Consider the following 72,089-nt stretch of genomic DNA (forward strand, 5'->3'; position numbering starts at 1 on the left):
AAATCGCCACTGCGAACAAATACAATTAGAGTTCATATATTTGAGCATTTATGTACACATTTAAATTCCACAAGTGTTTAAAAAAACATGATACATACATATATGAAAATGGTCAGTTTTGTCATATTGTCATATTCTGTATATTGCATATATCTACTGTATATAATTAAATTTTTTATATTAGTAAAAACATTTATGAACACTTACTTTCAGTATACAAGTGTTCAGCATATATTGCCATTTTCAGATTTGTAGCCTAGGGGAGCGCGGGCCACAAACTAACGCAGGTTATTTGTCACACACGTGGTTTAAACGTTTCCACACACGCTGGTGAGACGAAACATCATTTGTTTACTTATTGCCATATCAACACTGTGCAGATAAAAAAATGCCGGAAAAATTAAAAAAACTTTGGAAGATATCGCCAAAAGTTCATTTTAAGGTAGCAAAAAGTAAAAATTTGCATGAGTAAATTTTCATCTCTGTTTTTATTGTTTATTTAAAATAAGGCAAACTTGGTATCATTTTAATCTCCAATCTTTTAGCTAGCATCTTACATAGTCTTTTAATTCTCAGATAGCCAGCAGAAGTGACCAGCCAGGTTTAAATCCCAGTTGCGCTGACGGGGCACGTTGTAACACTGCGTTACAATGTGCCCCAATTCCAGAAAACTATATGCAATTCCAATGCAGTCAGATATGTAATTTACATAATTTCCCTTAATGCGTGTGTGTGTTTTGTCATCAATCCATGCATTATTTCGGTCAATGCTGTGGCTTTCTTGTGTATTAAGTGTCAAAATTATTGCAGAGTTAATAAATTTAGTTTATCTTCTAGGCTTTTTAATTAGATCAGATACAGTTGTTAGAGGTAGGGGGGGGGGGGGGGGTAGCTGTTATGTGGTCTTGTTACAATGTGCCCCTCTCCTGTTTCATTTTCTTTTTTTCGAGGTAGATTGCAAAAAAGTACACGCTGTATTCATGAAACAAGACCCCATATGTGTAATAGACAAGCTATTAATTATTGTGAACAAAGAAAAATACATCGAACCCCAAGTACATTTACACAAACGTAAGAAAACCTAAAAGTGTTAGTTTGTGCTCCGCTCTCTACTACTGTATTAATAACACTTCAAATTAGAATCACATTTCTAATGGGGATTGTAAGTGAATGTTAGGGATTCTTTGTATAAATGCAATGTTTGCACAATGCACAATGTTTTTGTGTCTCATTCTCAGCGTGCAGGGTGAAGATTTAAACATGAGCTGTGATGTATGTGTCCTGTCTGCGAATGTTAAGAAGGATACACCATTAATATGTGGATTATACAAACAGCTGCTGTATATTTGGAAATGCTGCGACTGCTTCAGACTTTAAGCATTTGTTTTGCCACTGTCAAACATAAAGGAAAGAGATGGGATTCCCATAATAACATAATACATTTGAGAACTTCATCCTTATGTGTACTATTGTCGGTCATGAGATATTGTACTTCAGTGGAGAAGTACATAAATCAGCACTGGTAAAAAGAGTCTGACTGAGTGGTCTAGTGGTAATTAATTCACCCATTGCATAAGTGGTTAAAGATTCTAATCCGTCCATATAAAATATATATGTTTTAATTAACAAAGATTGCATCCACATATCAGTTGATGTATATATTGAGTGGGGACAAATTGGTTTGCATTTTTCTATGAGATTCGACTGGAAAAGAGCTCAAACTCAAGTTAGTTGTCACAGACGTGGTTTAAACGTTTCCACACAACAGCGGGAATTTTCGCGAGAGCACCGGTGACCAAGATGGCACAGCTCATGAACACACATCGCAAAACCCAGCAAAAAAACATTTGGTTTATAAAGGAAGGAAACACAATGCGTGCCACTGCTCTCCATTAACAATTAGATTACCTGGTTACCCCACACCTGAGAGTGATTAAGAGAGAGAGAGAGAGAGAGAGAGAGAGAGAGAGAGAGAGAGAGAGAGAGAGAGAGAGAGATAAAACGCTCTACATATACACAAACAATACGGCCGAGAAGGCAATCACAATGATGGACATCTATTTCCGGGAAAAGAGAAAAAACTGCTGACATTAAACGACACTGATAACAGCCAGAACAAACATTTAACATAAATTCAAAATAACACATTCCAGTGCTGGATCGGCAATCAAAACATACACAGATCAAATGAATCAAACTCCAACTCAAGAACTGGAGATGTTTAACACATGAAATGAGAAATATAGTTAACTGAAGAACGTAGTTACACATACTTCATATACGTACATCCCTTCTAGACAGGACCCCAAAAATATTTTGGGAATCATTCAGGAGCTTGGATGCCCTCTATTGGACATTTCTTGTAATTGCCACTCATTACATATACATATTATGGCATAATTGTCTATTATTTTTACATTTCAGTTGATATTTTTATTATATTATATTTAAATAAAAATTAAGACATATGTTTATTAACAATAAACTTTAAAAACCAAGCTTTCCAAATACCTCAAAACATGTGAATATATATACAAAGAGGAATGATGACATTTAATGCATTGCCATGGCAACAATATTTAAGATATCGAGTATCCCTTCAGAATTTTCAGTCTTGACATTATTCTAAAATATTTTGAAGCAATTCAGTTTAACATAATAGGGATATTTCAAAGTCTGTTAAAAGTGACACACTTCCTTCCGCCAGTTGGTGGCGCTATGGCTGTGACCCACAATAGCCATATCAATGTGATCAGCCTGCAAGGACAAACATTTGGCTCAATTTTTATGTAAAATAATGCCATGCATGCAGAGACATTTCCTTATTCCATTTTTTTTACTTTATCGCTTCGCCATGGCAACACCATTCGATATACAAAAAATCCCTTTGCAATTCAGCATCGTCAATGTCTTGGCATGATGTTGCCCACATTTGGTACCTGTAACATAAAATCCCTGGGAGGAGTATATCAACACTCCACACTTTCAGTGCTTGGGCCCTAGTAATATTAGCATAGATGCCATTCAATTTATTGCAGAGTTATAGATCACGATCAATGTTTCTGGTTTCTGGTTCCAGCAGACCTAACTAAAGCAGCCTAATTGTGAGTTGAAGGATAAATTAGAGGTATGCCTGGCTAAATAGATGAGTCTTTAGTCTAGACTTAAACTGAGTGAGCGTGTCTGCATCTCGAACAGTGTTAGGGAGACTATTCCATAGTTTAGGAGCCAAATATGAAAAGGATCTACCTCCTTTTGTAGATTTTGATATTCTAGGAACTATTAACAGGCCAGAATTTTGCGATCGTAATGAATGTGATGGAATATAGCATGTTAGAAGGTCACTTAAGTACTGCGGAGCTAGACCATTCAAACTTTGTACGTATTTAACAGAATTTTAAAATTAATACGAAATTTAACAGGTAGCCAATGTAATGATGATAAAATGGGGCTAATATGATCATATTTCTTGGTTCTAGTCAGCACTCTGGCTGCTGCATTTTGAACAAATTGAAGTTTATTTATTAATCTTGCTGGACATCCTCCCAGTAATGCATTACAATAATGTAGTCTTAGGTCATGAACGCATGAATTAGTTTTTCGGCATCGGCAACAGAGAGCATGTGTCGTAATTAGCAATATTTCTTAGGTGGAAGAATGCTGTTCAACAAACATTGGTAATTTGATTTTCAAAGGACAGATTGGGATCAAATATAACATCTAAGTTCTTTGCTGTTGAAGACGATGTAACAGTACATTCATCTAGAGTCAAATTATATTTTAGCGGCTTGTTTTTAGAGGTTTTTGGTCCGATCATTAGTATCTCTGTTTTGTCGGAATTGAGTAGAAGGAAATTTCTGGACATCCAATCTTTTATTTCATTGATACACTCTGCTAATTTGGAGAATTGTGAAATCTCATCAGGTTTTGAAGAAATATAAAGTTGGGTATCGTCGGCATAACAGTGGAAACTTATTCGATGATTCCTGATAATATCTCCCAGGGGAAGCATATACAAGGAGAAAAGCAGAGGCCCTAAAACTGATCCCTGTGGCACTCCATACTTTACTTTTGTTTGGTTTGACAATTCCTCATTTACATAGACAAAGTGGTAGTGGTCTGCTAAATAGGACCTAAACCATGCTAATGCAACTCCACAAATGCCAACATAATTCTCTAGTCTATTGAAGAGAATGTCATGATCTAACATGTCGAATGCAGCACTAAGATCTAAAAGCACTAGATGTGAAATGCAGCCACGATCAGATAATGAGCAAGTAATTTGTAACTCTGATAAGTGCAGCCTCTGTACGGTGATGAGGCCTAAATCCTTATAAATCCTTGAAATTGTTCATATATACTATTTCTCTGTAGAAATGAACATATTTGGGAGGATACTACCTTTTCTAGTATTTTCGACATAAACGGGAGATTTGAAATCAGTCTATAATTAGCCAGTTCTCCAGGATCAAGTTGTGGCTTCTTAATAAGCGGTTTGATAACTGCATTTTTAAAGTTTCTTGGGACATGTCCTAAGGATAGCGAGGAGTTAATAATATTATGAAGAGGTTCTGAGATTACAGGGAATACCTCTTTTTAGAGCTTGGTTGTATTGGATCTAACATACATGCTGTGGCTTTTGATGTTTCGGTAAGTTTTGTCAGCTCTTCATGACCTATGACAGCGAAGGATTGAAGTTGCACGTGAGGAAAATTATGAGACACTGTTTTCTGAGGTACTGTGACAGATTTTTGCATAATTCCAATTTTATTTCTGATTATTTCAATTTTATCAGTAAAGAAATTCATTACTGTGCTGCGACGGAATATCTGGTTCTGTTGAGGCTTTATTCCTAACCAATTTAGCCACAGTACTGAATAAACACCTAGGATTGTTGTGGTTATTTTCTATGAGTTTGTTAAAATATGCTGACCTGGCAGCTTTTAGTGCCTGTCTATAGCTACAGACACTATCCTTCCATGCACCGTGAAATACCTCTAATTTTGTATTCTTCCACTTGCACTCCATTTTCCGAGCTGCTTTCTTGAGAGCATGAGTGTGATCATTGTACCATGGTGCAGGGCTTTTTTCTTTAATTTTCTTTAATCGAAAGGAGGCGACACTATCAAGAGTGCTAGATTTGACTGTATTTATATTTTCTGTATTTTCATCAAGTTCTTCTAGGCTTTGGGATTTACTGAGTGTATGAGATAGATCTGGAAGATTATTATTGAAGCTATCTTTAGTGGTCGAAAGAATAGCTCTACCTGAACGATAGTGTGGTGTAGATTGAGTAACATTAGCTGATCGCAGCATACAAGAGACGAGGTAATGATCTGAGATGTCATCGCTCTGCGGCAGAATTTCTAAAGTATCAACATCAACTCCATATGACAGAATTAAATCTAGCGTATGATTATGGTGATGAGTTGGTCCTGTTACATTTTGTCTGACTCCAAGAGAGTTGAGAATATCGATAAATGCTAATCCCAATGTGTCATTTTCATTATCTGTGTGAATGTTGAAGTCATCAACAATTAAAGCTCTATCTACAGTAACTACAAGATCTGATAAAAAATTTACAAATTCCCCAAGGAAATCAGAATAAGGCCCGGGTGATCTATATACTGTAGCAAGGGTAAAAGATGACAGAGTTTTTTTATTTATATCTGATGGTGTCACATTAAGCATTATTAGTTCAAAAAACTTAAATTTATATCCTGTCCTCTGAGTAACACCAAAAACTTCACTGTAAATTGTAGCAACACTTCCTCCTTGACCCTTCAGATGAGGCTCATGTTTATAACAATAACCTGGGTGAGTAGATTCATTTAAACTAATACAGGTGCATCTCAATAAATTAGAATGTCGTGGAAAAGTTCATTTATTTCAGTAATTCAACTCAAATTGTGAAACTCATGTATTAAATAAATTCAATGCACACAGACTGAAGTAGTTTAAGTCTTTGGTTCTTTTAATTGTGGTGATTTTGGCTCACATTTAACAAAAACCCACCAATTCACTATCTCAACAAATTAGAATATGGTGACATACCAATCATCTAATCAACTCAAAACACCTGCAAAGGTTTCCTGAGCCTTCAAAATGGTCTCTCAGTTTGGTTCACTAGGCTACACAATCATGAGGAAGACTGCTGATCTGACAGTTGTCCAAAAGACAATCATTGACACCCTTCACAAGGAGGGTAAGCCACAAACATTCATTGCCAAAGAAGCTGGCTGTTCACAGAGTGCTGTATCCAAGCATGTTAACAGAAAGTTGAGTGGAAGGAAAAAGTGTTGAAGAAAAAGATGCACAACCAACCGAGAGAACCGCAGCCTTATGAGGATTGTCAAGCAAAATCGATTCAAGAATTTGGGTGAACTTCACAAGGAATGGACTGAGGCTGGGGTCAAGGCATCAAGAGCCACCACACACAGACGTGTCAAGGAATTTGGCTACAGTGATCGTATTCCTCTTGTTAAGCCACTCCTGAATCACAGACAACGTCAGAGGCGTCTTACCTGGGCTAAGGAGAAGAAGAACTGGACTGTTGCCCAGTGGTCCAAAGTCCTCTTTTCAGATGAGAGCAAGTTTTGTATTTAATTTGGAAACCAAGGTCCTAGAGTCTGGAGGAAGGGTGGAGAAGCTCATAGCCCAAGTTGCTTGAAGTCCAGTGTTAAGTTTCCACAGTCTGTGATGATTTGAGGTGCAATGTCATCTGCTGGTGTTGGTCCATTGTGTTTTTTGAAAACCAAAGTCACTGCACCCGTTTACCAAGAAATTTTGGAGCACTTCATGCTTCCTTCTGCTGACCAGCTTTTTAAAGATGCTGATTTCATTTTCCAGCAGGATTTGGCACCTGCCCACACTGCCAAAAGCACCAAAAGTTGGTTAAATGACCATGGTGTTGGTGTGCTTGACTGGCCAGCAAACTCACCAGACCTGAACCCCATAAAGAATCTATGGGGTATTGTCAAGAGGAAAATGAGAATCAAGAGACCAAAAAAATGCAGATGAGCTGAAGGCCACTGTCAAAGAAACCTGGGCTTCCATACCACCTCAGCAGTGCCACAAACTGATCACCTCCATGCCACGCCGAATTGAGGCAGTAATTACAGCAAAAGGAGCCCCTACCAAGTATTGAGGTCATATACAGTAAATGAACATACTTTCCAGAAGGCCAACAATTCACTAAAAATGTTTTTTTTATTGGTCTTATGATGTATTCTACTTTGTTGAGATAGTGAATTGGTGGGTTTTTGTTAAATGTGAGCCAAAATCATCACAATTAAAAGAACCAAAGACTTAAACTACTTCAGTCTGTGTGCACTGAATTTATTCAATACACGAGTTTCACAATTTGAGTTGAATTACTGAAATAAATGAACTTTTCCACGACATTCTAATTTATTGAGATGCACCTGTATATTCATCCAGTTTAAGCCAGGTTTCAGTCAAACAGAGCACATCTGTAATAATTTCATTTACAATTAGTGCTTTGGTATAAAGAGATCTAATGTTTAGTAGCCCTACCTTCATATAACAGTTACCTTATATGTTTTGTTTTGTTCAAGTTTGACCTTAATCAAATTTTTTTCTAAATGATTTAGTGAAAATTTTGTGTTTGGTAGTTTGGGGAACAGACACAGTCTCTATGTGATATCTAGATGATACAGTCTCTATGTGTAGTAGTTTATGTGACCTGTGTGACGTCTCAAGGCAGCTAGCAGGTGTTCGGATTAACCAGTTTGTCTGCTTCCTGACCTGTGTTCCAGTTAGTCAAATACTATCATTATTAAGACGATAAGCCAAATTACTAGAGAGGAGAGTGGCACCTTCCCTGGAGGGATGGAGTCCGTCTCTCTTTAGCAAGTCAGGTCTACCCAAAAAAACTCTTCCAATTGTCTATAAATCCTATTCTATTCTCCAGACACCACTCAGACATCCAGCCATTCAGTGACACTAATCTACTATAAACCTCGTCACCACGACAAGCAGGGAGGGGGCCAGAGCATATTACAGTGTCTGACATCGTTTTTGCAAATTCACACACCTCTTTAACATTATCTCTAGTGATTTTCAACTGGCAAAGCATAGTGCCGATATGAATAACAATTTTAGAATATCTACATTTAGCATTAGCCAGCATTTGTAAATTTGATCTGATGTCAGAGGCTCTGGCACCCAAAATGCATTTAACAATAGTGGCTGGAGTCTCTATTTCCACGTTCCTTACAATAGAATCACCAGTAACAAGGGCTCTTTCAACATGATTCTCAGTGGGTGCATCACTAAGTGGGGAGAATCAATTGGAAACCCTAACAGGAACGGGAGAGTGGTGTCGCTTTGCTGAGCAAGTATGCCGCTGAGATGTCACCCAAACGCCCTGCTGCGGGGGCTCTACAGCCGGAAACAAAGTGCGTGTTGCTCTCTGTACTGCCTGCATCCGAAACAGTATCTACCGTCTTCTATTTCTCACTGACCTCCACTAGCGTTCGGATGCATGTCTCTAACTCATTAACCTTCTCCGTTAGCCTGACTCATTCCTTACATGTATCACATGTGAATCCCTCACTGCTGACAGAAGAAGCTATTGTAAACATGTGACATGCAGTGCAGGAAGAAATAACATGAGCAGATGACATGACTTATTGCAATTGATTGTTGTTGTTGTTTGTTGTTGCTGAGCGGTGAGGGTTTGAGATCGATGTGAATCATCACGCAATTGTTTATTGTTATGGTTGTTCTTGATAAGCGGTGCTTTGAGATCGATGCAATAATCCATGTAACACAGAGGAGAAAAACAGGTGCTCACTGTAAAATGCACGCAGTTTAATTGCGATAAAATAGAAAGCGGATGCACGCGGAAAATGCACGCAGTTGAATCGCGATAAGAGAATAATGCGCACTGAAAAATGGCAGATGTTAAGGATTAAAAGCTAAAAACAGATAGATAAGCGATGCTAAAAAAGCTAGCAGGCTACAAACACAGACACGAGCTAGGCGCCAGCAGCAACAGGTAAAATACACACAGATGAAACAGTAGAAAAGTGACAAAGGATAAAACAATGAACATATGAGAATAATAATAAGCAATGCTAAGCAGGCTAGCAGGGTACAAATACCCATGCAGCGTGCCATCAGCAACAGACACAGGAAGTCCAGTGACGTTCACCTCTTATGAGCTGATTGAGTAGTTTGCATCCCTTGTTTAAATATCAGAACAAATCTGATATTTCCTGACATAGAGATGTGTTCGAGATTGATGTGGTGAAAGATTAAATCTTTGTCAAATATGAATGCTTCAATGATACCAAACACAGAACAAACCAGAAGCAAGCACAAATGATGAAGACAGGTGAGAGTGATTGACACGGGGTTTACCCTGGTCCCAAAAGCTATCTTGTTAAATACAAAGAAAGGAATATGTTATGTTGTTTCTTTTTAACGGCACGAATGGCACAAATCGAGCACAAATGAACAACACTGTTTGGAGCAATTTGGACCACATGGGGTGGAGAGTGACGTCACTGCTCCCGAAAAGTTTCATGTTATTTCTAAGGAAGGGAAATAGATACAAGATTAATTTTAATAGCACAAATCGAGCACAAACGAAAGACACCGGTTTGGTGCGATTTGGATGACATGTAGTGGAGAGTGACGTCACTGCTCCCGAAAGATTTCTTGCTATATCTAAGGAAGATAAATAGTTACAGTGTTTCTTTTAACGGCACAAATCGAGCACAACCAAACGACACTGGTTTGGTGCGATTTGGATGACATGGGGTGGAGAGTGACATCACTGCTACCGAATTCAAATTCTTATTTCTGAAGAATTCAGGGAAATAGATATAGTGTTTCTTTAAACAGCACAAATCAGCACAAATTGAGCACAAATGAACAGCACCGGTTTGGAGCGATTTAGACCACATGGGGTGGAAAGTGACGTCACACAGACAAAAAAATAATGTCTAATATTTCAAACACCGAACCAGCACAAATGTTATTTCTTTGCAAAACAACCGCAGCACAAACGAATGGTATATATTTGGTAATAATTTTATTATATGGAGGGCCAACTTTTTGGAGGTTACAAACATCCAGTACGTAGTGGATTTAATCCAGTACATCATCGCGCTACAGGCTGCAGCAAGGACAGACTCAATAGGCTCGTTTGAGATTAGCACGTTCTGCGCAGAACCGATCACTGGTGCATGCTGGGTAGAAATCTTGCTGTTATGTCATGAAGACAAATGTCAAAAATTGTCCCACGAGAGGGAGGTGGCCACAGTTGTAGCAGGCAGGCGGTTGCGTGAACTGCAAGCATGTTGGGAAATGACTGGCTGATGACACAGCTTAATGCTCATTGGCTTAAACAACTGTGATGTTTTATTATCTTCTAAAATGTTAGATTTTTTATCTATAATATCATATTTTTATGTGTATAAATTATATGTGAATATTCCCAACACTATGACAGTGCAATCTCTGTATGGGATATGTGATAGTTATCATATTTCTGTGCCGCCTGCCTGCTACAACTGTGGCCGCCTCGCTCTCGCGGGAGTATTTTTGACATACGTGGTCATAATATCACAGCAAGTCAGACAGATTTGTAACCAGCATGCACCTGTCGGTGATCAGTTCTTCACAGAACTTGCCCATCTCAAATGAGCCTAATGAAATGCATGCTGTTTTTTCTTCAATCAGCTGGATTGGATCATAAGCAGAGTATGTGAAACATAAGTAGCCTACAGTCGCTCACATGTTGCATGTTTTAAAAATGCACTTTTAACAATTTAAAATAAGTTTCCACTATAATGTTCTAATAGACTGCAGAAGATGAAAGTTCAGTTTTTAAATTTTATTTGATACCAGGTATGTGAACACTTATAAAACATTATAAAGCATTTGTTTTTTAGCCACACACAAACGGCCCACCTGTTGGCCAGTGACAGTTAATGTTGTGGCTTCTGCCGCCTTTATGAAGAATCACTCTCAAAGTCTTAAGGTTTTGATGCCAGAAGATAGACTTTATTATCAGAGATAGCAAAGCCGAGTCAGTCTGCAGAGTAACTAACTTTCTGTATTCAAACATGCCTATATACACATTCACCTAGGGCGTGACCAATATACCCCATACATTTTGTTCTGTGTCTTCAGACTGTTAATGAACATGAAACTATTTGAGAGGCCCCTCTCCATCTCTCTTCAGGGCCTTATCCTATATTTCCTCTAGTGTCAAAACATGAGACTCAAGATTACCTTATATGAGTACCATATGTGATCACATATTCCATTTTGAGGGGCCTGCTTTACACAGGCTTCTACACACACACACACACACAGTAAAATCCATGCTTGACCATCAGAAATAATTGTAGACAAAAATGGCTATATTTACATTGATTCTACTTGATTCTACTAATTTAACTTGATAAAAAATATTCCACATATCCCCCCTCTGAGACTTACATAAGTCTCACTTTCACTGTCTTTATCCAGAGTGCAGTTTCATAATTCAGTCGCCTCAGTTATGCTATCTAGTGACTAAGTTAAATCACACAGCTTCATTACCAATGACCAGATTATGCAACCGCACTCCGGTGGAGATTACAGAACCAAACGTCTCCATTCAATTTTGATTAAGAACTGAGTAAAAGATTCTGTTCTCTTATTCATTCAATAAATGCAACATATAAGCATGTTATAAGCATGAGCGTGCAATTGGTTCAGCCTTGCTTGTGTTTGTCATAGTTACGTAGAGTATATCAAACAAAATATTCATCCTAATCAAGAGTTCTTTTTTGTAGTGTACATATCTTCAACCCAGATACTTTGCGCATCGTAGAGGGTCACCCTTTGGGGAGAGGTTTAGGCTAGCACTTACACCCAGGGTGTGGCTCATCTTTATTCATCTTCTTCGTCTTCATTTGAGGTACTTGAATTCCCATCCAATGTTTGTGAATCCCAATTTGGTTTATAAAGCCAATCCTGATAATATACACTTTGCTTACCCTCTAATATCACTTTCCCATTATCTTGACATCTTAGCACTTCCATTTGCTTAACTGTGGCTTTGATAACTAGTGATCTCAATAAAGGAAGTACACAACAAAACAATAGCCCTCCTATCATTATTGCAATACCCAAAAACATTCCCAATTTAGCAAACAATGCTCCCCATGCTCCTAACTTTAGATCAAACCAATCCCACATTTGATTATCTCTTCCAGCATTTGCTTTAACTTCGGTTCTTAAGTTTTTTAATTTAATCATGACTTCACTAAATGTTCCTCCTGGAGTAGTATTATTTGGTATAAAAGAAGAACATTGATCTCCAAACATAACACATACACCCCCTTTGTCTGCCAATAACTAATTAAGAGCCTGCCTATTTTGCCATGTCATCCTACTTGTTTCGTGTACTTGTTCTCCTAATGCAGATAAAGCATCATCAGTGTAATTAATAAATCTTTGTTGATTATAGTAAATATCATATAGTAAATATAATTTATTTTGTGTGATCCAAACGAATATTGATTCAAACCCTGCTTTGACTTAATCTCTAGCTTTAAATTCATTAGGTATATTCCTGGGTTGACCAATTGAATCTATATACACATTAGGGTCTGTTTTATAAGCTCTCTTAGTTCTATTCTTATCTTCCTTTATGAAATGTCCTAATTCCCACTGTGCCGTGGCAATTTCCTGGATCAGTCGTACTCTAACACATATTCCTTTCCATCCTAGTGGTAAGGAGGCCTTAAGTCGTTCTTTTCCACTATTGTCTGATCCTCGTATGACTCTATTGAAGGTAAGGCTATAGTTTGATTTTCACATTCTTCTGGATATATTTTCATTCCCTTTCCTAATCCTTGTGCTTGAAGTACTGGGGCTCTTACAGGTACATTTGATCACCAAGCATTTATTTTGTCTAAGTACCAAATAGTAGCACATCTTCTCTTGAATTTTCCCATATCAAAAGTTCCTTCAGGCTTATTATAGCACTCATACTCTTGGCTATAATCTATGTTGTACCATTTTGGGATTTCTACCATTCTTTCTTTTATTTTAATTTTGTCTTTTACATCCCAATATCTACACCAATCTCCCCAATGTGGTTTATTAAATTGCTCCTTAAGGATGGAATTACCCGCAAAAGCCAAACACTCAGCTAAGCAGTAGGGTCTAAAATGCTTTTCTAGATGACAAAAGTTTCTATTAAATTCAGCACATTTTTGATAGTCATGTGGATTTGGAACTACTATTACCTTGTTTAAGGGTGATTTGGAGCACAGTAAGCAATTTTCCATACCTGTCTCTCTTGCTGTAAACGTTGCCCATTCGTACCATTTGTTATTTTGTGCTGTTTCCCATAAACTATCTAATTCATTCATTTTTTCATTACTATTAATATCATTATCAATGTTTCTACATTGTTTTGATATCTTCTGTTCTTTATTCAATTCTTGTTCTGTTGGGGTTATTACTGAGTTGTTACTGGGTCTGACCTAGGGCTGAAAAATCAATTGTAGGGAAGTCTGGTTGAAATTTTGAGCAGTGGTGTTGGCTGTAGTTTGGGCTTGTAGTAGAGAAGCATGGGTGGTATTGATTGTGGCTTGAGCTTGGAGTATAAGATGCAGTAAATATGTGATGATCATTAGACATGCTATTGGAGTCATTCCTTCCACTCTCTTGATTCTTTCTGCTTTGCTTTGCTGTTTGTGCATCTCTTTCTGAGCTTTTGCCATTCTGCACTCTTTTATCCTTTGTCTCTGGTGTCTCCTCACTTTCTTCTGTATCGTCTGTTTCAAGTCTCTCTCCCTCTCTTTCCTTCCTTACCCTGGGAACTCTTGTGCAGTGGTTTAGATGATACCAGGTGGTGCTTCCTTCCACTTGGACTGCTGTTGGAGTAGCTGTCACCACTTTGTAAGGTCCCTCTCTCCTGGGCTCATTCCACTTTCTCCTGAATACCTTCAAATATACTTGGTCACCTGGGATGACTGGACAAGATGTCTCTGTCTCCTCTTTAGGCTCCTTTCTTTTTTCCTGTAAATGGATAGCTTTATGTATTGCAGTTAGTTTCTTCATATAAGACCTAAGTTCCATTCACAATTGCTCTAGAGGGGTCCTTTGTAGGGACCTCTGCAATACGGCACAGGCATGGGTCGACCCGTAAGCAGCTCATGCAGTGTTAAGTGCGTGCTTCTGTTAGTTTGCATGCGATAGCTCATTAGCGCAAGAGGTAAAGCATCAATCCAGTTGAGTTTAGTACTTTCACATATTTTGTTAAGTTTGGCCTTGAGGGTACCATTCACCCTTTCTACCATCCCTTGGGATTGTGCATGATAAACACACCCTAGCCTCTGTTTTATTCTCAATTGTTGCAATACTTGTTTTACAGTTTTTTGAATGAATACTGATCCATTATCTGAACTTATTTCTGATGGTATTCCAAATCTAGGGATTACTTCTCTTGTTAGAAATGTAATTACTGTTCCTGCCCCCTCATCTGCTGATGGTATTGCTTCTACCCATCTGCTAAATCTGTCTATTACCACAAGCATATACCTTTTGCCTTGTACTCGCTTTATCATGTCCACATAATCCATCACCAGGTGCTTGAATGGTCCTTCTGGTATTGGTATGTGGCCTATTGGTGTTGCTGTTGCTTTCCTAACATTGTTTTTGGCACAAACTTCACATGTGGACAGAAATTTGTCTATTATTGCATGTAAGTATGGAGACCAATATCCCTGCTGTTTAATTTTTTTTATCACTTCCCCCCTCGCGCAATGGTCAAAACCATGCGCATCTGGAATAAGAATGTTTAAAAGTGTGGTTCGTGCAACGATTTGTCCTTCATGTGAATGCCGAATATCTTATGTGTCTTTCGTGGCTCCTCTTTTTTACCACATGGAGTGTTCATAAGGACCTGCTTGTTGTTGAATTCAAATAATATCATCCAATTGAGGTTGTGGTTTTATAAGAACTACTGGAGCTAATATTGCTACTTGACATCCTGATGCTTTTTTAGCTTCCAAATCTGCTTTGTTGTTACCCTTAACGATATAGTCATTTCCTTTTTTATGAGCCTGGCATTTGATGATTGCTATTCGTTTTGGTAGCATCATAGCAGAAATTAATTGACCTATCTGTTCAGCATGTTGGATGGGAGTTCCATCAGTCTTTTTGAAGCCTCTCTGTTTCCACACTGCTCCAAACAGATGACATACACCATGAGCATAAGCAGAATCAGTGAAAATGTTTGCTGTTTGTCCCTTTACTAATTGACATGCAGTCGTGAGAGCTTTTAATTCTGCTAATTGAGCAGAACAAAGCTGTACACACTGTTGGGATATTACAGGCACAAATTCATCCATGTTTTTCTTTACTACTGAGTATCCTGTATGAGTTCCCAAATAATCTCTCAAACTGGAACCATCCACAAAGTAAGTGACTTCTGCCTCAAAGATTGGCGTAGACTCAAGATCTGGCCGTAACCTAGTGAATGCCAATGAATTAGCCACACAGTCATGTGGCTCACCTTCATAAGCCAAAGTAATCAATTCAGCTGGATTAACTGTATTACATCGCTTAATGGTAACATCTGGATATGTAAGTAATGATGAATATGCTAGAATGTGGGCTTGAGTCAGAACAAATTTTCCTTGTTCTAGTAACAATTTTGTGATGCATATAAATGGTTACTGGGTATCCCATAGTTAATGTAGATGCTTTCTCATATGCATAATATACTGCTGCAAGGCCTTGTCGGTAACATGGTGGGTAACCTTGCGCTACATTGTCCAGCTTAGTGCTATAGTAAGCTATGGGTTGTTTTTTCCTACCACTACAGGTCTCTTGCATCAATACAGCTGAAGCATAACCATCAGCTCTGTTTGCCACATACAGGTGAAATGGTATAGTGTAGTCGGGATTACAGAGGGCAGGTGCCCTTTGTAATTCTTTCTTTATAGATTCAAATGCTAGCATCGCATCTGTATTCCATCTTCGTGGAGTACTTAAATTTTGCAGTCCTGCTTGTTTCATGATTTCTCTCAGTGGAGCTGTTTTTACTGCATATTCCTCTATCCAATCAGAACTGAAGCTTAAGAAATTCCTAAGAAAGTCATCATCTGTCCTACTGTTTGTGGCAATGGTGTTTTACTTATGCCTTCTAAGTGATCTGGGGCTATAGCTTTTGTGCCATATGAGATCAATCGTCCTAAATACTCAACCTGTGGTTGGCAATACTGTAGTTTTGTTTTAGATGCCTTGTGACCTCTTTGAGCTAATTTAGTAAGTACTTTAATAGAATCTCTATGACATTGTCCAAATGATGTGGAACAAATCATCAAATCATCTACATACTGCAGCAGAGTACTGTCTATCTTTAGGTCTTCTAAATCAGCCTTTAGAACTTGATTGAATATATGTGGTGAGTGTTTAAATCCCTGCGGCATTCTGGTATAGGTATACTGTTTACCAGCATATATGAATGTAAAGTATCTGCTTTCCTCTGCTACCGGAACACTGAAAAAGGCAGAGCATAAATCAATCACAGTAAAGTATTTGGCATCAGGAGGGACATTTGTCAGCAGCGTGTGCGGGTTTGGACATCAGCTGGCCAATCCTCTACTATATCATTGATTGCTCGTAAGTCATGAACGAGGCGCCATTTATTTTTGTTTGCTTTGATCACAGGAAAAATTTGAATATTACAGTAACTGTTTGTTTCCATTAACACTCCTGCTTTCACTAGACCTTCAAAAGTGTCTTTTATGCCTGTTTCAGCCACAGCCCGCAAAGGGTACTGCAATTTTCTTGGCAGTCGTGAACCTGGCTTAAGTTGTATTCTTATTGGGCTGGCTGAATTTACCAGTCCTACATCTGTGTCATGCTGAAACCATAACTCAGTTGGTACCAGATGCTCCACTTCCTTAAACAGTTCAGCATCAATAGTCTCTACCAATTTGGGTGTTGTTATCATCTGCATTTGCATTTTTTGTATTAATGACTACTTCCTGAGGAGTACCCATCAATAAACCTTCACACAAAATTTGTATGTAATTTTTGTCAGCAGAATGAAAAATCAATGGATTTACTGTTGGTTCCCATTGGCACTGTTTAACTTTTTCATCATTGGCCCCAAATCTTTTGCATTCCAATTTGTTCCTACATATAAAGATACATGTGGAGCAGAATCTGCTACATTAAACCAATTTTTTACAAATTCACTCTTAGTTATACTCAAAGCTGCTCCCTGTTTACTTATTATGATGTATTGTGAGGTCATTTAGATTTTCTGTCCTTCAGTTCCTTCCTGCCATTTCTTTTCTATTTTTGCATCTCTCTCAGGATCATATATCATTGTACAGTGAAATTCTGATTTTGGCAACTGGGCTTCAGGAATCTGTGCTTCAATAAACTTTCCCCATTTATTAATTGTTTGTCTCACATAACTTTCTATCTGTCCTATCCAGTACACATTTGCTCTTGGCTCAGAAATCATAATTTGAGTTCTTATTCCCTGTAAGTCTATATACACTCCCTCTGGAGAACACCAAATTTCAAGTCCCAATTTACATAATGCATCTCTCCCTAACAAATTAACAGGAGTCTGATTTGATACTAGGATAGGTATAGTTGCACTTTTGTTTTTAGTTTTGTAGGGCTTTACTGGTTGTTTAGATCAGTGTTACTATCAGAAATAATTAATAATTATTTATTTAGTTATTAATTAATATTTAAATTAATTAATTGAATTTAACTCATTAAAACCTCATATGGGGCTCCAGTAAATGTTTTTACATTTAGTAGCAAGTTTGGTTATTAGCAATAATTAATAATTATCAAAGATAATTATTAATTATTAAAATCAATAGAACATTGATGAGAATCAATTTTAGCTTTTTTTTAATCCTTTAAATCAACAATTATCAAAGATAATCGTTAATTGTTAACATCGATGAAACATTAATTAAAATTAACACTAGCTTATTGATCATTCAAATTCAACAACCATCAAAGATAATTATCAATTATCAAAAATCAATAGAATATTAATAAGGATTAACATTGATGGGGCACTAATAACCAAATAGTAAAACAGTCTCAATATTAGATTGTTTTCTTAGGAAAATCAACATCTGAAGAATATCGATTTTCGGGGAAAAAAAAAACAATGAATGAAGGTTTGAATCCGAGCACTGACATCCCGTCAGCATGACACAGGCGTATGCAAAACAAACCAAAACACTTCTCTTTGTAATATAAACAAAGTTTATTTATGCAGTAACATCAATTAATAATTAATAAAATGCAGTCAATAAACTTCCGACTTACAACTACAAACTAAACACTGATATGATTAGAAATGGAAATAAAAATAATTCTATAACACATAAGGTGTGTGTGTGTGTGTGTGTGTGTGTGGGTGTGTGTGGTTAGTACGAGAGAGAGAGAAGTGACGGCCCTAAAGCCGATTTCGCGATCGTGGGAGAGAAAACAGCCGTTAGTTCATCGCTCAGAGACACGGTGGACGGCTCGTAAACAGTCACGCGTTATTTGATTCTTTAATGGATGAGCTCAGTTGCTGTCTCACCCGCAATGGCGAAATTGCACAACAGTCCAATTTGGTTGGACCACAATACAGCAAAACAAATTCGTGATAATTAATATCCTGAGTATTAATTATGAGCAGACATGGCAGTCCGTAAACTGTACAAGCAAAAACCTTGAAACACAAGAATAACACACTATAATATTCTATCTCTGCCCAGATGTAAACCTCTTACTTGAATCACATGAGGACACAGGTAGAATGTGTTTTCCTCCGTCCTTTAACTCTGACCCAGTTCCTTGAGGCTCGGGTGATGACGGTTTCCTCGCTCTGTCGGCGGGCGGTACAGCTGTTGATTCTCGGCGGGCTGGCGGAGAACTCAGAAATGTCGACTTGATTGAAGATGGAAGAGAAATCTTTAATCTCTTCACTTCTGTAGGCAAACGGATGAAGATGCGAATTGCTCGGCAGTCTCCTTCGGATCCGTTAGAGTGTTCGGTTGAACACAGAGAAATCTCAATTTGTCCAGCGAGATGGAAATTGTATGGCCACAGTTTCAAGTCGGACGTTACTTCCTTGTGCCACGAGGTTGCACTGGAGAGCAGCGAAGAGCTGCGTCCACATGCTGCAAACAAAGTCGCTAGAAGAAACTCACGAAAGCATTTCAGAGGTATTTCAACTCCTGATGATGTCATGGTTTGAGGTGACGTTCTGTTGTGTGCCTCATCCAATAGGAGTTGAGAGTTCGATCCTTTAGTGAGCAAGGCTTCATGGATTTGTAGTCTGTTTTGGACTCCCTTTGTTTGAGTTTGGCGTGATTTTTAGCAGTAAGATTTACGACTTGGAAGGTGGGGGCTTGAGTTAGGTTTTTACGACTGTGTTAGGCCTGCCTTTGTCTTCTATCTGAATACATGAGGCCCAACAGTTTGTAGACACACTGGAGCGGTCATAGGAATTAGCTGCATTTGTCCCGAGAATTCTACTGTCTTTGCAAATTTTCCAGACAAGGGGAGATGTGAGGCATAATTTGAATTTACACACATGTAAACCGCTCCTGTATCTACTAGCATGGGTGTGGTTTTTCCCTCTATTTTAACCTGCAGCATAGGTTCTTGATCAGCATTGGTTGTTAAAATTGGAAGCTGACTCTCCCCTGTAGGATTCTCTGGGTATCCCTAATATTCTTGATTTGGACCTCCCCAAGGGTTTACTGAGCCTTGAGATGGACCCTGAAAGAGCTGTTGCCAACCCCCCCCCCCCGCCCCCACCCCCCACCCCCCCATCCCCAGGTGGCTGTTGCCATGTACTTATGGGGCAATCATTTTTATTATGTCCAGGCTGTCCACATCCCCAGCACCTTCTTTGAGGAAAATTATTAGGCCTGCCTCTTCCTCCCTGTCCCCCTTGTGATGGATTGGTTTTCCATCCCATCGTCCCTGGCTGTTGAGCACAGACATTGACAATGGGTGCAGGGATCTGGTGTGTATTTGTAGGGACTGCTGTAGGTGGATTCAGCTGGATAGTTGGTGATGGAGCATTTACAGGAGCCATTACTGTCATTTGCTCTCATTCTTCTTTCTTTACTGTAGCTTGAATCTTTTTCTTATGCTTATGTGTTAGTTCTTCAAGTTGTAACTGAGTCAGTTTTCTCTGCAGCTCTTTCTCTTGGTTCTTAAGCTTTTGTTCATTTTTTCTGTATTGCTTCACTGCGTGAGTCACATGATCGCAAAACTCCTTATGTTTTTTGGAGATTAAGCCAACCACATCCTCCAGCTTGCTCTTTACAGCTTGTGGCATGGCATCTATCACAGCATTTCTAAACAATGTAGCCATTAATGGGTCTCCTTCTGGATCCCCTTCAGTCTCTTGCTTCCATCTGTTTAGTTGTCTCTGAACATATGTGATTGGGTTTTCTGTTTCCCCCAGCTGCTCCCCCTTTAATGCCTTAGGGTCCACTCTGGTTGGATACTCAGCACGCATTGCCTGCCACACTGCTGGACAGTATGCATCACAAACAGTTCCATCCATGTAATAAGAGTCCACAGCTCTATCCAGACCAGATGTTTGAAGGATTTCTTCCATGTTGTACAGGAACAAGATTGAAGGACAGTTTAACACCACCAACTCTAGAAGCATGTGGCAGGGAATTACCATCATCACGGACTTTAAAGGGAATAAAAACTCCGCTGTGAACACTGCTGCCTCTCTCCCGGATGAGCTAAATACTTTTTATGCTCGTTTTGAGGGAAATAACACCGCCCTCATGGAGAGAGCTCTCGCGGCCGAATCTACAGAGGTTAGTTCACTCTCCATCTCTGTAGCGGATGTAACCCAATCCTTCCGACGGGTGAATATCCGCAAAGCCACGGGTCCAGATGGCATTCCGGCTCGCGTCATCAGAGCGTGCGCGAACAAACTGGCTGGTGTTTTTATGGATATTTTCAACCTTTCCCTCTCTTTGTCTGTAGTCCCCACATGCTTTAAAACGTCCACCATTGTGCCTGTTCCAAAGCAATCCAAAATAACTTGCTTAAATGACTGACGTCCTGTTGCTCTGACTCCCATCATTAGCAAATGCTTTGAGAGACTAATCAGAGATTACATCTGCTCTGTGCTGCCTCCCTCACTAGACCCATTGCAGTTTGCTTACCACAACAACCGCTCCACTGATGATGCCATTGCATCTACAGTACACACTGCTCTCTCCCACCTGGAAAAAAAGAACACTTATGTGAGAATGCTGTTTGTAGACTACAGCTCAGCATTCAACACCATAGTGCCCTCCAAGCTTGATGAGAAACTCCGGGCTCTGGGCTTAAACAGCTCGCTGTGCAGCTGGATCCTGAACTTCCTGTCAAGCAGACACCAGGTGGTTAGAATAGGCAGCAACATCTCCTCATCACTGACCCTCAACACTGGAGCCCCGCAGGGCTGTGTTCTCAACCCACTCCTGTATTCACTGTACACACATGACTGTGTGGCAACACACAGCTCCAATGCCATCATTAAGTTTGCTGATGATACGACGGTGGTAGGTCTGATCACTGACAATGATGAAACAGCCTACAGAGAGGAGGTGTACACTCTGACACACTGGTGTCAGGAGCACAACCTCTCCCTCAACGTCAGTAAGACAAAGGAGCTTGTGGTGGACTTCAGGAGAAGAGATAGAGAACACAGTCCCATCACCATCAATGGAGCACCAGTGGAGAGAGTCAGCAGCTTCAAGTTCCTGGGTGTCCACATCACTGAGGAACTGACATGGTCCATCCACACTGAAGCCGTTGTGAAGAAGGCTCATCAGCGCCTCTTCTTCCTGAGACGGCTGAGGAAGTTTGGAATGAACTGCCACATCCTCACACAGTTCTACACCTGCACTGTAGAGAGCATCCTGACTGGCTGCATCTCCTCCTGGTACGGAAATAGCACCACCCACAACCGCAAAGCACTGCGAAGGGTGGTGCGAACTGCCAGACACACATCATCGGAGGTGAGCTTCCCTCCCTCCAGGACATATATACTAGGCGATGTGTGAAAAAAGCTCGGAGGATCATCAGAGACTCCAGCCACCTGAGCCATGTGCTGTTCTCACTGCTACCATCAGGCAGGCGGTATCGCAGCATCAGCACCCGCACCAGCCGACTTCATGACAGCTTCTTCCCCCAAGCAATCAGACTTTTGAACTCTTGATCTCCCACGATCAAAATACATCAGCACTGCACTTTATTACTCTTACTCTTATAATAAATGATATTATTATTATATTATATTCTCTCTTAACAACTTACTATCAACCGACAGCCTGAATGTCAATACAGTACAATACAACCTACTGTACATTCTATATATACTTTTTTATTGTATAATGTGTATTCTATATTGTGTGTATTGTATACTGTACATTGTATATTATTATTTGTATATTGTGTTGTAATTATGTGTATATTAGATTTTAAACTGTGTTGTAAATCTGATGTTTATTATAAATTGTCTCATCACTGTCACGACTACTATGTTGCTCGGAACTGCACCCAAGAATTTCACACACTATTGCACTTGTGTATATGGTTGTGTGACAATAAAAGTGATTTGATTTGATTTGATCTTTGCTCCTTCCACAATTTTTGCCAGGAGTGCTTTAATGTCCCCCACAGATAAAAGTCTGCCCATTGTTTGTTCTTCAAACATTCTAATCCACTTCCCAGCCCCCTCGTGGATATCAGGGAGGTGAGTGACCAGCCCCTCAAGGTCCTGTGTAGCCAGGGCACATAATGTCCCTGCGTACCTTTAATTAAAATAGGAAGTTGTTGTGCCAATGGTCTAAGCCTTCCTCGTTCTCTCCCTTGTGCCCACCTTCCTCCATCAAATGATGACTCCTCTTCACTTTCTATATCCCTACTGTCTTATAGTCCACTTCTATTTCTCACCAATTTATCTGTGTCTTGTATTAATTTTTCTGTTTCTCTAATTTTCCTATTTATTTGTGCTTCTAATACTTGTGCTTCTGCTTCAATCTCCTCTTGTTCTCTTCTCACTTACCCTATCGGTTCTTCTTCACATTCTTTTTCTTTTTCATACTGTACTTTTATTTTCTCTAATGCTGTCCTTGCCTGTTCATAACAATCTAAAGGCAAGTTTCTCTCACTTTTTCTATCCTGTTTCTTCTTTGGTCTCACTCCCAGTTTTGTTTGTCTTCCTTTTTCTAACTCCAGATGTCCCTCCATCTGCATTTCTCCTAAAACCTCTGCAGTTCCCTTGAGTATTGGGAACTGACCTTCCGTGGGCACATATGGAGGTGGTTTAACAAGGACTTCTTCTCCTTTTTTACTCATCTCTTTTTCTGCATCCTTCAGTAATTTTCTTGCCTGTCTTATATTTTTCAGAGAATTTTCTCCTTCCTTTTTGAACAGGGCTAGCACTTCTCTCTCTTTTTCCCTTTTTGTTTCTCTCTTTTTATTTATTTTTTTACTCTTATCTTTAGTTTTATAGTTTTTTATCAACATTTCCATTTCCTCACACAACCCTACATCAAATGTCCCTTCCTTTGGCCATTTTGTCATCATATCTTTGGTTCTCTTTTGCCATTTGCTTGAAAGCTTATCTATAAGTTCTTTACACAATGGATATTTTAATCCTAATATGTTCACAGGAGTGGCTGCTATGATTTTTTCTATAATACACCAAATCCTATCTTTAGGAAAAATATATCACTGTATCAATATTTGTGACAATTTTTATTTTTGGACAATTTTATTTGTTCAATTAATATGATCTTCCTAAAGAAATTCAGTTATTTTTATTTCTTTATAAACCAATTTCCCTTATCACCTTCTATAAGATACACTTTAATTGTAATAATTATTATGCCACATACGAGTACAAATTTCCTATATGTTGTCAATTTACTTTTAAGATCACTATCCAAATAGTGCCAAACACAATAACAGCTACTTTTTCTTAGATAAGCTGAATCCTTATTTCTTTATTTTATTCTTTATTCTTTTTTCCTTCCAAGTTATTTATACTTGGCACACAAAGAATGAAAAATTATTTTATCACCCTTCATTTAGATAAATCATTACATTTAGAAGATGAATGTATATCTTACTATTTTAATTTATTTCCTACTACAATAATCTGTAAAGCCAACAATTTTTCTAATTTCTTTCACCTTCACTTTTTAATACACAACATTCATACAAGTCCCTTTATTATTTGTGGGGCTCAAATTCTCATACATACCTATTTTCATACATACATGTCCCCTTTTTTGGGCTAATACACTCATTCTTTGTCCTTTTACTTAAGGCTCATTCTCTCATTCTTTGCCCCTATTATTATTTAGGGTTCATTCTCTCATCCACTCCTCTCAAGTGTGACAATAATTGTGCCCTCTGTTGAATCATACTTACGTGACAGTCCAGAAGGCACCCACTGTCCACAAGATACAGAGTTTATTTTCTAATACAGCCACAGTCACAGATATACTCACACAGACACAGACTTAGTCACAGATACTTATATATACACTTTTTACAAACACAAGGCATTTATAAACACAGAGCTCTCAAAGAATACAATAAAATTCTAAAACGCAACTATTCTACCACCCCCATGTATTCTAAAACGCAACTATTCTACCGCCCCCATGTATTCAAACATGCCTATATACACATTCACTTAGGGCGTGACCAATACACCCCATACATTTTGTTCTGTGTCTTCAGACTGTTAGAGAACATGAAACTATTTGAGAGGCCCCTCTCCATCTCTCTTCAGGGCCTTATCCTATATTTCCTCTAGTGTCAAAACATGAGACTCAAGATTACCTTATATGAGTACCATATGTGATCACATATTCCATTTTGAGGGGCCTGCTTTACACAGGCTTCTACACACACACACACACACACACACACAGTAAAATCCATGCTTGACCATCAGAAATAATTGTAGACAAATATGGCTATATTTACATTGATTATACTTGATTAATTTATATTTAACTTGATAAAAAATATTCCACATTAACAGGTTTAAAATGGGCATGTAAGACGGCCTCTGTAGCACCCCCATTTTCACCTACAGTCACCAAAATTGGTGCATATATAGTTCTCATCAAGCTGGAGAACTTTCATAATTATAGTCATTAGGTCCGCCCAACAGGAAGTCGGCCATATTGGATTCTTTTAATATTGCAGTCTCTGAACTTTTAAATACTCCTCCTAGGGGATTCATGAGACTGTCACCACATTTAGACAACATTATGCCAAGACATCGAAGATGCTAAATTGTGAACAGGTTTTTGATATATCGAACAGTGTTGTCATGGTGAGGCATTAAATGAATGGTCAAAATAGGAAACAGGAAGTGTTTCATATCTTCTGTGTGCAATGTGTGATTTACATCAAAATTGAGATGTATGTTTAGTCTTGGGGGCTAAACACATGGATGTGACTATTTTGGGACACAGTCATAGAGACTTTAAAATAGTACTCTTGATTTACCAAATTGCTTCCAAATCATTTCGAATAATGTTAAATGCCAAATGCATGGGTCCATTTCCACCTTTCGGAAAACAATGCAAGGTGGAGACATGCATTTGGCATTTAACATTAGCATTCTGCATGCATTGTGTGATTTATATCAAAATAGACCTTTTTCACACTCAGGGTTTTGGAACATGGAAGTAAACATTTTCAGGGTAAACTTTGACAGTGGTGAATGGGAGTGAATGGGAGATCACAGCAAATATTATTTTCACTTACCCATTTGCTCCAAGACTAAAAGAAAAAATCCACTATTATATTTGAATGACTTTCCAGAAGAGGAAAAAAATAGAGAGCAGTGGATAAAGAGAGTAAAGTGGGAAATGTCGTCAAATTTACTGTCACTCTCTCAGCATCTGCAATAGAAACCCCCTCGCAGCTGTGGTAATTCGTTTTTATAACAAATTTCAGGGTAATATAACACAAAGCATAATGTTATAAATTTACACTCAATATTTAAAAAAAAAATTATAATATAAAAAAATTGTGAGATTTACGCTGATAAATAAGGTGGAAATGTACCATCACAGTCTGTGAAAAAGGTCATTTGAGCTGCATGTTTGGTAATGGGAGATGATCACAAGGATGTGGCTATTGTGGGTAATAGTCCTAGCACCACCAACTGCCAGCAGAAAGTGTGGCACTTAAAACAGACTTTGAAATAGTCCCTCTAACATTTACCCAAATCATTTCAAAATTGTTTAGAATAATGTCAAGACACTGTTGATGGAAAATTGTGAAGGGTCCTAGATATTTTTAATAGTGTTGTCATGGCAACGGATTAAATTACATGGTATTGATGTCAAACTGGAATGGTGGCATATATCTATTACGCATTGTATGATTAGGGTCAAAGTTTACACGCATGCTGAGTTGTTATGGTGTCTATCATGCATTGTTTTCCAAAAGCCAATGGGTGGAAATGGACCCATGGTGCTTGGGCCTGTCATCGCTGCTTGCATTTATATTTAGGGCCCAAGCACTGAAAGTGTGAGGCCCTATTGTTCTTCTAAGTATTATTATTATTATTTTTATTTTTATTATTTTTACTGTTCTTATTTTCAAGGTTTTCGGTACTTTTGGGGTACATAACATGCGTGAAAACTCTTGAAAGTTTGCACACACATCAGATTCGCTGGCCATTAGGGCATGGCAAAGTCGAGGGGGGTCATGCAGTACCACCTAGAACATGGGCCTGTTTGTGGGGCTCTGTAGCACATCCCTTTTGAGCTACAGTCACCAAACTTTGTACACATGTAGATCTCATCAAGCTGGACAACTTTCGTGCTGACAGTCATAAGCTCTGCCCAAAAGGAATTTGGCCATTTTGGATTGTTTGAAAAATGCATGCTCTGGAATTTGATATACTCCTCAGAGGGATTTCATGTTACAGGTGCCAAATGTGGGCGACATCATGCCAAGACATTGATGATGCTAAATTACGAAGGGATTTTTTATATATTGAACGGTGTTGCCATGGCAAAGCGATAAAATAACATCAAAAAAATGGAATAAGGAAATGTCTCATATCTTCTGTGTGCATGGTTTGATTTACCATGCAGGCTGATCACATTGATGTGGCTATTGTGGGTCACGGCCATAGTGTCACCAACTGGCAGATGGAAGTGTGTCACTTTTAACAGACTTTGAAATATCCCTATTATTTTAACCTGAATTGTTTCAAAAAATTTTAGAATAATGTCAAGACAGTGCAGATTTAAAATTCTGAAGGGATTCTTGATATCTTAAATACTGTTGCCATGGCAATGCATTAAATCTCATCATTCCTTTTTGTGTATATTCAAATGTTTTGAGGTATTTTGCATGTTTGAATTTTAAAGTTTATTGTTAATAAACATATTTGTTAATTTTTATATAAATAAAATATAATAAAAATATCAACTGAAATGTAAAAATACTAGAAAACCCATGTCTAACCCAGTCTGAGTGGCAATTATAAGAAATGTCCAATAGAGGGCATCCAAGCTCCATTGTTGAATGATTCTTGGCTGTATTGTTTGTGTGTATGTAGAGCATGTGTTTTGTCTTTCTCTCTCTCTCTCTCTCTTAATCACTCTCAGGTGTGGGGTAACCAGGTGATCTGACTGTTAATGTGCAGAGCCGGCACGCAGTGTTTCCTTCCTATATAAATCGAGTGTTTCATGGCTGGGTTGTGCAATGGGTGTTTGTGAGCTTGGTCACCGGTGCTCTCATGCAAATTCCCTGCTGGAGTGGATTTTCCCAAAAATTTTTTGGTTGCTATGGCAACAAGTAAACAAATTAAGTTTCATCTTACCAGCGTGTGGAAACATTTAAACCATGTGTGTGACAACTAACCCTGCATTATTTTGTGCCCCGCGCTCCTCTAGGCTATGAATCTGAAAATGGCAATATATGCTGAACACTTGTATTCTGAAAGTAAGTGTTCATAAATGTTTTTACTGGTATAAAAATGTCAATTATTTACAGTAGATATGTCATATTCTGTATATTGTAATATGACAAAAATGACAATTTTCATATGTATCTTGTTTTTTAAACACTTGTGGAATTTAAATGTGTACATAAATGCTCAAATATATTAACTCTAATTGTATTTGTTCGTATATGGCCAGTGGCGATTTCTCAGGGCCAGCAACACCTTCTCTGCTGTATAACATGCCTAAAAGATATTTTTTCATCCTTTCATTCTTGTTGACCTTTTTGCCTATGTATTTACAATCGCTTTCCACTCGTAATTCATCTACAAACGAATAGCAAAAACTAAAAATGTATCAATCAGAATGTATTCCTTGATGCTTATCAGCAAATGTGACAACTGTTTCACAAATCGCATGCCCGAAACAGCACGTGAATTTGAGCTCCAACCCGTCAGGCCTTCAGAATTACACAGAATCCCTCAATACTGCAGTGAATAGGCATCTAAAGTCAGATTGTCAGATTCATCAGCCAGTCAGATTTATTTATTTGTTCTTGTGGATGTGGTCTTTAGGACATTTTCCAGTCCACTTGCCTTCTGGCTCGCCTTGAGTGATGCAATCACGCTTTAAGTGATGTAGGCAATTTGAAATCGAAGAGCGCGAGATCTCGCTGACGAGTCTGTCACTCACTGCTGGTATTGTCGTTGAGAAAGAGATCCTTATGGATTTACAAACCTGAGATGTTCTGCGTGATCGTGCAATTGATTAATTAAACAGGAAAGGAGGACTGCTTTTCACTTCAATCAAATTGGTAAGGGAACCTAGGTGGTTCGAGGGATTGAGCCCTATTCATTTTAATTGCCATTGGACCCATAGTAGGGGCGATGGATCGTACCCCTTCTGTGGACTCCCACTTGGCCACTAACTTGGTGGCCATCTGTCACTTTGCCAGTACTTTGGGGTAAGTTTCATTTTCCTCCTTACCTCGCCATATGGACACCTCTGGGGGCACTCTCGAGTTGTCATGGTCACTTCGGGACATGCCAACGAACCACCTACTGCCCACAGGGCATTTAGCAATGTAAACAACGTCCACAGAGCCCCTTTTTGTCCCCCTTACCACTAGTCCTTCCTGTGTCCACAAACTCACTTCCTGTGCCCCCTTACACACTAGTATTCATCATAGTCTTCCTCTTGTCCACAAACTCACTTCCTGTGTCCCCCTTACCCACTATTCTTCTAAATGGGCTTCCTGTTGTCCACAAACTCTCTTCCTGTGTCCCCCTTACCCACTATTTTTACTATTCCACAGAACCACTATTTACCCTTACCCTTACCCATTAAATACCACTTTGGCATGCCTTTGCCCACAGTGTGCCCCCAGATGCCATACATCGCCCTAATTCATGCCGGGCAGCGCCCAGGCATCCCACATCCCACATAAGTGTGTTTTTAGGCGTTCCTGACACAAATTTGTTTTTTTTTACATTTTATCAATCCATTTCCTCATAGGGCACACGGCGGGGGCCCGCTGTGCCCACCCAGAGTCCTTTAAAGGTGTTTTCTGACGTTTGACCAAAACTTCACCGAAATCGTTAGCCCTCTCTGTATGTCTTTAAGAGGTCCATGAGGGGTCACTCTGTGAAATGTGGGGTCTCTGGGACCTCTGGGCATGCTGCCAGGGTGCATCCCACGAGAAATGTATTCCATTAATTTCTATAGGTGTATCATGGACACCCCTCAGAAAGCTTGAAATGACTCCAATTTTAAATCTATAGCTTCTCAGGGGCCCTTTAGACAGTGTGCAAAGTTTGAAGTCTGAATGACTTCGTTAAGTGCTTAATTGGCTGACTTGTGAATGAAAAGTGACAGTTATTTTTCTATAATATTTTTCTTGATTTTACTTGAAGTACTTTCCAAACTCTAAGGGACACAGCTTTTTAATATGTTGTTTCGAAGGGCCCTACGATGAAGCATTCGAAGCCCCCAGGTCTTAGCACCAAAGTTAAGGTTATTTTCACCAGGTCACACAGGAAGTGCCCACGTGAAATCTATTTCAAGACCACCAAACAGGTGGTCCATGGACAGTAATTTTTCATGCAAAATCAACATTTTCAAGACTTGTGAGTTATGTAAATGTGTTCAATGGGAAGCCCTGAGACCATACATGTGGTTAAATCCCAAAACTCATCCTAATAACTATAAATTATCTGATGAATGTATTGGTGCATTTAGGCCTCTCAAGCAGTCTGTCTCATAGGCTTCTATGACAGGCAGAGAGATTTATTGAAAATAATGAAAAATAATTTTTGCATCCTAGGCCTTAGTCCCCTTAGCATGTTGATAAGGGGCACTTGACCTGTCAGCATGTGAAATTTGGGGTCTGTAGGACCTCACGGAGCGATGCTACAGTGCATCCCACGAGCAATTTATTCCATTAATTTCTATAGGTGTTTTGTGGACACCTCTCAGAAAGCTCCAAATTAATCTCAGGAGGGCCTTAGACAGTGTGCAAAGTTTAAAGTCTGAAGGAATTCGTTAAGTGCTTAATTAGCTGACTTGTGCACCTAAAATGAGTTATTTTTCCAGAATATTTTTCTTGATTTTTTTAAGTACTTCCCAATTGGTGAGAGACAGGTGTTTAATACGTTGTTTATGAGGGCACAAAGATGAAGTATTCGAAGTCCCTAGGTCTTAGCATCAAATTTAAGGTTATTTTAACCAGGTCACACAGGAAGTGCCCATGTACAATTTATTTTAATGGTGGCAAATACATGGTTCATGGACAATAATTGTTTAGCTAATTATACATTTTAAAGAGTTGTAAGTTACATACATGCATTTATAGGACTGTCCTCAGGGTCATACATGATGTTTTATTGATTTTATTGATATATATTTAATAAAGTCATATAAATAAAAAGTGTGGCAATTTTTCCTCAAAAAATTCTAAGTCCAAAAGGAAGGTCCCATCTGCAGCTTATTTAATGGACGCAAACACATGGTTCATGGACAGTCATTTTTTAAGCAAATTATACACATTTATGATTTATAAATTGCATAGATATGTTACATAGTTGGTTTGTGGTCAACCCCGTCCCCTACCGGATACACTCCAGGGGTCCGTGGTCCCCCAGGGACAAAGTCTTGTAATATAGTGGGAAGGTGGACAAATAGTGTGTTCGTGGTCAGCCCCACCCCCTCTCAGACACACCCACGGGGTCCGTAGACCCCCAGGGATGCGCCACCCAGCGTTTTGTTTTAGTTTTTGACCACTTGTAGCGCAGCCACCGTGGGGCGCAGCCGCTCGGGGACACCTCTGGTCGTCTTCGGGGGACCCACTGGTCGAAACAGAAATGTGCTGTGCGTCGGCAAAAATCATCTAAGGGGCGTCACGCAGTGACCACGAACCAGCAGCCACAGAGCTACCGAATAAGCGCTTTGAAGACCTCTTGGCCTTACTGGTTCCCTACTGTAGGTTCAAGCACCATATGGCCTTTAAGCCCATGTTCTGGACCATACTAGGCATTTCTCAAAAATTATGCAACAAAGACTATGCACACATTGCATACAAAATGTCAACTCAATCGGAAAAGTGGTAATGTTGTTACATCCACTTTAAATTTTGTCATTGTTATAGCGCCACCAAGTGACTGAGCCCCATTGTATTTTTGTCCTCTGAATGAGCTCTTACATAAGTGTGCCAAATTTCGTGACAATATTTCATTCCATTTAAGAGTTATAGCTATTTAAGTAGCAGTGGCTAAGTCAACTACTTATATTTTGCATGCCGTCGACACAAAAAATCAAAAGTTCACATTTTTTTATATTCATAAATAGACTCTAGAGAATCTTGTGGCACTTGTTTCTTTGGGATTGAGTGAAAAACCTAGAACTAGTTCACAAAAGTAGGTTTTTTACGTAATCTCAAATATTTAACAAATGGTTTGACAGACAGTTTGGTTCTTGAGGTAAAGTTGTTTAGAATGAGAAGAGCTATCATATGATATTAATTACTTGTGTTTTTTTTTAAAACACTGCATTATATACAACCGTTAACACACACAAAAATCGTGATAGTGCCACCCAGTGGCTGACTTTTTTAAAACTTTGCACAGATCTCTTAGGCCAAGAGTCAAATAGGTCCACCGAGTTTCATTCCAATCGACCTTTGTTAAGCTTGTCTAATAGCTGCTGAAAGCTGATTGGCTGATGGCGGCCATGTTTTTAAACACGCAAATGTCCTCATAGACATTGATGGGACCTGAGAAAAAGACACTGCATGCAAAGTTTGAAGTCAATCGGACCATAGTTACAGCCATTTTCATGTTTTTCTGGATTTCAGATTTTTTTGTGCGTCCTCAGATAGAGCCTATACATAAGTATGTCAAGTTTAGTGAAGATATCTCATTTCGTTCAAGAGTTATAGCATTTACGTAAAAGTGGCCACACCTACTTCCTGTGTTTTCGTGTATCGTAGCTAACGTGAATCGAAAGTTCAAAATTTTTTTAATAATTATTGATATTGACACTCCATAGAATCGTTTGGCATTGGTTTAGTACCAATTGGACGAACAGCCTAGGACTAGTTCACAAAAGTAGGTTTTGCAAAAAATCCAAGATGGCGGAAAATTTTTCATGGCAGAAATGAAAGTGGAGACATACATTTTGTTCGTCTTGAGTCACAGATTCTTGTGTCTGTGTCAAAAGGTTAAAAAGTTATGGCTATTTTTCTAAAAGTTATTGTTTTGCTCACTATAGCGCCACCGTCTGGCCGATCGGGGCGAGACTTTGTGCCTGAGTAGCGACAATGAGTACTACATTCTGACCAAGTTTCATGTCTTTACACCTTACGGTTTGGGCTCCATGATCAGTTTTAAGGCAGAAAAATAATAATAAAAATATACTTTGAGGTATAGCAGCATAGCACAGCATAGCAAGGACAATCATGCTGTTATATAGCAATATGTTTAACACATGTTTCATATTTATTTTATAGGACAATATCTCCATTTTTAATTATTTTAATTTATTTAACAAAATTTACAGCAACACACACAAACATACACACAGACAAATAGAGGACAATGGCGTAACCACTACATTTTACTAAACACAATACTAACACAATTTTCTCAAGGAAATATCTGTGATTGAAAAAGCACATGGAAAAGGTAAATTGTATTTTAACCAGCAGGTTAATATAGGAATTACTTTAAATTGTATTTTATTTTGAAAATTATTTTAATCAGGTGTAGTATGATATATTATTGTCATCTACTACTAACTGTAAATATTATAATATATATTGTTATATATTAACCCAAAAACAAAGAAACAAACTAATTTAACCCATAGACATTTACATTTATTCATTTAGCTGACACTTTTATCCAAAGCAAGTTACAAATGAGGAACATCACAAGCAATTTTTCATAAAAGCCAACAATATTCGTAGTGCATATTGCCAAGTATACAGTGTAAGTTAGATTAGTACACAAACTTGAGAAGAAGAGAAATGCTGAAAAGAAGGGAAAGAGAGTTTTTTTTAAATTTATTTTATAAATAAGAGTTATAGTAACTGCCTTTGATTATGGTTGTGGGTTAGTCAAGTACATTCGAAAGAGGCAGGTCTTGAGCCATTTCTTCAGGTAGAGGACATGGTTCTTATTATCCCTAATTGGTTTTATATTACTCTTATTATATTTACAGTTTTATTTTCATTGAAAATTAAATACAATAAGATATTGTAAAATTTTATTTTACAATACATTTTAATTGAAATTGAAATTTGACATTTAGAGAAATATCTATTACGATTACTAATAATATCATTTTTCTAAACCTATAAGGCGACTTAAAAACTGCCTCATTTTCTTCTACTTGTATTCATATATGCAATAAAATACCTAATCATGTAATTACACATAAATACAGAAATCTAATGAATGAATGAATGAATGAATTTGTTTCATCATTTTTTATGTTTGTGAAATGACTGCATTAAAACTTGGTAATTGTGTAATTTTTTTTTTTTTTTTTTTTTTTTGTGAAATTACCACCTTAAAATTTGTTAATTGTGTGAATTTTGTGTTTTCGTATTTTTTTAAATAAATTTATCCAATATACAATATAATAATTAGTAATTCTTGAGATATGGTACAAACCATCCTTGACATTTTCACATGCCATTATAAAGAGGAAATGTTGCTATTTTCAGAAGTAATCAATTATAGATACTGTAGTGAGGTCAGTGATTCCCCTTTATGGTTACTTGGGGATTGCTAGCAGTATTTACTCACTACATATGTAGTACTCACTACATGTTTTGTGCTACTGTCTTGTTTTAGTTCAGAGTTTCCTGTCTTTATTATTTCCAGGTGTATTTCATGACATTATTTTATTTAAACCTTCAAACCTTTCCTGTGTCCTTTGTGAGGTATTTTCCATTCGTTACTGGATTGTTTAGTTGGGTTGGTTTTGCTCTTGTTCTGTCTGATGGTTTAGTTCTGTTTTGTTGCTCTTTGCAAACTCTGCTTAATGAATACCCAGCATTAGCATCCTAACAGCCCTGTTCAAAGTGCATTCGTTACAAATACAACATAGTGGAAACAATAAACATTTAATTACAGTAACACATACTATTTTAACACTAAAGCTATTTCCATATTTCACCTGCTATTATGAGAAATCCATACAAGCTCTAATGATTTTTTTTTTTTTTACATGTGGTTTTAAGTTATTATGCTTATATTGAAGATTGGACTCAAGATGGCGCCAAGTATGGCTGCTGCATTGCGAGCTCCGACACAACATTGTAGTGTTTTGTTTGTTTTGTTTACAATTCTTATGTTTTTTGTATTGGATGTTGTCTGCCTTATTGTCTATGACAGACAAACACTTTTGGACATTGGTTCAGCAATTACACACCGTAAACCGGACTTCAAATTCCTCAATGCCGACCCGCTGTTTGCAAACACACCAGCGGAGCCCTTTGTCTGGGCTGCCCGGTCGTGGAAATGCAGGAGGAAAAGGGGAAACAGAGCCGGCGTTCTCATCAGAGTAAGACAAATCGACCCCCGCTACCCAGTATTCTACTGGCAAATGTTCAGTCTCTGGACAACAAGCTCTGCAAGCTGAAAGCGCGGATCTCTTTCCAATGAGAGACGAGGGACTGCTACATTATCTGCCTAACAGAAACTTGGATGTCTGCTGAGATTCCAGATTCAGCCATTGAACCCACGGGGTTCTCCGTGCGCCGAGCGGACAGAGCAAAAGACGTCTCAGGTAAAAGCAGAGGTGGTGGTGTATGTTTTATGATCAACAAATCCTGGTGTGATCAGAGGAACGTACATTCTATCAAGTCTTTCTGCTCTCCTGATCTGGAATTTCTCACGCTTCTGTGTCGACCATTCTGGCTATCGAGGGAATTTACAGCGGTCATTATCACTGCTGTGTACATCCTGCCACAAGGCGACACAGACCGGGCATTCAAGGAACTGTATGGGATTATAAGCAAGCAGGAAACTGCGCACCCTGAGGCCGCGTTCATTGTGACCGGGGACTTTAATAAAGCCAGTTTTAAATCAGTCGCACCAAAATACCACCAACACATTAGTTTTAACACACGAGGGGACCAGGTTTTGGATCACTGCTACTCTCCCTTCCGGGATGGCTACAAATCTCTCCCCCGCCCACCATTTGGCAAATCGGACCACTCTTCCATTCTGCTTCTGCCCGCTTACAGGCAGAAACTGAAACAGGAAGCACCCACCATCAGAAAGATCCAGTGCTGGTCGGACCAATCAGACTCTACACTACAAGACTGTTTTGATCACGCGGACTGGGAGATGTTCCGGTCCGCCTCTGATGATGACATCGAGCTTTACGTTGATAGCGTAACATGTTTCATCAGAAAGAGCGTAGAGGACGTCGTTCCGACCAGAACAATATGGATCTATCCAAACCAGAAACCTTGGATTAATAGCGATGTTCGTGTGGCACTCTGCTTTTAATTCCGGGAACGCGGAGGAGCATAAACAAGTGAGTTATGCCCTCCGAAAATCTATCAGATCAGCAAAACGTCAGTACAGGAACAAGACTGAAGGACAGTTCAACACCACCAACTCTAGAAGCATGTGGCAGGGAATTAACATCATCACGGACTTTAAAGGGAATAAAAACTCCGCCGTGAACTCCGCTGCCTCTCTCCCGGATGAGCTAAATACTTTTTATGCTCGTTTTGAGGGAAATAACACCGCCCACGCGGAGAGAGCTCTCGCGGCCGAAGCTACAGAGGTTAGTTCACTCTCCGTCTCTGTAGCGGATGTAACCCGATCCTTCCGACGGGTGAATATCCGCAAAGCCGTGGGCCCAGACAGCATTCCGGGCCGTGACATCAGAGCGTGTGTGAACCAGCTGGCTGGTGTTTTTACGGACATTTTCAGCCTTTCCCTCTCTTTGTCTGTAGTCCCCACATGCTTTAAAACATCCACCATTGTGCCTGTTCCAAAGCAATCCAGTATAATTTGCTTAAATGACTGGCATCCTGTTGTTCTGACCCCCATCATCAGCAAATGCTTTGAGAGACTAATCAGAGATTACATCTGCTCTGTGCTGCCTCCCTCACTAGACCCATTGCAGTTTGCTTACTGCAACAACCGCTCCACTGATGATGCCATTGCATCTACTATACACACTGCTCTCTCCCACCTGGAAAAAAAGAACACTTATGTGAGAATGTTGTTTGTAGACTCCAGCTCAGCATTCAACACCATAGTGCCCTCCAAGCTTGATGAGAAACTCCAGGCTCTGGGCTTAAATAGCTCGCTGTACAGCTGGATCCTGGACTTCCTGTCAAACAGACGCCAGGTGGTTAGAATAGGCAGCAACATCTCCTCATCACTGACCCTCAACACTGGAGCCCTGCAGGGCTGTGTTCTCAGCCCACTCCTGTATTCCCTGTACACACATGACTGTGTGGCAACACAGAGCTCCAATGCCATCATTAAGTTTGCTGTTGATACGACGGTGGTAGGTCTGATCACTGACAATGATGAAACTGGTGTCAGGAGCACAACCTCTCCCTCAATGTCAGTAAGACAAAGGAGCTTGTGGTGGACTTCAGGAGAAGAGATAGAGAACACAGTCCCTTCCCCATCAATGTAGCACCAGTGGAGAGAGTCAGCAGCTTCAAGTTCCTGGGTGTCCACATCACTGAGGATCTAACATGGTCCATCCACACTGAAGCCATTGTGAAGAAGGCTCATCAGCGCCTCTTCTTCTTGAGACAGCTGAGGAAGTTTGGAATGAACTGCCACATCCTCACACGGTTCTACACCTGCACTGTAGAGAGCATCCTGACTGGCTGCATCTCTGCCTGGTACGGCAACAGCACTGCCCACAACCGCAAAGCACTGCAAAGGGTGGTGCGAACTGCCAGACACATCATCGGAGGTGAGCTTCCCTCCCTCCAGGACATATATACCAGGCGGTATGTGAAAAAAGCTCGGAGGATCATCAGAGACTCCAGCCACCTGAGCCGTGGGCTATTCTCACGGTATCGCAGCATCAGGACCCGCACCAGCCGACTTCATGACAGCTTCTTCCCCCAAGCAATCAGAATTTTGAACTCCCACGATCAAAATACATCAGCACTGCACTTTATTACTCTTACTCTTATATCTCACACCGGACTGTCATAAATTATATTATTATTATATTATATTCTCTCCTAACAACACACTGGCAACTTACTATCAACCGACAGCCTGAATGTCAATACAGTACAATACAACCTACTGTACATTCTATATATACTTTTTTTTTGTATAACGTGTATTCTATATTGTGTGTATTGTATACTGTATATTGTATGTTATTATTTGTATATTGTGTTGTGTGTAATTATGTGTATATTAGATTTTAAATTGTGTTGCAAATCTGATGTTTATTGTAAATTGATGTTTATGTCTCGTCACTGTCATTACTACTATGTTGCTCGGAACTGCACCCAAGAATTTCACACACTATTGCACTTGTGTATATGGTTGTGTGACAATAAAAGTGATTTGATTTGATATTTTCTATAATACAACCAGGATTTTTCTATTGCGCTTATTCCATCATGCAACAGACAAATTGTTTGGGATTTTTACCTGCAAGCAGCTATTATCAGGGTTCAGTCTTTTTAGGGCATTTAAGGTCATGTTTAAAAGGATTTCAAAAGAGGCACCTAAAACAGAGAAAGTGCATCAAAAACTTCAAGGCAATTAAGCAAAGAACCTTTGAGATATAGCCATTTTTTTATAGTCCACCATATAATTGCAGGCTCCTTCAGCTTCACATCATAGCATATATGTGCTAAATTTGATAAAAAATCTGATGTTTATAACACCACCTATTCTTTAATCTCCACCAAATATTGCATTTTATATACTATGATATGACCATGCTAAAAAAAATGAAAAGTTCAGCTTACAGACTCCAACGAATATTCCTGCACTTTATTTGTTAATCCTAAACCTAGAACTAGTTTGCAAAAGTACTGTTTTTAACTGAAATATTTAACGCAGTTTTACTGACACCAATGATTCTTGAGGAAAAGTTGAAAAGTTGTTCAGAATGAGACGATCTATAATATATTAATTACTTGTGCTTGTGTGAAACATTATATTATGTACAGTAAAACCTTTAATGCACATGTAAAACATAATAGTACCTCCCAATAGTCTTTTTACTTTATTTTTTTTCTAAATGTTTACAGACCTCTAGGGCCAAGAGGCAAACAGGTCCACCACATTTTGTTCTGATCTTTGTCTGATAGCTGCTGAAAGTTGATTGGCCAATGGCAGCCATGTTTCTCAGAATATGTGACTGTCATGATAGAAATTGATAGCACCTCAGATAAAGACACTGCATGCAAATTTAGAAATCGCTCAGACCAATGGTTCCACAGATAGGTAGAACCAAATTCATGTATTTTCTTTTCTGTTATAGCACCACTAAGTAGCCAAGCACCATTTCTTTGTATATGTGTCCTCAGAATAAGCCCTTACATCAAAGCGTAACATTTTATGAAAATATCTCATTGTATTTAAGATATTCCACCGTCCCTCAGGAAATAACACTATTCTTCATTCCAGCAGATCTAACCAAGCATAACTATATACTTAAGAAATAAGCTATAGCAAAAGACATGAGAACCTGTGAACATATCCGATCCCTAAAGTTCCTATTTTATCACCACCAAGTGGTCAATCTCCATTTAATTTTTCTAAAATGGAGTTATAGCCATTTAAGTAAAACTGTCCAGTCCACTACATGCATTTTTGCTGGCTGTACCCACCTTGATTGGAAAAATAAACATGTTTTTAGATAATTAGTGATCTAGGGACTCCAAACAAATCATTCTAGATTGGTTTCACAATGCATTTATGAGGGCGTCTGAGTATTGTCACTCTTACCGAGTATAACCATTATCACAGTATACTGTTGCAAGCCTACTAATAGCATCTGATTTTTTTGTTGCCTGATGGTGGCCAAGTTTATGATATATATAAAAATATGCCCCTTCACATGTGTATAAACTGTGATGGTGTTAAATTATTATGTTACATAATAACCATTTCAGTAAAACTGGCCATATACAGTCTTTTGCGTGCAAGAAAAACGCAAGGGCGCATTGTGGACGCTTTGCACATACCACTGAGACCAAGAGTCAAATAGGTCTACCACGTTTCATTCAAATCAGCCTTTATTGACCTTGTCTGATAGCTGCTGAAAGTTGATAGGTCAGTGGCAGCCATGTTTTTCAAGATATGCAGATTTCTTTAAAGAACTTGTTGGGACCTTGGACAAAAACACTGCATGCAAAACTTCAAGTCATTTGGACTAACAGTTTCATATTTAGAGCATTTTAAAAAATTGTATTATTATTATAGCGCCCCCAAGTAGCAAATCCCAGCCAAATTCATTACAGATCCTCACTTTGATGCCCTACAAAATTGTCTTAAGTTTGGTCAACATTGCTCATTGCATTCAGGAGTTATTGCCTTGTTTTTGGATCCGCCCACAAGATTTCACTGGTCTATTATAGCCATGCAAAACATAAAACTCAAGATGTTTTTGATAATTATTGATGTAGGGACCCCAAAGAATCTTTCTAAACTGGTTTAATTTTGATTAAATTTTAAACCTATGACTAGTTCACTAAAGTAAGTTTTTCAAATCAACTCAAATAAAAAAATAAAATGTTTAATGAACAATTTGATTGACACTTATGGTTCTTGAGGCAAAGTTGTTCAGAACAAGGAGAGCTATCATATGATATGAATAATTTTTTTTAAAACACTGTTATATCCAACCCTTAAAAGGCACACAATTCGTGAAAACGCCACCCAATGGCTGATTTATTTTAAACTTTAAACAGACCTCTTAAGCCAAGAGTCAAATAGGTCCACCGTGTTTTGTTCTGATCGGCCTATGTCAACCGTGTAATAGCTTCTTAAATTTGATTGGTCAATGGCGGCCATGTTTTTCAAGCTAGGCAACTGTCCACATAGACCTTGATAGTAGCTTGGACAAAGCCACTGCATGCAAAATTCAAGCTGATCAGACCAGTGGTTCCATAGTTACAGCGGTTTTAATATTTTAAATTATTATAGCGCCACCAAGAGGCAGAGCCAAGTTTTTTTTTTCATGTGTCCTCAGAATGACTCCATTCATAACTGTACTGAAATGGGTGAGAATATCTCATTCCGTTCAAGAGTTATAACTATTTAAGCAGAACTCACCACTCGCGCTACGTACGTTTTAGCATACCATTGCGAAGATTAATCGAAATAAAAAAAAAAATTATACATTTTCATAAGGGGACTCTGCTGAATCTTTTTGCACTGGTTTGGTTCCTATGGGGCAAACAGCCTAGGACTAGTTAATTTTTAAAATAAATTCAAATAATCGCAAATTGAGAACAAAATGTCATGGCGGAAATGAATTCGGAGATAGCAAAGTTAGTCTCAAGCCAAGGATTCCGATGATATAAAACGCATAATAATATGACAAATGGTTTAGGAGTTATGGCCCAAAATGCGTTTTCCTTTGTTATAGTGCCACCATCTGGCCGATCAGGCCGAAACTTTGCGCCTTTGTAGACTAGGGGAGTACTATCTAGCCTCAAAGTTTCAGTTCTCTAATAATTATAAAAATAATAAAAATTTTAAAAGCAAATCCAAGCAAAAACAATAGGGTTTCTAGCCCTTCAGGCTTGAACTGCTAATAAAAGCAAATCCGAGCAAAAACAATAGGGTTTCTAGCACTTCAGGCTTGAACTCCTAATAAAAGCAAATCTGTGCAAAAAACAATAGGGTTTCAGCACTTCGGGCTTGAACCCCTAATAAAAATCCTAACAAAAACAATAAGGCTTGAACCCCTAATAAAAATTCTAACAAAAACAATAAGGCTTGAACCCCTAATAAAAATCCTAACAAAAACAATAATGCTTGAACCCCTAATAAAAATTATAACAAAAACAATAAGGTTTCTAGCCTTTCAGGCTTGAACCCCTAATAATAAAACATTCAATCTTAACTTTTCTTGATTCAGGCTTAGTTTAAATAATTGTGAAACAAACAGTTCAGTATCATGAACTGAACCAAATTGTGAGATGAGTGAAATGTTACACCCCTATTTTATATATATTTTTGCAATGTGAATGATCATTTTTTATTTCAAAACTGTCCAATCTGTAGAAGTAGCAGGCATAGAATAAGGTTTCTGACAAAAATCGTCAGTGTTTCACACTTCGTGCTCATAGTTTTGAATACCTCACATTCTGTCAGGTGGTCACATACAGTCTTGTCGCACAAATATTTCAACATATCCGACACTCAGATCGGACCTGAAATTCCACCTCTGCAGATGGTCTGAACTCCACACAGCTGCCGTGCAGCACTCAATTTGAAATGACTGACCTCTGGTCTGCCGTTTATCGGATGCAGTGAAAAGGCGGCTTCAGTCCAGTAAGATGAAAGAAAATGATCTGCAAAAATGTAGCGAGTACTTTTCAAGTTTAAATAAAATTGTAAAAAGTACTATTTTTTCTTTTTAAATGTAATTAAGTAAAAGTACAAATATTCTGTTTAAATTGCATTCAAGTACAAATCCCAAAAAATTACAGAATATATAAAATATAAATATATATTTTATTATATAAAAGTATAATACTTAAGTATTTTTACTCAATTACTTTACACCCCTGGGTTTAATTTAGCAACATCACAATTTAACTGTTTGAAGAATGGAGAAAGATATAGGTTATAAAAATAGACTTTATTAAAGTCAGACAATAAACAGTAACCCTCCCTCCCAAAAAAGAGACAATAAAAGCAGTCAAGATAAGTTTGAGCCAAGCAACCTCAAAAGCCAAAAAGACAACAGAACCTGATTAATTATTTCACTAATTACACAGTTAATTAATCAGCGCAGTCTGTCCCAGCGCCAGATAGACGCATCATCACACACTGCGATGAGAATACTGCTGTCTCGACTGAAACTCGTCTGTCTGATGGCCGATGTGCATTTAGGAAGAGTAAGTGTGGTACACCTGAGGAAGAACACAGTAGAGAAATATAAGGAAACCAGTAGAACAAACCTAGCAAGTTGAGGTGGATACAGAACTTACTTGGCTTTATGAGGATCTTCTACTTCTAGGTCCCAAACGTAGAGCTTTCCGACTTGATTTCCCAGAGCGAGCATCTGAGAAGATGAAACACATTTCATTTCACATGCTAAAAAGATGTTCTTTCATCTGTGATCTATAAGTTGCCTACAGCTTATTGGCACATCTAGACAAACAAGAACTTTAGGCCCTTTCCCACCTACAGTCCTGGTACTTTTCCCTCAGTAACTTTCTAGATGAGAACCCTTATGAGGAACGGAACACCCGAGGACTTTTCCTGTTGCATTCGCATTCACAAAAAGTACCCCCGTAGTGACGTCATCTAGTATTTACCATTTTTTTCTGATGTTATTTGCACACGCGTTTCAATAGCAACAACAACAAAATCAACAACACCAAAGGAGGACGCCGGGATCAGAGCTACACTTTTGTTTGTTTAGGGCTGTTTTATACGAACTGTGGCTGCATCGGAAAATGTAGGCAGCTGCCTTATCAGTTAATGGTTTAAACAAGTGTTTTTGGATGAATGGAACTATCTGAACAGTTTAAAAAGCACCTTATTTCAAACTACCTTCATCCATCCTTATACAGCCTCCGAAGGCAGCATTTACCAGTTTTCGGATGCAGCTTGTGTCTTCAGGTTACAGTTTAAACTGGGCTCGCAAGGCATGCATGCATTGCTTCGTGCTGTAGCCGGAGAGATGAGATGAGGTGGCGGAGGGGCCCTTTTAACAATGGAGCTCATGCTGAATTCAGCAGACAACATGTTGAAAATGCACTAAAAATCTATTTATCAACAATCATTTACAATAAAGGCTTTTATGACTCAGCATAAATTATAATACTCAAGTACTCACTCATGGACTTAAAAAAGACGACTTGATGCAACCTGTGTTAACCACACAGTTACAGGCATGCAATAATTCCCTCATGTAAACTAGATTTAATGCCGGTTTAGAGTATAATAAAGTTCAATTACCCATAAACATCTGATTATTTATATCCGTCATCCCAGGAAAAAGTCGATGTAGTAATCCAGAAATTACTTCATTTTCTGTAAAGTCACACAGTACAGATGCGATGAATACTCAGTGTCTCCCTATGAAGTCACACACACATGCGAAACAGGTGATTCTCTTAGGATACTTTGTTATTTCTGTTAAGGGAATTGTAAAATTAGTGCAATCCTCTCAGTAGCAGGTTAGCAGCTAGTTTGTTTACTAACGGTGGCTGTGGAGCTCCTCTCAATGCAGGTTTTTGACCTATCACAGGCTGAAGCACCTCCCACAGTCCCTATACACCCCAAAAGTATCTACCCTGGAGTAGGAGCTAAAAATGTCCCCTAAAATGGCTTTGAGGAACTATAGTTCTTTAGGTGCAAAGCGACGAAAAGCACTAAACCCAGGCAAATGTACCTAAAACGGGCTTTTGTAACACCAGTGGGAAAGGCCCTTTTGAGACATTTTTGTTTTGACTGCAACCACAAAGTTAAACAGACATCATCTATATATTCCAAGAAATTCTTTATACCTTTTGCCAGAAATCCATGGAGAATCGCATGTACCAAATATCACACTGGCTGTAATCAAAGCGGCCGAGAATCGTCACATTCGACTCATTTGGCTTAATGTGGTCAATATCGTCTTCCATTTTCCCAGGTTTCCAGCACACTATGGCATTTTCACACGACTACAACAAGAGAAAGGTGTTATTAAATTTTTGCGTGAGTCACTAACAATGAGGTGTTCAAGTGTGTGTTGTAGAGATGCCGACTGGCTTTTGTGTTTTAGTTGAAACGACCTTTGAGAGAATCAAATCTCCAAGCCAGCGGACACAGTCCACATAGTTCCTGTGAATGTCTCGTGTGGAAAAGTCTGGAAAGTGTATCTTCTGAGACACAAAAGGCCTGTAAAACAAAGAGTTCTTACAATCTGCAATGTTAGGTGCTGGAGTGAACAGTTCTAGTTAATAAGGGCTAACCGGTTGGTTTTGCTCGGGTTATACTCGTATGATCCACGGATGGCTTTCTGCATCCTCTCGGAGTTGATTCTCCACAGCTTCAGCGAGTGGTCCATCCCACACGACATGATCTTCTCACCCAGCAGGTCAAAATCCTACAAACACAAGAGGAGTATTCACCCTGATGTCACTGTTCATTAATGTTGATGTAAATCTGACCAACCATTAATATCAAAAAGCTTTAAGGAACCATGATGCCACTGCACGCTACTGCATGCTTTAAACTCACAGCACTCAAGACCTCGTCGCGATGACCTTCAACACCTCCGAATATGGCCACCAGCGTATCAGTCTGAATGTTCCATAGACGCAGCGCGTGATCTGACATACACATGACACGCTAAAACAGTGCAGACTAACACAGCATATGTATATGTCACCCAGATTATTTCATTATTCTTACCTTTACTGACTGACAGCAAAAGGTTTGGATCCCTTGGATGAAATTTGAGTTCATTGATGGCGTTGCCGTGGCCGACATAATGCTACAAATGAAATAATGCCATCAGTGTAAATCTGGGTGAAGAAACAATCAACACACAACACGACTGCGCTAATGCACAAATACTGTTTTCATTAATGATTCACCATGCATTCACATTATTAACTCATACGACATCTCACTTTGACACACTGCATGGTGATGTGGTTGATGATCCGAATGATGCCGCGCGAACCGGCCACAGCGAGCAACGGGTGACTAGTGCTCATGTCAAATGTCCAAGCACAAGTGTAAAAGTTCTCATCCGCCTAGTGAGTGCAGAAATCAAGGGAATACCACGAGACACTGGGCCAAAACTGCAGTGAAAATAGCCTAGTTTCTATCCACTTTCCGTGCTATTTTGTTATCAACAAATTGAAAATACGTAAAAAAAAAAGTTTGGGAAATTTACCGTCTTCTGCCTGTTTCCATTCAAATAAAAATGGTGTGCGTGATGACATCATGCCTAAATAAAAACCACTGTCGCATAAGTTTTGGTTTATCGCAAAATAAATCTGCCCTTAAGCCGTTTCCATACAGAAATGTGCGTTTATCGCTAATTGCGTACCTTTTGCCTCCCATATCTCCCTAATTTTTTTTCCTCCGAAATTTTGGTAAAATGGGGAGAGTATTGAGACAATTCATTGAAATTAGACAGCTTACTGTAATTTTAATTTCACAAATAAATGCAATCAGAAGAGGAGAAATTGCAATCAAAAGGGAGCAGTTGCCCTTCTGATAGGACTGTAATATTGGCCTATCGCAAGTTGCCACCGTTTCGGACCCGAAGCAAATCGTCATGGCCCTGTTCAAGCTGGCAACCTGCACCAAGTAGAGGGGGAAACTTTAGGTCTTAGTATAAGCACCATCCATCGAAGTGTATATGTTGTGTGCACAGCTATTAAAGAAAAATTGATGCGGTGTAATATCAGGGTTCAGGCTACATATGATATATTCCTGATATTCAATAGGCTATTCTGAACAATCATCAAACTAAAGCATCGCCATCACAACTGCATTATGTCCTGCATATTTGTCCAGCAACTTTTAATGACCAACTGAACCTGACTGTCATCTAAATGTAATTTTAGCATCATAATGCAATTTACATTTTCTGAAGAAGCTCAGCAAATGCAATCCAAGGTAAAGAGGGTTAGATTTAAAATATTTAAAAGTTTTAAAATGTTCAAAAGCTCATTTTCTGAAAGTGAACTCTGCATTGGGCAAATAGTTCTGACAGTCTTGAAAAAAAGTGTAGAACATTCTGAGAATGTCATCCAGCCGACTTTTTTCATCTACAGTACAGAGTAAGACTAATTTAAGTTTGTGTAAAGAAAAGGCATATATAGGACTAAATATATATATATTTCGTTTGGTAATTATTTTATTTAATGCTTTATTCATTTGGTAATTTATTTAGCCTATTTTAATACAGGAAATTTTGCCAAGATTTTTTCAAAAGTAAAAACAATAATTTTATAGAATTGGGCTGTGTTAGTGTTTCAAAAAAGCACACTGAAGCTTTTCTCCTAGTATTGTGTATTTATTTTTAAATACACAATATTTATTTTCAAATTTAAAACATCTTTGTGCATAGAAATGAAATGTTTTTTTGTATCATGGGCTAAATCCATGATGGCTACCGTGATTAAATCAATCACAAACAGTGGCCATTCATTTGTTCTCCGTGCAATTGTCGATGTACATGATACGAGATATTTGTTTTGGCACTTCTGGAAGTGTCATGTTTGCAGAATCAGCTCTATATGCCATTAAGATCAATCCATAATCAAGTACAATAAATTGGCTTTCAAGGATGTATACCTTCGTCATGATTAACACAGGCTAATGATTGGGTAAATTCTGCCATGTGACACTACATTTTTGCGTTAATGTTCGACAAAAGTGTTTCCAAACCAGTTTTTCCTGACATTTGAAGTATCGACATAAGAGTTTATGTGCTAGAGCTAAACAGAAAAATATTATGTCGACACTTGTGAAATTCTTAGCGATAATTTGCGTTTCCATCAGCTTTATTTTGATGCGCTAAAACTTTTTTTGCAAAAACTCCTTGGATGGAAACGTAGTTAGTGTTTAAACGGACTGGATAGCAACAGAAAAGACAAAAACCCAATGAGGGTTGGAAAAGGATACATCTGCATCTACATATGACTGCAGGAGCCGAATCTCTCCCTGAGAATGACACTCGTATAATGTGACCTGCAACAACAAGATCAACTCGTCAAACATTAGATAGTTCATTTGTGTGTTCGTTGAATACGGAGTAACAGTGGTTTGACACTCACTCTGTTGCTGCCGACGGTCGCAAACACCAGCGGATCTCCTTCTTTACTGTGCCAGTTAAACTGCACACCGAATAACGGCTGCCCATGATCCTCCTGTGCGGTTCATTGGACACAAATCACCATCAATGGTTCTTTCACTCATATTCACTACAGAAATTCGTCAGCCGTTCTTACCCTCAGACTGTTGACACACTTGAACGAATATTTACATTTCTTGGACTTCCATTTGCCTTTACCCCAGCTCTTCCTGCCCGGGGCACTAGCGGTGTTGGTCGGGGTATCTGGCCGCTCTGTGTTGGTGCCACTTTCAATACTGACCGCATCATCCTGCAATTCAAACACATTTCACTCTTAATTCATTTCACAACAGAAACAGTACAATACAGAAACAGTCTTAAATTCTCCTCAGAACTACAATGAAAACAACACTTCATTAACACAAATTATATACAGACAACATAAACACGCATTTCAGGCCTTAGATTATATGTATTATAAATTAGACGAAGAGACTGTGTTGATAATTAACTCTATAAACACACGATACATCAATTGAAGCCAGTGAGATGATACTGATGTTTTTGTCATAAAACTCGTGTGCATTAATATAATAACACAAACACATTCGATTCCCTTTACATCTCGATTATAAACATCCAGCAGCGAAAATAATGTGGAATTTTGCGTTAAAAAGAAATACGCGATAAAAGACAGTTCACATTCACGCGCAGCTACACAACAAACATTTATTAAAACACACAGAGCGCGAAATACACACGTACATTCTCGTCTCCGGACAGATCGGGGTTGCTGTTTTCATCGCTACTTAATTTCTGTTTTTTATTATTCGGCATCTCGTTTCCCGCCTCGTGACTTTCAGACATTTTCATCTTCCTCCTCATCTTCCACACGCGATGACACACTGCCGGAAAGCAAACCGTACGCTCTCATCTGCCACACCAGGCCACACTGCTGCAAAACTCTCCTGCTGCTTTAACACCCACCGACACCAGAGGGCGACATTTCAAACCTACATTACATACATGCGTTCATTGACATTAATTCATAAACATTTATATTCAAATAATTTATTTCTTTATCAGATGCGAACAAATAAAGAATACTGCAACATAAGTGATTTATTACAAGAGGACAGTATCATAACAAGTGCTGAAATAAAACAGAGATGAAAGATACAGTGAAGATAAAGTAAAATAGTTTAATTATCATAAAATAAAGTTTTATATAAAAATCTAAATGATATAAATGAAATAGTATTACGTTTTTGTATTAATAGTTAATGGAAGAGTTTAGTTTCTTTGAAACAGAGAATGAATTGTTTAATTACAGTTTTTTTTATTTTATTTTATTTGTTTTTTTGTTGGATACACACTGGTGACTGAAACATTATCTTACCTAACACAAAAATAAAACTGTTAATATTATGCATTTATTTACGTTAAAACAGTATGCAATTACATTACAATGGGTATTTAATTAACATTTGAGTCTGGCTATAAATTCCTTCTTAAGATCTGGCTGACAAAAAAACATCACACCCTCAACTAACAAATGGGTTTTGATTAACTTTGAAAATAAAAGCATACAATGTAGGGTTATTGTTTATGAAATCTGAGGAAGAATATTTAGACTTGCTTAAGTCTATCTTTGACCATATTACATAAGAGAACAATGGCAATCTAATGTAGAACTCTCTTTTTACACAAAATAATGTAGCCTAAAACTGAAAAAAGAGCATAGTGTCTGTTTTTCCTCTTTTATTATTATTATCCTCCCATTCAATGAGGGGACAATTAGCCTTTTCTTGTCCTGCACACATGAATTTGCACACAAGAGTCATATACTTGTGCAGTTAATAAATAATCATAAGAAACAATGAACAAACTGATTTGATGATGTTCAGGATTGTGAACGCTGACACACACCTGTATACAACTAAATAATGTCAGGATTTATGCATAGGCAAGTTCAGTGACACTTCACATAATCTTTTTACAAGCACTACAGAAAAGAATTGAGAATAAAATGCAAATTTTCGTGTATTTCTTTTGAAGCTTCGGTTTACATCATCGATTTATCTTTTGTGAAAAGTTTGTGCATATGAGCTGACATCACTCCTGTAACAGCTTTGAAATTATTTAAGTCTGTAGTTTTGGCTGCACCCAGCTGATAAACAATTTGCATAAATACATTTGATTGAATAAGAGGCGATAAAATGCGCTCATATAAAAGTTGCTGGTTCATGTTTTGGAAAAGAGTGTAACTGAACTATGCCCACACAAGCTTAAACATTCGCGCTCAGGTCCGGAACTGGACCGTGGATAGCTTGACGACCGCCGATGCTGTTGTTGCACGTGTTGAGTGTTGTTAAACTCACCAATGTTTTTAGCGCAGAGAGAGCTCGGATGTTTACACAGCGATTTTATCAAAATCATATGGAAGGTCAGATAAAAGTGATTGGCTGGCCTCATCGAATCACTGAACAACATTAAATAAAGACATTACTTCATACTGGGAGACTCTGAGAAGTGGTGGTACTCAAGAAAAACTGCCGGTGTTGTGACAATCTGTGCTTTCTGCTCAGGATGTGCTACCAGCAGTGAAAACAGTGATATATAAAGCCTGAACTTGGGTAGCACATGTCGAGGCATGGGAGAATCTGTCTGTATATACTACAACAACATTAAATGTGTTAAAAACCTAGGTAGCACATCTTGTCAACCAGATAATACCTATCAGGATATGCTTCCAGCATAACTATCAGATAATGTGATATGGTGTAATGCCCATTTCACATCACAGCGTATTTTTTCATCGTCTATAATAACAGATTAGAGCATTCACATCGGAAGCGTCAGCGGCGTGTCAGAGCGTAGTGTGAGCTGCAGTGCAGCGGGGGTTTCGGCTCCAAGTCTATTTTTGCTGCGCCGCTGGTACTCAGTTAAAGTGACCGTGCACTGATGGATAAAATGAATGTGATTTGACACAGAAAAGTACACAATGCACAAAATAAGTATTTATTAGTAGTCTAGTGTATCTTTATTCTGTATTAATTAAAGCACATCTGAAAAACAAATGAAAAGAAAAAAGAAATTCCAGGAGATCTAACAATTTAAACCAATTTAAAATATGTTAATTATAGATCTTAATCAGAAGTACAGTTTATCATTTAAAACTACAGTAAACTACAACTTATGAGCCTGAAAATATGAGACATGTACTATTACACATAGAACAGGTCTACAGATGAAATTACTCTGATGTCACACCGCAGGAAACCGCGGTTCCAGGTTCTTTTGAGCAGCAGATTTCAATGGTGGAAATAGGCAGCGCTGCAGATTTAATAATCTTTTTAGCTTTATAGAATGTAATAATGTCTTTTAATGTTATTAAAACTTATTGTAAATGGCTTATCTATGGTTTACAGAGAAGAAATTATGTGGGTTCTTTTCTGAAATTTCAGCAAAACAAGTTTAAACTTGGTTCAATGAGCCTTTATGATTATGTCGGACATGTAACAGGTTGATGAATACACATACTCACGTTTAACACGCTTCTAAAGCCTAAGAAATGTGATATATAAAAATAAAAACTACCACTAGAAATGCAATATGTGTCTTTACCGCTTAAATTATTAACCCGCATAAAATAAATAATAATATTCTTACTTCAGTATGATCATATTCCATATCAAAACTTAATAACTGTTGTTTTCGATTGAACAATATTATTTCCTTAAATCAAAATAAATGCAAAGACATCATTTTTGCTGTATAACATTGTGGCAATGGGGGCGTGGTCAAGCGTCTCTCCGGAGAGAGAGAAAGCGGTAAGGGCGCTTACACCTGAGCTAAATGATGTCTAACACCTGTCTCTAATTTCAGTAAGCACGGGGAGAGCAGCATAAATAGAGACACACCGCAGATAGAAGAGAGAGAGATCGCGTCTAGGCACCACAGACCCGAATAAGAAACAAAGAGTGTTATTATTACAAATGATGAGAGGTTATTTTGTGAAGCGGTGTGCGATTGTAGATTAACTTAGTACATAACGCAAAGACTGTGAGATTGTAATTGTGCTACAGACAGAGAAAATAAATCCTTACCTGAACCTGGAAAGCTGCTTCTCGCCTCGTCCTTACAAACATTATTTTTATTCACTTATCATTTCACAAACAGTAGTCCATGTGCTGCGGTGGTGGAGATGGGATCTGTTCCTCCCTTATATCCTATATGATGATCTTGATCAGATCAGATTAGGGCTGCACAATAATGGTTAAAATGATAATCACGATTAGTCTGCCCTTTGAAGTTGTATTTATTTCTTTATTTTTATTGCAGGGCGGCACGATTTGGACAACAACAAAAATACTGTTGCCACAGCCTTGATTATTTTTTTTTTTTTCTGAAATAAGACATTTAATTACATAAAACAGCAGCTCTCACGTTGAACAATGTATTAAAACTACAAACAAGTAAATTATTTTTTTTTGAACAAAATTAAATCATGTTTTGCCCATGCTTCCAATTTTAAGGGTTTTCACACAAGTTCTCTTTGAAAATTATTTACTTTTATTATTATTAATATTATTATTATTATTGCAATAAACAGTAGTAATATATTTCTGTAATCATTTTGCAGGCGACGATGCTAAACGGTCTCAAGCCTTTAATTTGATGTAAAAAAAAGTTTTGGCAGGCTCTGGTGCTCCATCCAAACCTTATCCTTATCTCTTCATCACCACCGTGAAGTTGGCACCCCATATAATTCAATAATTACCAAAACTATTCCATTCGTTTGTGCTGTGTTTGTGCTAATTTGTGCCGCAAAAATTAACGTTTGTGCTGGTTTGGTGTTTGAGATATTAAGCTGTGTGACGTCACTCTCCACCCCATCTTGCTCAAATCGATCCAAACCGGTGCTGGTCGTTTGTGCTCGGTTTGTGCCGTTAAAACAAACGTTGTAACTATTTCCTATGATTAGATAATAGCAAGAATGTTTTCGGGAGCGGTGACGTCATTCTCCACCCCATGTTGTCTAAATCGCTCCAAACCGGTGCCATTCGCTTGTACTCGATTTGTGCCGGTTCGTGCCGTTAAAATGAACACTTTATCTATTTCCATTCCTTAGAAATAACTAATATGATTCGGGATGTGACGTCACTTTCCACCCCATGTCGTCCAAATCGCTCCAAACCGGTGTCATTCGTTTGTGCTCGATTTGACCTGTTTTGTGCTGTTGAAAAAAAAAACCTGTAACTGTGATCGTTTTTCAAATATAACAAAAAACATTTTTTTTTGTTGTTGTTGTTGTTTTTTTGTTTTTTTTTTTTTTTTTAAGAACAGTGACGTCACTCTCCACCCCATGTCGTCCGAATCGCTCCAAACCGGTGTCATTCCTTTGTGCTCGATTTGTGCCGGTTTGTGCCGTTAAAATGAACAGTGTGTCTGTTTCCCATCTTTAGAAATAACAAATTTAATTCGGGGCAGTGACTCACTCTCCATCCCATGTCGTCCGAATCGCTCCAAACCGGTGTCATTAGTTTGTGCTCGATTTGTGCCGGTTTGTGCTGTTGAAAGAAACAATCTAACTAATGCCCTTACATAGAAATAACAAAATTATCTCCCGGACGGATCTGTGACGTCAGTCATGCATTTACCTCATCTCGTCACGTTCGTTTGTGCTCGCTCGGTGCAGGTTTCTTATCGTTGCTGTCATTGTTTTATTTTTATTTTTTTATTTTGATAGTTTGATCATTGGCAGTAACTTCAAGCTTCAAATCCAAATCACATATGCTCTGTATTTGTGCCGCAGATTGTCGTTTGTAATGACTGATGTTTAAGATAATCGACACAATACTCTGTGATCTCATTTACCTGTAAAAATGTACTGTAATTACTGTAACTGTATTGATACTGCTGTAGTAGGGGTAACACATTTTTACAATAAATAATGATTAAACAATCTCTGTGTGTGGTGTCTTAAGTTATCTGAACACTTAACAGTTTATAGATGTTGTAGTCTCTGCCCCCTTAAAAACATGTATTTACCCTAAGCACTGCATCGCGGGAAATAACAGGAAATAACGTCTGGCTGTGGGTAAAGGTAAGCATTAACATGTGCTTGAGTTACAATACTCAAAAAAAAAAAAAAAAAAACCTCTGAGCATGTGTGTAGGAAAATACATAGCACATTAAAAAAAATGACAACTAATTGTTAAGCACATACTTCAGAGAGATGAAATGTTTTATTAGTATTTGGCATTCAGTAGAAACTCACATGAACATCCTCATGAATATTATCCTGCACTGGTCACACCAATAAGGGTAGGACATCTTTGTTCCCTGCCATAAAACACATTAAGCTTTGATGTGCACAATGATGCACATTTTGTGAAAGTAAAAAAAAAAAAAAATAAAAAATAAAAAAAAAAATTATTCAGTCATAAACCCATCCAGGGCCGGAGTGGGATTCATATTCAGCCCGGGATGTCATTTCCAAGTCAGCCCACACCCAAAAGGGGGGTTGGAGGTGAAGATGATAACAATAAAACAAGATCACAGCAAAAATATGCAATATATGTAATTACTTGAAAATTATTTAAGCTCTCCATGTCATTATACCATATACGGCATTCACTAAGATTTTCACTTTGTCATAAGACATCATTGTATGTGTTGTGAAAATAAGTGAATGTTAAAGGGATATTTGATCATTTCCTCACCCTCATGCCATCCTAGTTGTGTATGACTTTCTTTTGCAGAACATGAATGAAGATGTTTAGAAGAACTGTTGGTCCATTCAATGCAAGTAAATGAGAAGCAGTGAGAAACAGATCAATAATTAAGTCATTTTTTACGATAAATCTTCAATTTCACTTTCATAAGCACTCTTCTCTCTTAAGAGTTCTTCTTCTGTTTTTGGTGATTTACATAAGCATATCGCCCCCTACTTGGCAGGGAGGAGAATTTATAATAATAAAAAAAAAAAAAAACTTAAATATTGACCTGTTTCTCACCCACACCTATCATATCACTTCTGAAGACATAGATTAAACCACTGGAGCTGTATGGATTACTTTTATGCTGCATTTATGTGATTTTTGTACCTTCTGAGTTCTGATCACCATTCACGTGCATTGAAAGGACCAACAGAACTGAGAAATTCTTCTAAAAAGCTTCATTTGTGTTCAGCAGAAGACAGAAAGTCATACACATCTGGGATGGCATGAGGGTGAGTAAATGATGAGAGAAATTTCATTTTTGGGTAAACTAAGTTTATTTTAAAGACTATCTAGGCACATAATAACACTATAGAACTGTAAATGTTTATAACTCTTTCAAGATGTACAGGTTCACACTTTAAATGGTCAGTGCTTTGTATTTTCGATAATTAAAATAGCAACAGATCCAGTGAAACAATTAAGTTTGAGTGATTGTTTTCACATTTTTACATGCCATTCAAAAACGTGCCATTTTACAATGATAAGAGTGAAATTAAAGACTAAAAATAACACGGTTGTACTTTTCTTTTACTTGGAATGTAAATGTTCAGGACAAAGGCAAAATGGTTACTGTCTCTTTAAGAGGGTTTTATCGCATGATACAACATTGAAGGCACTTTGTGCAGTTTGTTTCGTTGAGTTTATTCTTTTGAGAGCTGAAAAATCCCATTACTTTCGTACCGTGTCGTGCTGTTGCATCTGTATTCATTTACTTTAAGTATTCTGTTATTTTGTGACAAAAAATAATTTTGCTATTATCATTCTGCACTGCTAGGGTAGAGGATTTCAGAGATTAAATAATTGAGATTGTGAGACTGCAGTCAGTATTAAACTTGTGATGATCTTGTACCTGAAGCACGTTCATCCATTCAGCTATTAGTAGCCTATCTGTTCTCGATGGATCTTCCGTGATCCTTCCCGCGCTGTCTTGTGAAGCGGCGCAATATCAGTTTCGTCTCTTACAGGCTACTCTCTCATTTGTTTGGGTGCGAGATGTTAAAATACAGACTGCGTCCGCTATAATACGGAACGCAATTCTGATCCTTTAAATACCGGATGTTACGGACTGTTGGCAATTGTTATGCAACATATGATGAAAGTTTGTCAATCAACATGCGGACCTAACCTGCCCAATTTTTGACCGGCCCAGCGGTAATGCTCCCTTTCTTCCCTATTGCCACTCCGGCCCTGAACTCATCCCCCTTATACTCATGAGGTTTCAAACTTGAACCTCTTTCTTTCTTTGATCACAAAAGGTAAATTTCTGAAGGGCATCCTGGCCACATATTTCCATATAATTAAAGTAAATGTGGACTAGTGCTGGAAAGCTTCAAAATGACAATATATAAGTACCATAAATGTGGTCCATACCACTCGTGCAGTATATTTCAAGTCACATTATAGCTCTGAGAAACAGACTGGAATTTCAAAATTTCATAAAATTATTATTTTTTTTGATAATCTTCCTTTCCAATGAACAGAATCGTTTAGTTAGAAAGTTAAGAGCAATTTGTCCAATTCATGAACAAATCATTAAGACTGGTTTTGTGAGCTGAATAAACCAATTCATTAAAAAGTCATTGCTACTTCTCTTATGAAAACAGCAAAGTGATCTAGATGGATGGCAAGATTTTCAGAGAATGATGACTAAAACTTCAGTCTGTTTATCACACAAAGCTATCAAAACACTTCAGAAAACTTGGAATAAAGTGCACAAGTTAATATATGATAATAAATATATGATAATAATATATGGTTTGTTTATTTATTTTATTTATTTTTTTGGCACTTGACAACTCCAGTCCACTTCATTTTCATTATATGAGAAAAAAAGTGGCCAGGATATTCTTCAAACATGTACTTTAATCTGTGGTCCATGGGAGAGAGAAAGTCATATTGGTTTGGACTGACATGAGGGTGAGTAAATGATGACAGAATTTGTATTTTTTGTCATTTACTCACCCTCATGACGTTCCAAACTCAAATGACTTTCTTTCTTATGTGGAACACAAAAGTGGATGCTAGGCAGAATGTAAGGAACTAAAAGCCACCATTTACTTACATTGATTTGAAAAAGATGCAGCGTAAGTGAACGGTAACTGAGGCTGTCATTCTCAACACATAATTTCCTTATGTTCCAAGGTGGAAAGAAAGTTAAATTTGAAAATATTTTTTATATTACCCTTTAAGAATAAGCATGCAACCTCAGCATTTGCTATGTGGGCTGTTAGAAATGAGTTAGTGCCCTTGACCTAGGGATTACATAAAAAATAATTCTTGTTTTGATTAGATGCCGAGGAGGCCAAATTGTGGAAGTGATGACATCAAAGTCATCAGTGCTTCAAAAGATCAGATTATTACAGGGCGGAACTTAGCAGTTCCCTCAGGGAAGGTGTGGGTAGATTTAAGTCAGAAACTCAACAAAAAGGTTTCACCAAAAAACCTTTACACTTTTGTCAAGACAAACAGGCACAATATATGGCAAGTCCTTGGCCTTTGCAAAAATGACAAAAAAATCCAAGATGAACATCCAAACAGTGACAGCTCAGAAGGCAGCTCAAAAGATCATTTATCCATGTCAAACTCAGTCACAAATCAGTAAAGTCAATGCTATGACATTCAGTTTGAGAGTAGTCTCTCTTATCAGAGATGGGTAGAAATCTGGTCTGATAAAGTTGTTTACAACGACAAATCACTCAACACATGTAAAAGAGAATACACCATCTTGAAACGTGGTGCATGGACTCATATTTTGTATGAAGAGATATGAAAAAATATCAAGACCTCATGCACTCTTAGATTTAGGAGAGCAAAAATCTATCCAACTGTTACATCTCACTATACAGACATAATTGGGAACTGCACTGAGTGTGACACACAACTGTCTATAACAGTTGAAGGTATGCCAGTGGCTAACAAACCAGTAGTGCTTAAGTGTATTATCCAGAATGTTGATTGTCTCCATACTGGGAAAGCAAAATGCAAGTTATCTGGAGATCTGAGAACACAAGTGTCTAAAGAACTCTGGGAAGGACAAAAACCAGTACATGTATGGCGAGCAGCTGAGGCTTACAAAATGATGGATGTTGGTGACCCAGAGCCTAGCCATCTACCAAATCTGGCAACACTAAGAAAAGCCAAACAGGAGATGGGTGACAAAGAGCTTGGCGACAGGGACCCAATAATGTCATTGCATCTGCTGAAATACAGTGTGCCCCACAATGGAAGCATTCATGACATAGGCCTTGATTTGTTTTTTTGCCATTACTGGACTCCATCTCAGATGCAAATTTATTTAAAAAAAATCCAAGGACTCAGGCTCCATTGTGAGGTTTGATGCAACAGGTACAGTCGTTAAAAAAACTGGGAAGACCCTGTGGCAGTTCTGGACATGTGTTTCTGTACCAAGGAGTTTTGTGCTCACAGGGAGATCATGTCCCAGTAGTGCAAATGCTTTCTGAGAAACACACCATCAATTCCATTGCATACTGGCTCACAGAATGGCAATGAGCAGGTGCTGCTGTGCCCAAAGAGGCTGTGATTTCTCCCTGGCTTTGCTTGGAGCATTAGTTAAGGCCTTCACTCCTTACCCAGACTTGAAAACATACATTAATGAGTGCTTTGGATTGTTGATGAGGAATGACTCAAAGCTACCACCTTGCTTCATCAGGGTTGATGTTGCACACTGCATCAAGCTCATTAGCCGGTGGGAATGCTTAAGATAAAGAGGAAGCAGAGTTAGAGAATTCTACCTCAGAGCAATGGCACAACTTTTACAATCTGATTCACTGGAAGATGCAAGGGAGCTCATTCACTCAATTACAGTTGTTGCCTTCAGTGAATCAGAAGGCAATGACAAAAAAGGCATACCTATTGTTTCTGAAACATGCAAAGCACAACTGAAGAGACGAGACGGGGTGCTGCCATGTGTCAATGAAGATGACAATTTCACAGAGGTGATGGAGCATGAGGAGACACTCCACACAGATCTGAAAACATGGGTAACAGAAACCTGTGCAGAGAGTCAGATGACTGCAGCACATCATGGCGACAGAGATAATCTTCATTTCCTCCCAGAGCTTGTTTCAAATATCATAAGAATGGCATGCTACCTACCTCTCTGGACAGCTGTGATGGTTCCACACTTCAAAAGTGTACACAATACAGCAAGCTCTGCAAATGTTGAGGCTGAATTTAAAAACATAAAGCATGGTGTCTTCAAACATGAAAGCCTCCCTATCTGAATTGACAGCTTCGTCATACGTCACTTTGAATTCCTCGAGGGCAACATGAAGCTTTTTTCTGCTCCAGGGAAGCCATGTGAGCACACCAAGACAAAGACTGAGCCAAAAACTGACTGTATTGAGCAGGATACAGAGATTAAACCACAATCACTGGAAGAAGATCCTTTTGAAAACTGGAAAGGCCACAAAGATCCTCCCAAAAAGCATCTGTCCTTCCTGACCCCTTGCGAAGAGTGGCTGCATGCGGACACAAACCTGAAAAGAAAAAAGACCAAAATTAATATCTTAAAAAATGGAAACTACCAGGCTAAAACGCCTATTAGAGTCGACAAAATGCTTGTAACTGTCAACAATACTTGTACATTTGACTCATTTTGCCAGTGCCTTTGCTCTGCATTCTGTGACAGTGGATCATTCTGCAATTATCTAAACAAAGAGCACACAAAAACTAAAATGTTTGATTTGGTGAAGACTATTGTCACAAAAGGAGTTGGAAAAGATGCTTATGCAAAGAGAGCAAAAATGCTGTTGGGAACGTTTCAATATGTTCACCTTAAATCAGGTGTGAGGCAGGTCAATGCTGAGTGCAATGTTGCTAACATAGTAACATCAACAATGAAACAAGTACCAAGTGCAACAATTACGACTGAGTGCTCTTCTCCATACTGCAGTCGAAATACAAAATATTCAAGGACCATCTCTCTCCTACCAGTCAATGTGGATATTCTCCAAACTGATGGACTGGGTAAACTCCAAGCAGCACTGGAAGATGGACTACACCTCAACAGGTCCAAGTGTCTGAAGCCACTAAAGTTTCCTCAAGAGTGCCCAGATAACTTAAAAATAAAGGATGTTTCATCAATGAAATTCCTCTGCAATGGATCAGTCACACACAGCTGCATCACTGGACAACTACTTTGTGTTGAAACAAGTGCGGATACAAACCATCCACTGTGTGAAATCCCTGTGAACATGGACCTGGACAATCATTTGTTCACATTGCGAGGTGTTGTCGCATTCATTCCAGGACCCACAAGGGATTCTCTCGGACATTATGTGGCCTACTGCAGGAGAACATCAGTTGGCTGGGAGAAATATGATGACCTGTGTGACCGCATCACAACAGTATCAGCAAAAACCAAAATACAACCCCACGTCATATTGTTCACAAAAGAGGACTAAAACGTTTTGTTAATCAATATCTTGTTCTGGCCTCTATAGTCCGTAGACCATTTCATTCCCATTTGATTTCTATTAGCCTATTGACATACTCATTTAAACAGTTCCATGTTTTTTGAACAGCAATTCTTCTCAGTAATTGTTCTGTTCTGTTATTTATACATAGATCTCTTCGTTTTCACAGTTCTATTCTTTGTACATTTTTTCATCTTTGCATTTGAAAGTATACACAAGCATTGGGTGTTGTCTGTTCTTTGTTCCATCTTTAAATAGCAATGCTGTAAGCTGCATTCTGCTTGATACCTTAATCTTCAATACTGATTACATGATGGAATTTAAACATAACTAATAACTAAAATAATTATATTATTATATATATACATTAATGATATTTCAGATGGATACAGTGCTGAAAAAAAAAATAAACTTACAAAAGCATAAGATGGTTTTTTGGTCTTAACTGGTCTGCCAGCCTTGTCTTTCAGCTGGCCTTAAAGGGATTTGTGCACTTTTCAAGTGGTCAGATTGGGAAACCAGGTAAAACCAGCTAATACTAGAAAACCAGCATAGGGTGGTTTCATATGGTTAGCGTTTTTTCATCAAACTAATTATTATTATTACTACTTTTGACAGGTAACTAAAACAGGCTTAAAATATTTGAAACATTAAAAAACATACACCTCACCAGAAATGCAAGCAGAGACGACCCAAATTTGAAGATAAAAAGCTTCAACTGTCTCAATTTCTTATGAAACTGTTTATCGTATACAATCATTTCATCATTGTCGTTGCATAATGCAATCACCATTTTGAACATAAACTGCACTTAAATCAAGTTACACACTAACTAATCCAGCAAATGGTTATTATAACGCAGTGGCCTTAATGATATATTTACTGAGGTAAAGTTAGGCTACTTTTTACTTTGAATAAACTCCTAAAACATAATGGTAATAAACGATGTAATACTTGGTTCAGCGATGAACCAGAACACAAACAACATTATATTAAGTACCAATGTACACAAAGTGAATTCAAACAAGTGCTACTGTCATGGAAAATTGTTGAAGATTCTTTCCTCTTTGCAAGAAAACTCTCAGTCAGGGGTTCCAGATATCAAAGGTAATAGTTTATTGAGCAACCAATAAACCTGAGAAGGCCAGCTGTCCGTTCTGCCTTCACTGTTCCCTGCTTCCAGTTTTATACACATTTGCTATCTTTTCTGAGTCCATAAATTATTTGCCCTGGTTATCTCTAACCAATGGACTTGCATTTTACATCATTTCAGCTCGCTACCATTATTTCTTAGACCTTCTGGTTTCTTTCTAATGGTGGAAACTTAGCAACCTATCTATTTTTTAAAAAGAGTATTTATTTTAGAAAGTATACATTCTAACCAAACAACATAATGTTAAACTAACACAATCATTCTTTAGTCGTTAACTATATTGAGCTTCTTGCTTAATGATTATGTGTCTGTCTTTGCTCTGTATGTTGGCTGAGTCTGTTCCACACACGTTTTTCTTATTACAATTGTTACATGTACATATCTCTGATTCATATAATGCTTGTTAATACTTCTATTTCTTAAAAATATACCATATATATCCCCCCTTTGAGACTTTTCATAGTCTCACCCCTATTACCCTTTCCCAGAGTGCAACCTCACAAGTCAGTCTCCTTCATTCCTGTCAAGTGACCAATACAAGTCACACATTCCTCTACCAACGACTGCTCTTATGAAATTGCACTCTCCCTCCACTTTTACTAGGATGGAGTAAAAGATCTCACTTCCCTAGCTAAACTCTTTCTTGGGGGTTACATCAATTACAAACAAATCAATTTCTTGTAGAAGCATGTGCATGTAATCTTAGCCTTGCATGATGTAGAGTATATCAGTGATTACACTTTAGTAAATTAACATACAATATTAGTAAATTGTTCTATATTAAAATATGTCCTACGATGCCAGAGGAACTCACAGACATTTCCTGTAGCCTGGAGTGCTATCTGGTGATGCTGACGCAGACAGTGGGTTTTTAAACCTCCAGTAGTATCTCGTTCTTGTTGCTAAGCACTGAGGTGCTCGTCAATCCTTTCTTCATTTCTTCTTGGCATTTGTTTATATATATATATTTCAGTGTAAAATAATTTGTTTAATCATAATGCATTCTATTATAATTCAGACTTTTTACTTGATTAAAAATTTAAACATAATTAAGAATTGATATCTCAATGAGTAACATAGTACATTACTAATAACTTCAGGGGTATATGCCAAAATAACAAACATAACACCCTCTATCTTCCTGCCTACTCTATCCATCTTAGAGTTCTACCTAATTTTATGATAAAAGAAAATACAATGAATATGCTAACTCCCTCACTGTCAGAAACAATATGAAGTAAAAATAGAAAGTACAAAAATGAAGAAGGCTCCCCTTCCCTACTATCTTAAAATTCATCCAGCTCGTCCAGTCCGGGACCTATGGTTATGGGATGCATTGTGGTCGCAATGTCAAACCCGGACGGTCTCACAGATACATTAACCATCTGTCTGGCTGCCACATTAGCCATCATCGATCTAAGGAAAGGCACAACACAACAGAATAATAACATAAAAATAGCAAATGCTGTGACTATCATTATTCCCACTTTAATTAGCCATTGTCTCCATGACCCAAATAAGTTATCAAACAAGTTTCCAAATTTTTGGACACTGCCTGCATTTGCAGTTACTTCCTCTCTTAAATTCTGCAACTTCTTCATTGCTGCTGTAAAGGAGCCATCAGGTGGTGTATTATTTGGGATATAAGTACAACAGTCAGCTCCAAACATTACACATACTCCTCCTTTTTCTGCCAACAGCCAATTCAATGCCTCTCTATTTTGCCATGTCATTTTGCTTGTAGCTGCTAACTGTTCTCCTAAAGCTTTCAGTGCTTCATCAATGTAATTGATTTCCCCCAGCCTTCTGAGTCATAGTATCAGTAATGCTGAATTCAGGATTTCCCAGAAATGCTAGACATTCAGCAGGACAAAAAGATGTCCTTTCTCCTTTAGCACAATTTTTCGAGTAATATTGCGCACAATGCCTAAAGTCATATCTATTCGGGACTATAGTCAGTTTTTTCATGGGTGATGGTGAACATAACACACAACTAGACATTCCTGACTGTTTTACTGTGTATTCAGCCCATTTGAACCAGTCATTTTGGTATGCATTTCTTAACAGTCTTTCATACTCATTGGTAGGTCTGCATCGTATTCTGTATCTTCATAAGTCATTGGTACTGGTGGTTGTTTCGTCTGATATAACAATGGGGGTGGTCGTAGTTTTATACTCTGTACATTCTGATAGTCTTCATAATCACCTCTTGGGTTTTCATAATCATCATATGCTGGGTAAGAGGCATACCTCTTTTTAATAGATTTGTTTACTCGAGTATCTTGTGGTGCTTCAATGCCTTCATGGAGTCCACTGGAATTGTGAAGGAGACCACTCGAGGTCGGCGAGATTGAGTGTGGGAAACTCAACGCTCCATGGGTATTCTGGAGTTGATTCTCTGGAAAGCCTTGGGTCTGGGGTATCTGCTGCATCAGGTGTATCAACATTACTATCAGTGTCAGGACTTCTCTCACCTTCCTGTCCTGTCTCCACTGCCTGCGGTACATCCTCCTGCATCTGCCCTTCATCTCCTGTCTCAGCATCTTCAGTTGTCCTAGAATGAGGTGTAACATCATTACTACTTTCTCCTTCCTCCCCTTCACTTTGTTCCCCTTGTTCTTCTCTTTCTTGGTCATGAATTTCAGTTTCTCTTCACTTGAGTTGTCCTGTTCCTCTTCTACTCTCTGTACCTGATCTGGTGGAAGTCTTGGCATAGGAGCTCTAGTGCAGTGGTTAAAATGATACCACGCTGTGCTACCTTTCACCTGCACTGCTGTTGGGGTTGCCCTTACTACTTCAAAAGGTCCTTCCCTTCTGGGTTCATTCCATCTCCTTCTAAAAACTCTCAGGTACACTCGGTCACTGGGCACTATTGGACAGGGCACTTCTTCTTGTCTGGGTTCCTTGCTCTGTTGCTGTGAATAGATGGCTTTATGTATAGCAGTTAGTTGTCCCATGTAAGGCCTTAATTCCATTTGCAACTGTTCTAGGGGTGGACCTTCATAGGGACCTCTCAGGTATGGTACTAGCATGGGTCTTCCTGTTAACATTTCATGCGGTGTCAGATTAGTGTTTCTATTAGTCTGCATGCGGTACTGCATTAATGCAAGAGGTAAAGCATCCATCCAGTTTAGTTGAGTGTCAGCACAGATCTTGAGAATTTTAGTTTTAAGGTTTCCATTTACCCTTTCCACCATTTCCTGTGATTGTGGGTGATAAACACATCCCAATCTTTGCTTTATCCTTAGCTGTTGTATCACTGTTTTCACTGTTTTTTGAATGAATGCTGAGCCATTGTCAGAACTAATTTGAGATGGTATGCCAAATCTTGGAATGACTTCTCTGGTCAGAAATTTGATCACAGTTTGTGCTCCCTGATCTGCTGATGGTACTGCTTCTACCCATCTGCTAAATCAGTCTATTATTAACAACATGTATCTTTTGCCTCTTACTGCTTTTATCATATCTACATAGTTCATTACCAGATGTTTAAATGGTCCTTCTGGAACTGGTATGTGACCTATTGGTGCAGATGTGCTCTTCATGACATTATGTTTAGCGCAGATTTCACATTCAGCTAAGAATTCATCTACCATTGCCTGTAGATATGGAGACCAATACCCCTGTTGTTTTATTTTTCTAATCACCTCCCCCCTTGCGCAATGGTCAAACCCATGCGCATCTGAGATTACAATATTAAGAAATGCTGTTGGAGCAATCATGTGTCCTTCATGGGACCGCCATGTACCATTTACATCTCTGCTTGCCCCTCTGTGTTGCCAGAGTATGTGTTCATAAGCACCCGCTTGGTGTTGCATTCGTGCAATATCATCCAATTGAGGCTGAAGCAAAATTTCTACTGTTGCCATTACTGCTACTTGACATTCTGAAGCTCTTTTGGCAGAAGAGTCAGCTTCATTGTTACCTTGGATGACAAAGTCTTTACCTTTCTTATGAGCTTGACATTTAACTATAGCCAATTTCTTTGGATGCATCATTGCTGAAATTAGCTTAATGATCTGCTCATTGTGCTAAATTGGAGTGCCATCACTTTTTTTAAACCCCCTTTGTTTCCAAACTGCTCCAAATAGATGACATACTCCATGTGCATAGGCTGAATCTGTATAAATGTTTACAATTTTGTTTTTAGCCAGCAGACATGCTTCAGTGAGTTCTTTTAGTTCAGCCAGTTGTGCTGAGCATGGTTGTTCACAATGCTGGACCACAACTGGGATGAAATACTTGTCTCCTCTCTTGACAATGGCATACCCAGCATGATTCCCCAAATGGTCTCTAAAGCATGACCCATCAACAAAATAGTCTGCTTTTGCATTATTGATTGGTGTTGATTCTAGGTCTGGTCTTAAACGAGTAAAAGCTAAGGACTCCATTGCACATTCATGAGGGGTCCCCTCTCCTTCTAGAGAAATGTAATTGGCTGGATTGACCGTTGTGCATCGCCTTATGGTAACATCTGGGTAGGTTAGCAGTGCTGAGTATGTCAAACATCTAGCTTGGGTTAACACAAATCTCCCTTGTTCCAGTAATTCTGTAACTTTATGGTGAGTGTAGATTACTACCGGGTACCCCATTGTCACAGAAGAGGCCTTGTCATAAGCATAGTGTACTGCAGCAAGCCCCTGATAACATGGTGGGTAACCTTGCACTACATTGTCCAGTTTGGCACTATAGTAAGCAATTGGTTGTTTTTTCCTTCCACTACAGATTTCTTGCATTAGAACTGCTGATGCATATCCATCCCTTCTGTCTGCTACATATAAGTGAAATGGTTTGGCATAATCTGGGGTCGCTAGAGCAGGCGCTGTCTGAAGCTCTTTTTTCAATGACTCAAATGCTATCAATGCATCAACATCCCATGTCAATTGAGCTCACAGATTTTGACGTCCTGTTTGTTTCATCAATGCCCTCAGTGCGGCCGTTTTGATAGCATAATCTTCTATCCAGTCAGCACTAAACCCTGTCATTCCTAAAAAGGTCATCATCTGCCCCACTGTCTGTGGTTGAGGTGCTTTACTAATTCCTTCCAACTGACTGGGTGATATAGTCTTGGTTTTATGTGCAATAATTCGTCCTAGGTATTCTACCTGTGGTAAGCAGCATTGCAGTTTCTCTTTAGAGACCTTGTGGCCCCCCTCAGCCAGTTTAGTAAGCACTTTGATAGTATCTTGGTGGCATTGTTCTATTGTTGATGAACAAATCAGCAGGTCATCTACATATTGTATTAATGTGCTGTCAAGTCTGAGATCTTCTAAATCAGTTTTCAGTATTGGTTGAACACGTGGTGAATGTTTAAATCCTTGGGGCATTCTGGTGTAAGTATACTGTTTACCTTGACAGGTGAATGAAAAAAGGTGTCTGCTCTCTTCTGCTAGAGGAATGCTGAAAAAGGCAGAACACAGATCAATCACAGTAAAGTAATTGGCAGCAGGAGGAACATTAGTCAACAGCGTATGCGGGTTTGGAACTTCTGCGGGCCAATCTTCCACTACCTCATTAACTGCCCTCAAATCGTGCACTAACCGCCATTTTGATTTATTTGCTTTAGCAACTGGTAGTATGGGTGTATTACAACAGCTCGATGGTTTGATCTTAATTCTGATCGGATTAGCAGATTTCACTTAACCTACATCTGTGTCATGTTGAGACCATACTTTAACCCTTGGAGTACCTATCAAGTCAGTGGTACACAAGATTTTTAAGTATGTTCTGTTTGGTGATTCAAAAATCAGTGGATTATCTGTTCCTGTCCATTTTACCTGCTCTGCTCTCTTCGTCATTGGTCCTAGTTCTTTTTGCTGACTTCCCTTACTTACATATAAGGTAACATGTGGAGTTGAGTCTGATACTTGAAACCATTTTTCAATAAAACTACCTCTTTCAATTTGTATTGCAGCTCCTCCTGGCCCTACAATTATATATTGTGAGTGTAAGGGAACTTTTTGTTCTTTTGTGTCATCTAGCCTCTTCTTTTCAAGCACGTCCCTGCTCTGATCATATATTAGGGTACATTGATATACAGTTTTTGGTACACTGGATTCACAAAGCTGCACTTCAATGTATTTTCCCCATTTGTTTACTGTATCTCCACTATCCCTTTCCCTAAACCTCCTACCCAATAAATTTTGGCTTGGGGCTCTTGGAGATCTTGGGGTTTTGTAACAACCATTTGTTTGATTCCTCTACTGTCTATGAATATTCCCTCTGGAGAGCACCATATTTGTAAGTTCATTTTACATATAGCATCTCTCCCCAATAGGTTGACAGGTGTTTGTTCTGATATTAAAATGGGAATTTTTACCTCTGTGTCTTTTACACGTATGCTTACTGTAGCCGTCATTGGAATTAGCTGCATTTGTCCCGAGAATCCTACTGTCTTTACATATTTTCCAGACTTGGGGAGGTGAGCGGCATAATTTGGATTTATACATGTGAAGTAGCTCCAGTATCTAGCATAACTGGTGTTATTTTGCCCTCTATTTTAACCTGCAGAATAGGTTCTTGATCAGCATCAGATGATATCATTGGAAGCTGACCCCTCCCCGTAGGATCCTCTGGGCAGCCCTAGTAGCCCTGTTGTGGTCCACGCCATAGGTTGAATGGACCTTGCGCTTGAGTTGGGTATTCTTGCTGCCATGGATTACTGTTTGGGCTTGGTGGCTGGCTATTTAGCCATGGATTAACAGGGCAGTCTTTTTGCTGTGTCCTGACTGATTGCATCCCCAACATACTCCTGGGGGTCCATAATTTCTTGGGCCGCTGTTCTGTCGCCCTCTTCCTCTTCCTCCTTGGGGTGGTCTATTCCAGTTTCTATTATTTGGCTGTTCCAGTTTTACATATATTACCATTGGTGCTGGTGGCTGTGCGGCACTTCCAGATATTGGTGTTGCATTCTGATTGACAGGCGCAGGGGGCATTAATACAGGATGAGCAGCAGGTGTAGGCACATTTACAGGGGCCATCACTGCTGATTGTTCTTCTCCCTTCTTCCAGTTGTAGTTGTGCCAATTTTTTCTGCATTTCCCTTTCTTTCTGTTTTAACTTTGCTTCACTCTTTCTGTATTGTTCCACTGCATGGGCCACATGTTCACAGAATTCCCTTTGTGTTTTGGAGTTTAATCCAACCACATCTTCCAATTTGTCCTTTACTGGTGGTGGCATAGCATCTACTATGGCAGTTCTGAACAGTGTTGTCATCACTGCATCGTTCTCTGGGTCTCTTTCCAGTTCTTGCTTCCATTTTCTTAGTTGTTTTTGGATGTAGGCTGTGGTGTTTCCTGTCTCACCTATTGGTTCTCCTCGCAGTAATTTTGGATCCATTCGCGCTGTGTAGCCTTTTCTTAGAGCTGTCCACATTTTAGTGTGGCATTTGTCAAAAGGAACTCCATCAACTCCTGTGTTATCAATTGCCTGTCCCAGGCCTGCTTCATGGAGAATCTCATTCATCTTGGCTCCTCCCAAACACTTAGCTAGCAGGGCTTTGATATCTCCATTAGCCAAAAGTTTCCCCATGGTTTCTTCCTCCACAATTCTAATCCATTTCCCTGCCCCTTCATGTATGTCTGGAAGTCGAGCTATCAGTCCATCTAGATCCTGGTTGGCCCATGGCACATATTGCTCTTGTTTCCCTTTCATTAAAATAGGACACTGTCTGTTCACTTGCTGGATCTCCATTGCTGAAATCTTTGTCACTGGATTGGCTCAGAGAGCTCTGCTCATCACTATCTTTTTTACCCAGGTATCTGTTGCTTAAACACTCACTAGCTAGGTCCATGTTACTTGTGTTCCTTATCAATCTGCCCTTTTCACATCTCTACCACTCCAATTTCTCTTCGGGCAGATCTTCAATTAACAGTCTGCCTGACACTCGTTTATATTCTTTCTTAAGGCTGCTTGAGGGGACTCTTGATTTTGAGCATCTTTGTCTTTCTTCAGGTCTTCTATTCATTGATTTTCTTCTAGCTTACTTTTCTTCTGACACCTTTTTTCCTGTTCTTATAAACTCATGTTGTAGACACTCTACTGTTTCATCCAGTTCTCCCTCAAGTATGAACTCTTCCCTTAACATGTTTTCACCTCCTTCATTCTATTTTGCCACTACTCCTGTTATTAGTTGCAGTAGTTCCTGTTGAGTATAAAACCTCCCTGCACTTTCTTCCATTTTTACTACCACCACGCTTTCTCTTGAACCCCTTTTTTCTTCATAAATTGATGCCTCCCTTTCTCTTTCTTCATTAATCCCTTCTTGCCTATCATCCTTTATCTATACCTCACCTCTTATTTCCATTGATCCTTTTATAACAGGCATTTGGCACTTTTCCACTTGCTCAAGGGGTGGAGCATAGGGTGGAGGCCTTTCCATTTTTTCTTCATGTTTATCATCCAATGCTTTCTTTTGCTGTTATTCATTTCTCAGTATTTGTATTCCATGATCTTTAAACAGCTGCAGTATCCCTCTCTCTTTGTCTCTTTTCTCTTCTCTCTTTTTTCCTTTGTCTTTCGCCTTGAGATTTTTTACTAATGCCTCCATTTCTCTACACATAGCTACATCAAATGTTCCCTCTGCTGGCCATTTTGTGTTCAACCCTTTTGTTCTATTTTCCCATTTCCTAGACACCTTCCTTATGATTTCTCTGCACACTGGAAATTCTGTGCATATTTGTTCCACAGGTGTCAATGTTATTATTGTCTGTTATTAAAATATGCTTTTTTATGTTTATTTAACCCCTTTAACCCCAGCTTATTTTTACTACTGGCCTATTCTTCACCAGGTTGGCCAGACGAGGACCACTAAAAGTATCTGACCCCTGACTTCCCCTGGGCTTTTGCTGGGTTGAGGACTTGTTACTTTTCTTTTTAAGGAATTTTGTTAGTTTTTCTCAAATATTTTAAAACAGCATTTATTTGCTTTTCATTCAGTGGTCTTGTAGGTGTCTTCTCTGCTCCTAACCTGCATGAGTTATTCTGCATCCAGTTAATGTCCCTTCTTAAGGTAATTATATCAAAGCTCCATGGCTCTTCTACAGCAAACCAGCGACCTGTGGCAGTTATTCCTCCTGCCCAGTGTATAAAAGTGAGAAATGGGGTTAATTCCACTTGACATCCTCCCCATAAAGTCACAGAAACATTTAATTCACTTCTATCACAATATTCTAAATGAAAGGGCTCAAGGAAGTTAATTAAAATTTCCTTCTCATTTTTATTTAGTATCCCCCTCCCACTTCTTCCTCTCCTTCTATTTTTATTTTTACATATCTCATTCATTATTTACAACAGTTTGACTTTTATTTTTCATAATTTATTCATTACATCAGTTGAGTTTCTAATTTTTGTCTAATTCACTTATTACAACAGTTGAGTTTCTCTTTATTTTTACATACTTCACTTAGTACAACTATTAGATGCTAATAATCATCTGTATTTTTACAAGAGTAAGTTGCTGGTTTAGTTTATTTATCTTCTCTTTCCTCCATATATTTCCATCCACACATGTCTTATCTGCTCTGGCTCTCTTATGCCAATCATCACTTCCACCTTTCCTATTGTTCCATTCGTGGTGTAGACTGCCATCATTTCTCCATCACTGTTCCTGCTGAACAGCACCCTACTTTCCCACTGCACTGGCCTTATGTCTGAACTGACATAAAGGGTCACATTCTTCAGGACAGATGCTCCTCCCTCTCCTGGTTTTTCTGTTGTGTGGATTCTGTAATATGGAATTTCGCTTTTGAGATAAGGAATGTATACTAAATTGATTGGTATTCTTGTTGTTACTCTCATTTGTCCCCATTGGGTTGGGCTTAACATGTAAAGTCCCTCCAATTGTTTTACCAATGGTTCTACTGTTAAATGCTTGCATACTATTGCTGTCCAATTTACCCATGGCCATTCATATTCTATCTCCTTCAAATTTGTAATTCTGACCAAGTTTTTCAGCAGTTCTTTCTTTTGCTCTGTAAGTTCTTTCTGCTTCCTGTAACATCCACATACTCAGATTCCCTCCAGAAGTGATTACTAATCCCTCTAGTTTGTATTAATGTCTTTTCTAATTCTTCTTCTGCTTCATCTTGCCTTTGGGGAACCTCTTCTCTCTCATAACTTGTTAGTCTCTGCATTTTTCCTTAGTTGGGAACACTGGAAAGAAGAGAAAATTATTTTCTGTGCTTGTCTATTTAATAATTATTTCCCTGGATACACATGTAGGGCTTTACTGGTTGTTTAGATCAGTTTTACTATCAGAAATAATTAATAATTATTTCTTTAGTTATTAATTAATATTTAAATTAATTAATTGAATCTAACTCATTAAAACCTCATATGGGGCTCCAGTAAATGTAGTGCACTACGTTTAGGAGCAGGTTTGGTTATTAGCAATAATTAATAATTATCAAAGATAATTATTATTAAAATCAATAGAACAATGATGAGAATCAATGTTAGCTTTTTTTAATCCTTTAAATCAACAAATATCAAAGATAATCGTTAATTGTTAACATCGATGAAACATTAATTAAAATTAACACTAGCTTATTGATCATTCAAATTCAACAATCATCAAAGATAATTATCAATTATCAAAAATCAATAGAATATTAATAAGGATTAACATTGATGGGGCACCACCCTGGAATCAGGGACTAATAACCAGATAGTAAAACAGTCTCAATATTAGATTGTTTTCTTAGGAAAATCGACATCCGAAGAATATCGATTTTCGGGAAAAAAACAATGAATGAAGGTTTGAATCCGAGCACTGACATCCCGTCAGCATGACACAGGTGTATGCAAAACAAACCAAAACACTTCTCTTTGTAATATAAACAAAGTTTATTTATGCAGTAATATCAATTAATAATTAATACAGTGCAGTCAATAAACTTCCGACTTACAACTACAAACTAAACAGTGATATGATTAGATATGGAAATAA

The 72,089-nt window shown here is 38.4% G+C and overlaps 1 protein-coding gene across 3 annotated transcripts; it reads right to left on the bottom strand.

Moving 5' to 3' along the window:
- Nucleotides 1–42,352: 42,352 nt before the first annotated feature.
- LOC127444934 (polycomb protein eed) lies at nucleotides 42,353–48,458 on the bottom strand. 3 transcript variants are annotated; one of them, XR_007897890.1, is made up of 13 exons: nucleotides 48,309–48,458; nucleotides 47,701–47,853; nucleotides 47,527–47,619; nucleotides 47,375–47,440; nucleotides 45,364–45,489; nucleotides 45,143–45,224; nucleotides 44,969–45,060; nucleotides 44,701–44,834; nucleotides 44,521–44,626; nucleotides 44,251–44,409; nucleotides 43,700–43,774; nucleotides 42,724–42,797; nucleotides 42,572–42,645 (listed from the first exon to the last, which is right to left on the bottom strand). XR_007897890.1 is itself a non-coding variant. In XM_051704602.1 (12 exons), exons 1-12 carry the CDS (start codon nucleotides 48,344–48,346, stop codon nucleotides 42,519–42,521), a joined length of 1,215 nt encoding a protein of 404 aa, XP_051560562.1. In that variant the 5' UTR covers nucleotides 48,347–48,458; the 3' UTR covers nucleotides 42,353–42,518. The 3 variants fall into 3 exon arrangements, 2 of the variants coding, with proteins under 2 accessions (XP_051560562.1, XP_051560561.1); XM_051704602.1 differs by lacking the exon at nucleotides 43,700–43,774 and having other exon boundaries at nucleotides 42,353–42,645; nucleotides 47,736–47,853; XM_051704601.1 differs by lacking the exon at nucleotides 43,700–43,774 and having other exon boundaries at nucleotides 42,353–42,645.
- Between the last annotated feature and the right edge of the window lie 23,631 nt (nucleotides 48,459–72,089).

Source organism: Myxocyprinus asiaticus, chromosome 8, assembly GCF_019703515.2.
Source record: "Myxocyprinus asiaticus isolate MX2 ecotype Aquarium Trade chromosome 8, UBuf_Myxa_2, whole genome shotgun sequence".
NCBI lineage: Eukaryota > Metazoa > Chordata > Actinopteri > Cypriniformes > Catostomidae > Myxocyprinus > Myxocyprinus asiaticus.

Coding starts and splice junctions, on each gene's coding strand:
- LOC127444934 (XM_051704601.1), bottom strand. CDS start 48,428: ATGAGGAGGAAGATGAAAATGTCTGAAAGTCACGAGGCGGGAAACGAG. Junction 45,490..47,374: donor AGTCATATGTAGATGCAGAT/GTATCCTTTTCC, acceptor TGCACTCACTAG/GCGGATGAGAACTTTTACAC. Junction 44,835..44,968: donor GCGACGAGGTCTTGAGTGCT/GTGAGTTTAAAG, acceptor TTGTGTTTGTAG/GATTTTGACCTGCTGGGTGA.